General features: G+C 58.4%; 2 protein-coding genes across 2 annotated transcripts; both read right to left on the reverse strand.

The window, feature by feature from the left end:
- Positions 1-7,698: 7,698 nt before the first annotated feature.
- FGF4 (fibroblast growth factor 4) lies at positions 7,699-9,428 on the reverse strand. The gene is made up of 3 exons (XM_070426471.1): positions 9,089-9,428; positions 8,404-8,507; positions 7,699-7,875 (listed from the first exon to the last, which is right to left on the reverse strand). The coding sequence occupies exons 1-3, from the start codon at positions 9,426-9,428 to the stop codon at positions 7,699-7,701; spliced, it is 621 nt and encodes a 206-aa protein (XP_070282572.1).
- Positions 9,429-28,338: 18,910 nt separating this feature from the next.
- FGF3 (fibroblast growth factor 3) lies at positions 28,339-34,396 on the reverse strand. The gene is made up of 3 exons (XM_070426472.1): positions 34,180-34,396; positions 32,012-32,115; positions 28,339-28,722 (listed from the first exon to the last, which is right to left on the reverse strand). Exons 1-3 carry the CDS (start codon positions 34,394-34,396, stop codon positions 28,360-28,362), a joined length of 684 nt encoding a protein of 227 aa, XP_070282573.1. The 3' UTR covers positions 28,339-28,359.
- Between the last annotated feature and the right edge of the window lie 35,011 nt (positions 34,397-69,407).

Consider the following 69,407-nt stretch of genomic DNA (forward strand, 5'->3'; position numbering starts at 1 on the left):
CCGGGGAGAACTGCAGCGTCATATCCACAGGGAGAAGCCGAGGAAGGAGGCGGACCTGTGACTGCGTCAGCAATCTCAGAGCTTTTACAAAGTGTCCAAGTGGTAGAAGTGTAAACATCCATCTTAGTATTGTTGACTTATTGCTCTGTTACATTATAACTGGGGGCTTGATTAAGCTTCTTCTGTGGCCAGATACACAGTCCAGCCCGCCTCCAGAATATTCCAGGGGAGGGAGGACCGCACGGGTAAGGGGTTTCTCTCGTTGATGGACTGCTCGAGTCCGCATCCTTTATGTCTTTGCTGATCTGGGGGTTTTATTTCAGTATTTCCCCAAGTGTGGGCCACGCACTCCTGCTGGATTAGGAGGTGCTGCGGATGAGTCACAGATGTGCGACAGTCACACGGACTCACGTGGTGTCGCGGGAAGGTCTCAGTGCACCTCACCAGGACTCGCCAGTCCGGGCATTTTAACGTAGAGAGTTAAAACGCAACCCATCGAATGGGAGAAATTTTTTTAAAATCATATACCTGATAAGGGATTAGATCCAGAATATATAGAGAACTCCTAAAACTCAACAACAAACAAATAATCTGATTAAAAAATGGGCAGCCCTAACCGGTTTGGCTCAGTGGATAGAGCATCAGCCTTCGGACTCAAGGGTCCTAGGTTCGATTCCGGTCAAGGGCATGTACCCTGGTTGTGGGCACATCCTCAGTGGGGGGTATGCAGGAGGCAGCTGATCGATGTTTCTCTCTCATTGATGTTTCTGGCTCTCTATCTCTCTCCCTTCCTCTCTGTAAAAAATCAATAAAATATATTTTTTTAAAAAAATGGGCAGAGGGCTTGAACAGACATTTCTCCAAAAAGAAGACATACAAATGGCCAATACGAACATAAAAAAAAAAAGCCCAACATCACTCATCATTAGGGAAATGAAAACCAAACTACGATGAGGTACCACCCCATACCCATTAGGATGGCTACTGTCGACCCCCGTTCCTACACAAAAATAACCAGTGCTGGTGAGGACGCGGAGAAATCGGAACCTTGTACGCCGTTGGTGGGAATGCGAAGCGGTGCAGCCGCTGTGGGGGAGAGTATGACAGTTCCTAAAACACAATCAGACATAGAACCACCCTAGGATCACCTCTGGGTGCAGACGCGGGAGAACTGAAAGCCGGGTGGTGAAGAGAGGTCTGCACACCCACGGTCACGGCAGCATCACTCACAGGAGCCGAAAGGTGGGGCAGCCTGCGTGTCCCTCAGCACAGGAAGGGATGACCGGCTCGTCCATGCAGCAGAAGGTCACGCCGCCTCCCGAAGGAAGGACGTTCTGACACACGCTACAGCCTGCATGGACCTGGCCGACGTTGTGCCGGGTGAAATAAGCCAGACCCAGGGGGACAGATCCTGTGTGACCCACTTAGAGGAGGTCCCTAGAGGAGTCGAGTTCATAGACAGGAAGTAGAATAGAGGTTGCCAGGGGCCTGGGGGGGGGGGGGGGGGGGTGTGGGGGAGGAGGGCCTGGGGAGTGAGTGGGTGAGTGGGACAGTTTCAGCTTGACAAGAGGAACAGTTCTGGAGATGATGGTGGTGACAGCTGCACAGCAGAGCGAATGTGCTTCACGCCAGTGAGCTGTGTCTTTAGGATTGGTTAAGATGGTCAATTCATGTTACGGGTATTTTACCAAAGTTAAAAAAGGTTGGGGTGGGGGGTGGGGGCGGGCATGGGGCAAGTAGCTGAGTGGGGCTGCTAGTTCCAGGCCCCAAAGCCAATGACTGATGTGCCTAGAAGAAGAGGCAAATTTGGACGGAGACACGGAGGAGAAATCACGTGACGACGGAGACAGAGACTGGAGGGAGGCAGCCACCAGCTCAGCAGCGCCTGGAGCCCTGGAAGCTGGACGAGGCAGGAAGGACCCTCCACTGGAGCCTCTGAGGGACACAATGATTTCAGGCCACCCTCCAGACGGTGAGAACACAGAGGTGTTGCCTTAAGCCGCCTGCTCTGTGGTCATTGTCAGGGCAGCCCCGGGACCCTGACACACCCGAGTGAAGAGCCTGGGATGAGGGGAGATGGCTCCAGGCTGGGAGGGCAGTGTGTGCAAAGGCCCTGTGGTTGAGTGGACAGTGCCATTGGGCCTCAAGGGATCAGAATGACAGGAGCAGCAGGGTCAAGCATTGGGCATGGTATGGGGAGATAGTGGGATGGGCGCAGGTGAGGGCACACAGGGTAGAGCTGCCTGCGAATTCTGTGCTATCCTCTGCCCTGGAATCTGGACTGGTCTGGCGGTTTGCATGACTGACGGCAGACGTCATGTTCTGGAACTTCCAGGCCAGGCCTTATGAAGCCTTGGGGCTCTTTGGAGCACTGTCCCTGGGAGCCCCGCGTTGCCATGTAAGAATTAGGCCTCCCAGACGAGTCCACCAGCAGCTGAATCCTTCAACGTCACGAAAGGCAGAAGAATCACCCGGCCGGGCCCTGTCCAAATTCCTAAGCCACCGCATGGTGAGGTTTAATCAAACGGCTGTTTCAGTCTCTGGTTCAGGGTACGTTGTTATGTGGCAGTGAGTCATGAGAACAGCGCCTTGGCCGTGCTGCGGACTGTGATCTTGACCCTAATGGCGACGGGAGGCTGTGCGAGGACTCAGCAAGGGTGGCAGGGAATGAGGCCACAGCGTCCAGCAAGGGTGTCCGGGGCCTGGTCTGTCAGGGCTGGCCAGTTCCCTGCAGTGCCCACTGTCCCAGCCCTGGCGCACGTCCCGCCCCCTCCCGGACATGGACCATGCCACCCCTAACCAACACAGCCAGAACCTCCACAATCTTCCTCCACTGTCTAGTGTCAACCCAATGGACACCCCTCCTGCTCCCCATTTTGTTAAAAAAAGAATTTACGATTCAGATTATGGATCAAGAACAACGACAAGTTATTAGCATTGAAGGAAGACTGAGCTCATTCTGCCCATCCTGCCTCAGAGCAGAGCAGGCCAAGGGGACGGGCGGGTGTCCCCCTGACCTGGCAGGGCAGCCAGTGCAGGGCCCTGGGACCCAGCCCTCAGTGGTGCCCGCCACAGCCGGTGAGGGCCTGTGCTCTGCATGACGGTGGCTCCCAGCGCTGAAACAGACAGTCCTCCCATCGGCACAATATAAAAAGGGTCTGGATGTTAAGACTACAATTAAGTCACTTAGGAGAATAACAATAACAATAGGCTCTAGTTCTGCTATGGAGGACACTTCACAGGCCCAGGAGGTGGGGAACCTGAGGAGCAGGAGGCACAGAGAAGTCACCATTTCTGTCCAAGGTCACACAGTGCGGAGGCAGTGGCTGGGCCTGAGCGCACCCTCGCTAAGGAGGGCGGATGTGAGAAAACCAGAGCAGAGAAGTAGGTGTCTTAGGTGTTGCTGCTGCCACCCCTAACCAGCACAGCCTGAACCCCCACAATCTTCCTCCACCGTCTAGTGTCAGCCCCTTGGGCGATGCCCCCGGCCTTTGAGACGGGCCCCGTGACCGGGCCTCTCTGACCTCACCTCCTCCTGGTTCCTTCCCAAGACTCCAGCCACCCTGGTCTCCTAGAGGCTCCTCCAACCTGCCGGCCTCCTCCCAGCTCAGCACCTCTGCATTGGCTGTTCCCTATGCTCTTCCCTGCATGGCCTCCTCCTTCTGCACCTTCAAGTCTTGGCTCAAAAGTCCCCTTCGCCTGAGGCCAGGGTGGGCACCTGGCGCCTCCCCATCCAGCTTCTGTTTTCTCAGCCAGCCAGCACCGTCCACTGCATGTCACCCGCTCCTTTTAATGAAGGCCCGGTGTGGACGAGGACTTCATTTTCCTCAGTGGGGGATCCCAGCTCTTAGGACTGTGCCTGGCAACAGACGCGTGTTAAGTCCCACTTTGGACCTGTCTGTGCTGGAGACTGGTTTTCACCCCGAAGCTGGAAGAGGCCTTCTGTGCCTGCTGGCCAAGACGAAGCTGGACAGGGACCTTTGGGGGCCACAGCGGGGCAGGCCAAGGCTGGAGGTCTTTAGGGTTTCACTCCCCACCCCCCAGTGAATATGACTGGCTACCCACACTAATTTCTCTGGGGCACCAGTAACAAAGCACCCCAGACTGGGGTATTCAAACCGGAATTTAGATCAAGGTGTTGGCAGGCTGGGTCCTTCTGAGGCAGGAGACTGGCCCAGGCCTCTCCCGGCTGCTGGTGGCCTATAGCGACCTTGCGTGTTCTTTGGCTTGTAGATGCACCACGTCATCCTGTTTCCGAGGGCCTCTCTGTCTCCAGGACCTTCCTTATGAGCACAGCAGCATAGGGCCCACCTGGTGACCCCCTTTCCACTTGGTTACCTCTATAAAGTCCCTGTATTTGAGGTACTGGGGCTTGGGACGCCAACATCTTTTGGGGGGGCCCAAGATTGAACCCATAGCACTGCCCATGTATTTGTCATCCCTAGATGATGGTGGTATCACAGACAAGGGAAGGGCAAGGTGATGCCTTGGAGAGAAAAATAGGTGCAACTAAGGACCCTAGATCTTGTGGAGGGGAGACCCAGATTCTAGGCCCATTAGGTCATTGCTTTCACTGCAATCCACACTCACACTCACATTCCACATCACATCTATAGAGATGGTCCCATAGAGCATGGGAAATGTCCACCAGACCCACCGTCGCCGACCTTTCAGACCTCACGGACCACCAGTGGTCCACGGACCACCGGTTGGAGACCGCTGCGCTAGACCCGTGGTCAGCAAACCGCGGCTCGCGAGCCACATGCGGCTCTTTGGCCCCTTGAGTGTGACTCTTCCACAAAATACCACGTGCGGGCGCGCACATACAGTGCAATTGAAACTTCGTGGCCCATGCGCAGAAGTCAGCATTTTGTGGAAGAGCCGGTATTTTGTGGAAGAGCCACACTCAAGGGGCCAAAGAGTCGCGTGTGGCTCGCGAGCCGTGGTTTGCCGAGCCGCAGTTTGCCGACCGCTGCTAGACCATCTCTTCCTGACTGGCTTCTCTTCTGCAGGATTTTACTCTATTTCCCTTTGATGGGAGGCTGGTTGGTGTTGAGGGTATCGACTTCTAGATTCATCGGTGGGGAATACCCAAAAGTTTCAAGTCAGTCTTCTGATGACCAGCCACGAGGACTTCACCCCCGACCCCTGGGCAAGTGCCAAGGCCAGGGGGCCAGGGTTGGTGAGCTCCAGTGGGAATGGCGTGTGGGAAAGGCGTGAATTAGCCCCTCATGAGAATAAACTGCAACATTCAGAGTCATCGGGAAACCTGGTGACACGAACACCCCCCGCACCCCCCTCCAGGGCTCCTGTCTTCAGGGCCACATTTGTGCGGACACAGCTGGCTAAATTTCGTCTCCCCCGACCCCACGCCCAGCCCCAGCCACGTGGGGCTCAAGGCCTCAAATAGACATTGGGAGACAGGGGGAGGAGCCAGGTCTCGGCATTTCAAGGCAGGTTTTAATGGTTTTCAATACCTCCCCCGATTATTTACATCCAGCCCGGTGGGGCTCTCTTACATGACAAACGTTCTCCATTTATTCGGCATCTCGGTGTGCACAGCACATACATGACAAGACGGTCGGCACCTGTATAAAACTACAGTCTGAAAACAGCGGCACCTACAGGACCCTCAGCCCCCATCACAGCAACAGAAACACTTGACAATGTGTCCATCACATCCCTATACCCTCCACTCGTGACTCGATGAACATATACCACACGTGGAGGGTGACGGGTTCTGCACTTCAGCCGTCTTCACTCCTAACACTGGGCTGGGCTCCGAGACAACACGTCGTGCAATAATTTAAGGCACCTAAGGCCGACGTGGCTTGTCACTAGGCGACGACATTAAATACAGAACGACCACAAATTCCACGCCGCCCCTTCCTGCAATCCACAGGCGATCTTGGAGCATCACCTCTCCTCAGACACTCCCGGAGTCCAGGGCGTGGTTTAAAATTAAAAACAAAACAAAACATTTTTATTCCAGTGCATGAATAGCAGTTTAGGATGTGTGGTCCTGGCTTACCAATGGCTTCTTTCTCCTGGGCCCCGGTTTAAGAATAGTATTTTAAAAGAGATGATTTGCATTCGAACAAAGAGTTTTAAGGAGGAATGTGAAAGACAAAAAACGCCAATCAGAATGCCCAGCCCAGCCGCCTGTAGACTCCCATAAAGTTAAATCGGGAGACAGTTCAGAAACATCCAGGCGAGTATTCGAGTCTGGGAGACAGCCGGGCATCTCCGGTAGCAAGCTAAGGGCATTTTGCATAAACCCTAAAAAGTCATTCATTAAAATTAAATGTTTGCCATCACCTCGGGACTTTTTTTAACCATCCCCAACCCTGCCTCTTCTGTCTTTGCTTCAACGACAGGGGTGACATTTGTAAAATATATAAAGAAAAATATAAGGTTACTTGGTGACCATATAGTGCACTGTAACAGCTGTCTGCAAATATTTTCACCATGATTATCCTTACTAAAAGTAAATCACGGGGTAAAGATAGCTCAAACGTGACAAGGTTCGAATGGGTCGCACCGACGCTATCCGCAGTCCTTTTTGGCTACATATGGAAGAAAAAAAAAAAGCCACTTGGGATGGCCAACTCGCACGCACGCGGCGTGAGCTTCCTGCAGGTTTCCGCCAGGTGAGTGGTGTAAAGGCTTTCGAGGTAGATGTTAAATCCACTTAACCAGGGAATGCAGCCGAGAGAAGCAGCGCCTCCTCCCTGCAGACTCTGCATTAAGTGTTTCGTACAATTACAGGAGATTCCACCGAAACCTAATAGCTAGTCCTAGCCCGAAGCTTCCCGAGCACAGGGAAGTGTGCTTTTAAATACGTACCCAGGCTACTCCCCACCAGAAGTATCTGCTATCAGAAGTTGTATTTCATCACTCAGGTCTTGTCCATTTCCGCCTTGCAGTCGGATAGCGATGCCTTTCCGTGGGATTTACAAAATAGCTGATTTTTCGCTTTTTCCCCCCAGTGGCCACAGAACCGTGGCTGTGGCTGATCCAAAAAAGGAAAACTGGAGTTTATAAAGTTGTCTAAAGGTCTCTCCCATCTGGTAGATGGAGGAAGATTGACTACAGCAAAGTTCAAAGGTCAGTCTCAGCAGATCTAAAAACAGAGCGGCAGTGGTGGGCTCCACAGCGTACTCTCTGTCCCCGAAGTAAACCGATCCGCCCCAATTAATAGCAACAGGGCACAAAGGGAGCGGGGCGCCGAGGGTGCTGGGGGAGGAAGCCCGCTGGGAGCCTCCAGAGCTGGTCTCCGGAGCCCGGAGCCCCGGGAGGGCCTTGCCAGACACAGGGCCACCGGAGGGTGCAAAGCAAGCGGATATCTGAGTCCGATATCACTGGCTTTTACAACACAAAATAGCAGCACACTTGTGACAAGTTTCTGAAGTTAAATAAATCCAATGGAGGGGTCTCCACTGTTTTACCAGAAAAGTCAGGGTATTTTGTTGTTGTTGTTGTCCTCTGTCCTTTTCTTTTTTTTTTCCAGAAAAATACAAAACACACCCACAGAACCATAAATAATTTGGTGGCCATATATACATATTTAAATAATTAATTTAAATATCGTACACCTACTCTTGCATTCAACGTGTCCATCGGAAGAAAGTGCACCGAGGTGGCCCTGGGCGCTCCCCTCCCCGGGGGCTCTCCGAGGCTGAGGCAGGGCTCTGAAGGTCACAGCCTGGGGAGGAAGTGGGTGACCTTCATGGTGGGGGACACTCGGTTCCCCTTCTTGGTTTTCCCGTTCTTGCTCAGGGCGATGAACATGCCGGGGTACCTGAAGCACTCGTAGGCGTTGTAGTTGTTGGGGAGGAGTATCTCCTTGAACTTGCACTCCTCCGTGAAGAAAGGCTAGAGGAAAGAGGAACAGTGTGAGGTTGGACCTCCCCATGGCGGAGGGACCCCGGGGCCAGGGGTCAGGGGCTCCTCTCTGTGGCAGTCCCACTAGGGTGACGGGTCTCTCCTGGGAAGTCAGGTGCCAAGACCCTCCCCGGGTGAGAAGGCGGCCAGTCACAGCAGCTGGTGCTCCAGCCACCTGCCCAGCACCTGGCAGCCAGAAGATTTCATCTCCCCTGGGTCCACCTTAAAGGCTCCAGTCTGGCCCTCGGGACACGCAGCCCAAGGGCTCAGAGAAGGGCTCCCAATGGCACCCTTGGATGGACTGGGAGGCGCCCACTCCCGGACGGCACGAACCTCAATATTACTGTCTTGAGGCTGCACTCCTTGGCTGGCCCTGGTCCTGGGCGGGCGCTGTCCCAGGGTATTGGGGGTGAGGAGCCACCGGTCCTGGGACCCCGCCCCGCATTTCCGGCGGCCTGGAGGGTCAGGATCCTGCCGGTGCTCCTCAGCCGGTGCTCGGCGGGCCCCTGCGGTACTCACCGAGCCGTACAGCTTGCCCTTGTTACTCATGGCCACGAAGAACCGGCTGGCCACGCCGAAGATGCTCACCACGCCCCGCTCCACCGGCGAGAGTTCCAGCAGGCCTGGGGGAAGGGCGCGGGTCATTGCGGGTAAGGGGACCCTTTGCCAGCTCGGCTCCCTCCTTGGCCTGTGCCCTCTGGGACCCCCATTTCTGGGATGGGTGTACAGGGCTAGGGTTCCCCGGCGCAGGCCGTCCCCACAGAGCTCCAGAGCCCAGCGCGCGCGGGTTTGGCCTCGCTTTCCTCCGCCCCGGGCCCCGCGGCGGCCGCGCCCAGTCCCGGCGGACCCCGAGCCAGGCCCCCGACCAGGGCGCGAATCCCCGGTGGCGGCGCCGCGCGCCCCGTGCCCACGGGCGAAGGCGCTGGAATTCCGCACAGGGAGCCCAGGCGGCTGAAGGCGGGGAGGCGGGGCTCCGCCGCCGGGTGCGCAAAACCGGTCCCTGCGGCGACACAGGAGCCAAGATTGTTTGCGCCCCCACGACCCCGCGCTAGAGGGACCGGAACCTCAGTCCCCCCCCACACACACACACAGTCCCCAGAGCCCGAGGCAGGTGTCAGCCAGGGGCCTCCGTGCGGCTGGACGAGTTGGAAGGGGTGGCCGCTGTGCCAGGCTCCCACCCTTCCTGCCCGGCCGCCCCACTCACTGTCGCTCGTGTCCGCGTGCACGCCGCCGATGCGGCCGTCGCGGAGCACCTGGAGGTGGAAGCCGATGCCCACGTTGCAGTAGAGCCGCCGAAGCCGCTTGATGCCCAGCAGGTAGTCGCCGGCGCCGCTCTGGACGGCGGCCTCCTTGGGCTGCGAGGCCACGGGCAGGCGCGCCAGCGAACGCGCCACCAGGCTCTCCCAGCGGCGCTCCAGCTCGGCCTCCAGGGTGCCGTTGGGTGCGCTGGGCGCGGCGGCGCTCCCTCGGCTGGCCCAGGGCGCCAGCACGGCCAGCAGGACCGCCGGGAGCAGCGCCGCCGTGGCCGCCCCGGGCCCCGGCATCCCCGCCCTCGGGCCGTGCGTCCGTCCGGCGGTCCGTGCGCCCGGGCAGCCGGGGACCGAACTGCGCCGGTGGTGGCCGGCGGGAGCGCAGGACCTGGGCCTGGGAAGGGAGTGCACGGCCGGAGGAGGAGCGGGAGGCGAGCGATGAGGCCCCCGGGCGCGGGAGCTATCCGGGCTGCATGGAGGGGAGGGCAGCGCTGAGGGACTCACGGCGAGGCCGGGACCTTGCGGAGCAGTGCGCGCCTAACTGCGCGCTGGGCCGGCCCTGGGCTGAGCCGCTATATATAGCCCGGCGCCCCCTCCTACTCCCGCGGGGGGCCGTCCGTGTCCGCCTGGGCGCCCGGGGCGCTGTGGCGCTCCAGGCTGGTCGCAGGCCGCCTGCCAATCAGGACTGGGGGAGGGGAGGGGAGGCGGCCAGCGACGAGCGGCGCGAGTGCCACCTGGAGGGTTCCCCACCCCTAGAGGGTCCCCCACCCCTGGCTTCGCCCGGCCCACGGGCCTGTTTGTCCCGCCCCTCGGTCTCCTCCACTCCCTCCGCCAGTGAGTTTTGCTTCTTTCCCTGTCCCTGCCTATCCCGTCTCTGTGTGTCCCGTCTCTGTGTGTCCCGTCTCTGTCCGTCTCTTCTCCGACACTGTTTGAGCAGCCCGGGTGCCGCCCTATCCCGGCACCCCCAGCTCCCAGCGCACCCCCAGCTCCCAGCAGCCACTCCTGGCGCCCTGCCTCTCAGGGGCTCCCAGGAGCCTGGTTCCTTTAGGACCCTGCAGACCACCTGGGGATGGAGGGTGGGACAGGCAGTCGGTGACAGGAGGGCAGGCGTGGGAGGGAAGAGCTGGGGGCTGGGGCTGGAGGGAGGCAAGGCCCTGGCTTTGCCCCCTGTGCTGGGCCCCTGTGCTCAAGGTGATTCCGGAATGGATTTTTGTCCACCAGGTAGAGGCATCGCCTTAACTGGGGCCCTTGTGCGGGTATTGCTAGGGGTGTACCCACCCACAGCCCTGCACCCCTACACACACCCACCTCCCTGCAGGCACTGGTGTCAGGCACAGGGCCTTAGGGGACATTCACTGCCCCCCCACCCCACCCCAGCCTTCGATTCCACAGCAGGAAGAATCAAGTGCTCTAGTGGGAGCCCCCAACCCATAGAGACCCAGGCCTGGACCCGGATGGCTCCCCTCCCCCACCTGCTGACCCCGCCCCCACTGTGTCCATAATGGCCTGATGGGGGCAGGACTGGCCAGAGGCCCAGCTAGCTGCTGGCTCACCTAGGTGTGAAAATCCCTGTTCGCTGGTCCCCGAGGAGCCTTGCTGCCCCTCCCAGCCACAGCTACAGGGGGCTTGGAGCACACCCCGCATCCTGCTGCCATCAACACCTGTGACTAGAGGTGTCCCAAGCCATTTCAGCCTCCCCACCTCCCACCCATTCCTGCCTGCGGAGCCCTTGAACTCTACCTCTGAATCCTAGAGGGGACCAGAGAGAGGGGAACTTGGGGGTCAGTGGCCTTGGCAGGCCCATGTGGTCTCTGGACTATTCCATGGGGCTCTGCTCACCCTGGGCCTGCAGCCACCTGAGCAAGGCCCACCCAGGCCAGGGCCTTCCTGGGCTATGGGCTGTCACTTCACAGCCGCTGCTGGGACTCTGGGCGCCCCAGATGGGTCTGTGCATCCGGGACCAAGACAATTCTGGCCAAGGTCAAACAGGAGACCTAGACCTTGTCCCAGCCCTGCCGTCTGTCTGTGGGGCCCTGGCAAGTCCTCTCCATCTCTGGACCCCTGACTCCCCATTTGCTAAACAGCATGAAAGGTGGGTTCCCTCACCTCAGTCCGGGTCCAGGCCGGCCCCTCCGATGTCTTCTCCAGCTCCTGGCAGGGTGTGGCTCCTCTGCAGAACCCCACAGGCACCTCCCTCCCTGCCTCTCCTATTTGCTGGTAAGTTCATTGAAGGACCCTGGCGCTGGCTCATCTCCCAGAACTCCCACCCACCGCACACAGTAGGTGCTCTTAGTGTCTGTCCTTGAAACGGCTGGCAGCCAGCAAGGATGTTAGGAGCTGGGAATTTCGAGGTACACTGACCTGAGCCTGTCCTGACCTCTGTAGGCCTCGTCTCCTCAACTGTCCGGTGGAGCCCACGAAAACACAGTGAGGGTCAAGGCAGCCATGGAAGGTGAAGGATGCCAGGGGAAGCACCTAGAGCAGTGGTTCTCAACCTTCCTAATGCCGCGACCCTTTAATATAGTTCCTCATGTTGTGGTGACCCCCAATTTCATTGTTACAAATTGAACATAATTAAAGCATAGTGATTAATCACAAAAACAATATGTAATTATACATGTGTTTTCTGATGGTCTTAGGTGACCCCTGTGAAAGGGTTGTTCGACCCCCAAAGGGGTCTCGACCCACAGGTTGAGAACCGCTGACCTAGAGCTTCTGAACGCGCCCCTCCCCGCAACCTCGGCCTTCGCGTACCAGCCACACACCTTCCTTCCTCCCTCCGACCTCCTCACTGGAAAATGCTCACTTAGAGTTCTCCCCAGGCAGATAACAGATCTCCCGTGCCCCCCCCCCCGCCCCAACACACACACATACCAAGGCAGGTTCCCCCCTCACCCCCCACCCCCGTCCCTCTGGTCATAGCTTCCTCTCAGCCCTCAAGGACCCGTCTTCATGCATTTGCTGACCCTCTAGCCCATTAAACTGTCACCTCCACGGAGCCCATTCAGTTCTGTCTCATTCCCAGCTGTGTCCCGTGGGCCTTCAACAGTGCCTGGCACACAGGAGGCGCTCAGTGGGTGTTCGAGACTAAATGCTGCCTGGCTGGGAGCTCCTCGCCTACAGACCCTCCAATTCAAGGTGCAGTGCCAAGCCCTCACTGTGCCTGGGAGGGAGGGGAGAGCGGGGCGGGGCGGGGGTGGGGGGAGTCGGGGGCGGGGGAGGGCAGGCTCCTGCAGAGGCCTCAGGATCCAGCGGCCAGCTCCCCCCGAGAAGCGAGAAGCGCCACATTGGCGTTTTGTTTTGTTTTATTCCTTTCATTTGAAAGGTTAGTTGGGCCCAGGTGACTCCTTTTCCCAGACCCAGCTCCCCCGAGGACTTCTAACAGGTCCTGCTGCACCCCGGGAGCTTGGTTTACCAAGAACTGGGGTGGAAGAAGCCGGTGGGGTCTAGTCTCTAAGCCACGGGCTCACATCCAGGCTCTGTCCCTGAGAGCTGCAGGACTGCTCACACTCAATTTCTCCATCTATAAAATGGGCGGAACAGCAACTACTTTTAGGGATTGATGGCGACCTTAATACCACTGCTGGCTGTAGGAAAGGCTGACCGGGGTCAACCCTTCAGACGGCTAGCCTCTTGGGGGGTAACAGCAGATGCTGGGCATTTGTGAAATGAGAAGATCCAGGTTTCTATCAGGAAGCTTCTGAGACAGAACAAAGGCTCAGACTGAAGCTGGCCAGTGGGGTCCTACACGCTCCCCCGCCCCCCCGGCCCCCCACCCCGAACCATGACCTTTTTTAACCTACAAAGAAAATCGCAATGTCCCTTCTACCCACCCACGGTTTCTCGCCTCTTGAAGGAGTGACAGGGCTTCTCAGAACCAGCAGCCCAGCCGTTAAGAACTTACTGGGCTTAACAGTAATAACACTAATTGCTGCATAAAAATTCAATTGTAACCCTCAGGGCAGAGTGACATGCGGAGCCTGGGGCAGGCTTCTGTGTGGGGACTTTGCAAAGGCCTGAACTGTCTTCTTGGCTTGACTTCCTTTTCTTGGCGGAGGCCAGCAGATCCTCACAATAGCGTCTTCCTGCAAAGTCAAGGGCGGCGAGGCCATTGGTGTAGAGCCGGGGTGGGAACCTTTGTCTGCCATTTGGATATTTATAACATCATTCAAGGGCCATACAAAATCATCAACTTAAAAATTGGCCTGCTATATTTGGTCATTTAATTACCTCACCCCTAATGCCTTGGCAGGGCCAGACCTAATGATCTCTCGGGCCTTATATGGCCTCAGGGCGGGGTGTTCCCCACCCCTGGTCTAGACCATCTCCACCGCTCCAAAGCACCCCAGGAAATCATTTTTTTTTTCCTTTATATACTTTTTCCTTTCGAACACCCAAAGCAAGAGGAGATCCCGCCACTTTTCTGCAGCTTTTCTTTTTTATTGTGGTAAACGACACATCACATAATTGTATCATGTGACCATCTCTAAGTGCACCGCTCAGCGGCATGAAGCACATTCACATGGCTGTGCAGCTGTCCCTACCATCATCTCTAGAACTTTCCATCTTCCCAAACTGAAGCTCTGTCCCCATTAAACACGAATCCCCACCCCTCCCCCAGCTCCTGGCACCTTCCATCCTACTTCCTGGCTCTAGGAATCCGACTCCTCCCGGGGCCTCCTGAGTGGGATCCCAGAGGATCTGTCCTGCTGTTACCCCCAAGCACAGTGTCCGCAAGGCCCATCCGTGTGGCAGGTGTCAGCATCCCCCCTCTTTGAGGCTGAGTGAGATCCCACAGAGCGCACAGGGCGGGGTAACAGGAGGCTTACAGTTGTGAGCACTCGAAGCACAGAGTTTATTCTTGTATGATTACCTTTTAATTATTGTATTATTTTCCATACGGGCGACTGTAAACCTACAGTCCCCCCTGTATATCACACATGTTGCTCACCCATTCATCCATGGATGGACACTGGTTGCTCCCACCTCTGTGAGGAACACTGTCACGAACGTGGGTGTACATGTGTCTCTTTGCATCCCTGCTTTCAGTTCGTTGGGGTCTGTACCCAGGAGTGGGGTTGCTGGGTCATGTGGTAATTCTATGTTTAATTTTTTGAGAAACCGCTAAAATGTCTTCTGCAGGTTTTTTTAAAAGTCACCTTGACCGTGGGGGATCAAGGAGATGGGGCAGCAGGTCCTTCTAGGCTCATAGAGGAGGTGTCCCGAGCAGACAGAAGCCTGCCCGGAGGTGGCTCTGTGCCCGCTGGGTGGTTCCCTCTCTTGTTATTTTTCTGGCTTCTCTCTCACCCAGAAGCTGACCCAGCCAGGTCTGAGTGACAGGCGCAGGGACAACTTTCACAACCTCACATCCATACGGCCATTCACCTCGCAGCTCTCTACAGCCAGCGAGCCTGGGGGCGCTGCTGAGAAACCGTGCCTCCGTTTCTTCATCTGTAAATGGAGGAGTCCGCTCTCACCTGCGAGGGCATCTGGGAGAATGAATGAGCTGATCGGTGTTCAGCACGTGGCCAGACTTCCTTGGGACAGGGCACAGCCACCCGGTGCTGTTCTCTCAGAGGCGGTGCTGCCCCTCCGAGCCTTGCCTCGCTCAGCCTGGGGCTGCGGGCGCAGGCTCAGCCCTGGATCTCTCTTCGTGCAGAGAATTAGGAGAATTAGAGGTGTAAAGTGTGGGTGTGTGATCAGGATGGGGGAACCCCCGGGGACCGCAGCACCTCTCCTGACAAAAGCCAGGCCAGGGCGATTACTGAGCGCTGCGGGGAGCCAGGCGTGATGCGGGGCTGGGCTCCACACGCCTGCTGCCAGGTCCTTCCCGGCGCTCGAGGGTGGGGCCCAGCTTACCATCACTATTTTACAGAAGAATTAACCAGAGCTCAGCCTCCAGCCGCTTCCTCAAGGTCACGGAGCCAGCAAGTAGCAGAGCCAGAACTCAAGCCCCACCCAGCTCTGGATGCCACGCACAGGCTCCCAGCCGCTCGGCCTCCTGCCTCAGTTTCCTGTTCTGATAAACAGAGTTTGTGGCCCTGCCCCGGTTTGCCACCCCAGGACCTTAGAGATCTGAAACCGAAATATACAGGTGAGACTTCTGTCTGAACAAAACTGCAGGGGCCTGCGTTCTTGGCGAAGGTGGGTTCCACAGCCAGGCCCAGCTCCTCAGGCTGAACCCGAAGCCCTGGCCGCAGCTCTTCCCCGCACAGGCCCGTGGCTGTGGGGCTGGGGTTTCTGGCCTCCCCCTGCTGGGGTTCAGTCCCCCTCCTGGGGAGAGGTGCTGCCTGGGACCCAGACGTGGGAGGAAACCCCAGGGAAGGGTCTGCCCAGGCACCTGGACAGGTGCCCTTCACTGAGGCTGGGCATTTCCCCCCGGGGTGTGGGGGGAGGCTCAGGTGGTCTTCGGGCAAAATCGAGGCTCCAGCTCTGGGCTGACCCTCCCCCACCTTGTTTGCACAGGAGCCAGGTGTCCTCTGCTCCTGCGCAGTCAGACCTTCGTATGGTCGCCAGCCCGGGACGCTGGTGAGGAAACACAGGAGGGTACCCCTGAAGGAATGGATGAGCACACCCCCAAATTTGGACTTAGATTGACCTCGGTCTGAAGAGTCTTTTTTTCCTGGGAAGGCAAGTGTTTCTTTGTTCCAGAGAACGGGAGGTCAGGTGAGAGGACGTGGGGCGGGGAGCAGGGTGTCTCGGGCCTCGTCACCCAGGCCGGGTGGCCTCGCTCAGCCCAGGCCCCTTTCCTGCACAGGCGGCAGGTGTCCCACCGGGACCCCAGCTCCTTTTCTGTGCTGGCCCCCCATCCTCAGGGTCAGCTTCATTCTCCTGTGCACGGATGAGCTGGCTCCCTTGTCCTTTTTCAAGCTGAAATCCAAAGTGTGTCGTAAATAGTTGCAAAGAATGTAATCTCTAGTGTATTCTAAGTATTGCCATTTTAAAATGAAATTTTTGTTACTCTTTTAAACGTATCCAATGATGTCAAAAACCATAACAATTCGGTATCTGCCAACTTTTCTTTTTAAAAGAGAATGAGTGACCAAGCTTTATTCCAACCACCAAAGTTCCTTAAGCCTGGCCAGTGTGGCTCAGTGGATTGAGCATCGTCCCATGCACCAAGAGGTCACCAGTTCAATTCCTGGTCAGGCACATCCAGCACAGGCCAGGCAGCCCTCTCTCTGCAGCGCCCCCACCCCAACTCCTACCCCCCAGCAGCGGGCTGCCTCCTGGTCTGGGAGTGCTGGAAGGAATGTCACCGTGTCCCCTTCGTTTGCTGCCTGGAGGCTTGTGTGACTAAGGAGAGTTCTGGGTGAGGTCTGGGCAGGGTGCAGAGCTCAGTCTTTCTTTCGTAAAGTGGGAGCAAGGCCACTGTGAAGGAAGGTGGGCCTGGGGAGGGGTCCCTGGGGCCTGAAGCTCTCGGGGAGGGGTCTGTCCTGGGTCAGCACACATTTGGCCTCGGGTCATCTGTCCCTTCTGTTCACAGGCCAGGGGACGCGCAGGTGTGACGTGGGGATGGAGCAGAGATGGTTTGGCTACTCACCTTGCAGACCTCAGCCCAGCCTTGACCTTTGTGGAAGCCTTGCCTGACTCTCCAGGCCAGCGGCCATCACAGGGTGACCACAGGACCCAGCACAGGCCTTTTGATCCAGAAAGGGGGCACTCTGGATGATGCTGCACATCTGGGGGGACACTGGGCCCCATGGTGCACATCTGGGCAGCTCTGGGCAGATACGGGCTGTGAGGACCGGCTGGCTCTACCCCATACCCTGGCTGTGAGGCCTTGGACAGATTCTTACCCTCAGTCTTCCCATCTCTGAAATGGGTGGCACTGAGAGGATGCCAGGAGATAATGCCTAAAGGAGCTGGCACCCATCTGCCTTGGCTCTTCTGAGCCAGTCCCGCCTCTGACATCACCCCGTGGGACCCTCCTGCCACTTTAAGACCAGGGATGCTGGCCTTCTGAGCAGGAACAAGGCCATTCCTGGGCCTCTGGCCTTGGGAGAGAGGCTTGCCTCTGCCCCGGCTGCCTGCTCGTTGACGTCCCACACGCCTGCCTCTAAGCCCAAGATGCGGCTGTAAGCCGGGGCAGACCCCGCCTGCTATTCTGGGGTCTTCTTTCAACTATTTTGGCAAAGACCAAATGGCAGCGTCCTTTAAAATAGATGCTCCCAGCCCAGAGGTCATTCCTTGAGGACCAGGTCCGACTGGCCAGGCTCCTCCCCAGCAGCTCATTCAAGTCAAACCCAGACCCGGCACGTGTAGCTGTGACGAGGGCCCCGCCGAAGTACCGGCGGCAAACGTGGGGCCAAAACCAAAATAAGTCCTGCCCACCCACCAAGGTGCCTCTCGGTTCCACAGACCCTCTTACTTTCCTTGTGAAATCACAGGGGCCAACTTGGGGAGGTAACCAGGAGGCCTGAGGGAGTTAGAAGCAGCGATGGCCAGGCCAGCTCCCATCAGGCCCGTCCCTGCACGTGCCTCTGGGGAGAGAAGTCTCCGCTCAGCACTGTGCCAGAGAACGGCCCTGAGTTCGGGCGCCCTCCCTTCGGCCCAGCTCCTGAACACCAGCTCTGACCAATGAGCCCACGTCACCTGGATTTCCATGGCCAGAGGAGCGAGGCCTTACTCACCTGAATTGTTTGTGTCCTTTATATCACATGCATTAGGAATTCCAGTGCTACTTGACCTTTGACTAAAGATGCGAGTCCGTCTTCCAAAGACAGTTTGGCTCAGTGGTTAGAGCATCAACCCCAAGTCCAGTCCAGGGCACGTACCTCGGTTGGAGGCTCCATCCCCTGCCCTGGTCGAGGTGCATGAGCAGGAGGCAAACAATCCGTGTGTCTCTCTCACATAGATGTGTTTCTCTCTGTCTCTCCCCCTCCCTTCTACTCTCTCTAAAAATCAATGGAAAAAATATCCTAGGTGAGGATTAACAAAAAACAAACAAAACAAAGACATCGAATTGCAACACAGCTCAGGTGTGTCGCTTGCCCCTGGTACCTGAAATGCTGGCCATCCACTGAACTCAATGGGCCCCCGTCCCTTCAGCTGGAGGGCTTTCCATGAATATTTTACCCGTCTCGGCCGCCCCCTCCTCATATTCTGCCCTGGGTCATCACAATGGCCCTGCTGCAGGCACAGGGCTCCAGCAGAGATGGACCTGCCCTTCCAAAGGGAGACGCAGACACCCAGCAAGCAGTGCCCACAGCGTGAGGATTTAGAAGGGGAATCAGAGGTCTGAGGGGGGCGAGGCATCTGGTCACCCTGAAGCGAAGGCTGGAGTGGGTGGGAGGGTGACCTGGGCAGAGATTGTGCAAAGCCCGGAGGGGAAGGCAGGCAACCCAGGGGCACCACGGGGCTTTGAAAGGCTGCTGGGTGGGTTTGGGTGGGGCACATGGTTTGTGTGAAAGGTAGGGCTCTCTAGCTGCTATGAGCGCCTCCACATGGGGCAAAGGCTCGCGCCCGGCTCCCAGCACTGGGCCAGGCCTGGGGGCAGCAGGAAAGGTCTTACCCTTTCGTCTGACCTTAAACCAAACCCGCAGAGGGTTCCGGTCCCCTGACGGTCATCGACCGGTCTCCTCCCGCTGGTGCTGACGTGGCCCTAGGTCTGAACGTCCCACAGGTCAGGCTGGGCCTTGGATTGGTCCTTGACCTGTGCAACCCAGTGGCCAGCCTGGGCCTGCCTCTCCGGGGCGTGTTGGAGGAACTGGAAGGTGGCGGTGTGGCCACCCAGTGGGAAAGGGAGGCCACGGGGATCTCGTGAGCCTGAGGCCCACCCATCTAGACCTTGCTGCCACGGAGCAGGGCAGGGCCCACTGCTCTGGAAGGAGCCGGGTAAGATATTTGTAGCCTGTGGGGCCGCACAGCCTTCGTCCCTATAGATGACAGGTGTGGCTGGCTGTGCACCTGGAAAACTCCACATCCGGGAACAGGCGGGAGTCCACGGGTGTGCAGGGCCGTGGTGGACAGAGCGGTCACGTGGCCTCATTTCGCCGCCTGCCCACGCCAGCCTCCCTGAATCTGCGTGGGCAGCCGTTCTGCCTCTGTAGCCCCAGGAACAACGGGCACAGGTCTCCATAGCCGTTGCCACTGACACACCCCACGGGCGTTTGCTTGTCTCACGTAGACCTCACAGGTCCTGGGGGCAGAGGAGGAAACTGAGGCAATGCGGTCAGTCCTATGCACACTGGGATGATCCCATGTCATTCAAGGAGCCCATGTGGCCTTGCAAATCCTCCTTGAAATTAGGCAGCGTGCCATCAATATGACAGACCTCCCCCAGACTGTGTAAGTAACCAAACGTCAGAGAGGGAACCAGGAACGAGGCGCACACTCTAGTTAGCCGGGGTGGTGGAGGGCAAACCAATGTAAGATGTCACCAAGAAATGGGGGCTCCGAATCCTACGTGAACGTTCCCTCGGGGCTCCCGGGGCCCTGCCCATCCCTAATTTGACGGCAGGACTTTTCAGCGAGTCCTCTTGGCCCAAGTCTTTCCTTTTCGTGGGCGCATCCGCTTTATTTTGCATCCTGTTCTGTCGGTGCGTTTTACAGCTTGCTCCATTTCCCGGGTGCCCTGGCAAGGACAGTGGTCCCAGGCTGGCTTGGGGACAAACTCAGCTGACTGTGGCTGCGAGGGGATGTGAGCAAACTAATGCGAGACCTTCCAGGGAGCTCCGCCCTGCGAATCCCTCGCTGCGCGGCCGTGGGCAAGTCAAGCACCCTCTCTGAGCCTCCGTCCCCTCCAGCCCTCGTCGTGGGATTCCACAGAACCTGTGGAAGGGGGGTTGGTGGTCTGATCCCCTCACCGGGCACTTTGGGAAACGGCGAGGCGTTTGCTGGTGGCAGGGCCTGGGGTCCCCTTCAGCACGATGCTCCGTGGCGGGCGGGAGGGGGGGGGGTGGGAGGGGGAACGACGACGACAGCTTTTTGTCGTTCTCAGTCACGCCCCAGGTCCCCTCACTGTGTGACGCTGCTTCCCAGAACCCAGGCCTGGGCTGAGGACGGCCATCCAGGCAGCCCCGGGATGTTTGGTTTCTCACGAGCCCTTGTGGTCCCAGGGGGCAGGGGATGTGGACACACTAGAAGCAGTGACTGTGGCACTCGGGAGGGGCCCGGCCCCTGTCCATCTTGCTCACCCAGGCCCGGAATCCGGCAGCAGTAAGGCCCCTTGAGATGGAGGCCCCGATAGGTCCTGAGGGGAGGGGCCGCTTCCTCTGGCCCGGGGCGCGGTCACGGTGAGTGGGCCCGCCACAATGCGGGAGGGAGGGCCGGGGGCCTGGGCCCAGGCGGTGGCTCCTGGGAGACGCTGGGAAGCAATCTGATCTGGCCGTGGCCTCTGTAACCCTCCCTGGCTCCCCACGCTCCACGGAAGAGATCCGCTGGCCTCGCTGTGCCTCCAGCGAGGTCTCCCTGCACTGTCCCCACCAAAGGGACGGCCGCCTGGCTTGGAGGACTTCATCTCCTCCCCCCGTTGGCATTAGAAGCCCCTACCCGGCCCCAGGGTCCCTTGTGGGCACCTCCTTCTGCACCCTTCCCCTGGGCACAACAGCAGCTCCCAAGTGCAGGGGCAAGCCTTCAATGAATATTTATTTGCTGAACGAACAGATGAACGAATGAATCATTTGCAAAAATACAATTTCTGTTTTCCTTGAATAAGCACACCCCGCCGTTTTCCCACACCGTCACGTGGTCTTTGGAGACGGCGTGCCTTCCGAGATTTACTTAACCCCTCGGCTCTGTCTCCGATGTTCGTGGTCTCCGGGTTTTTCCTTTTCTATTATAAACAACGCTGCGAGGAACATCCTTGTGCGTAAACACTGGCTTCTGTATTTGGGATGTGGTCTTCACGAGCAGAACCTCTGCGTTCAGGCCAAGAATTTGGGCTGTAAATTGGCCAGTGTGTGCCAACAGCAATACGCTGGGGCTGTCCATTTAACCACATCCTCGCCAGCTCTGGGGGAGCTGGGGTTCTTGTTTTGTTTCTTTCCTGCAGTGCTAATCCGAGAGGCAAGCAATGATACCAGAGTTTGATTTCATTCATTAATAAACTCTTTTAAAAATATATATTTTTATTGATTTCAGAGAGGAAGAGAGAGGGAGACAGAGAGAGATAGAAACATCAATGATGAGAGAGAATCATTGATCAGCTGCACGCCCCCCAGTGGGGATTAAGCCCACAACCCGGGAATATGCCTTGACCGGAATCGAACCCAGGACCCTTCAGTCTGCAAGTTGATGCTCTATCCACTGAGCCAAACCGGCTAGGGCCATTAATAAACTCTTAATGTTATAACAGCTTTAGGTTTATAGAAAAGTTATGGAATAGTGCAGAGAGGCGTGTGTACCCCACACTCCATCTCCCCTGTCGGTAACACCTTGTTCCAACTAGTGAACCTATATTCTTGTTAACCAATGACTGTGCTTTAAGCAGGTTTCCTTAATCTAGACCGACTGTCCCTTTTCCTGTTCCAGGACCCCATCCGGAACCACATTTAGCTGTCCTGTCCCCTGAGGCTCCTCTTGCGGTGACAGTCCCTCGGACTTGCCCTGTTTTGATGAGTTTTGATTGTGGGTTTTGATTCCCGTGCCTCTGATGACCTCCAGGGCCGACCATGTCTCCATGAGTGGCTGAGTGGCTGCTCCCCAAGGCCCCGGTACCTCACAGGGTCTCGCCGGCGGCTTTCCTAGAAGTCCCAGTGATGGCGGCTGTCAGCATGCGCCCGCTTCATACCCACCTTTCTCCTTCTCATTCGGGTATCGCGTCACGGTACTTGCTGATGTGCGTGTGAGTAGATGAGTGCCGGGGTCGGGGAGGGGGAGGGGGAGTGCAACCAGTTCCAGAGAGCCCTCTGCCTAGACGGGAATGTTGGGATGGTCGTCATGGCGCCTACTGCATACCCAGGCCCCAGGCCCCAGGCCCATGGCCTGCTCCTTGTCCCGCTCAGGCCCCTGTGCCTGGGAGAGAGCCCTCTGCCTAGACGGGAATGTTGGGATGGTCGTCATGGTCCTGTCCCCTCAGGTTTAGTAGCTTAGTAGGAGGTGCCCATTTTGGTCCCACCTCCTCATAGAGAACCCTGTGAGACACTAGGTGAGAAGGGCCAGGTCAGCTTCTGGGAGGCTGGGGTCTTGTAGGAGGCGCTGCTGAGAGGATGAGGCTGGGATTGCGGTCCTGGTTGAAGAGGAGGTGACCCCTGTTAGGGGGGGAAGCACCACTGTCTGTGCCAGGACCCTCCCTGTGCCCCCTGCTCATGCCTTAGCACGAGGGACCTGAGCCTCAGTCTCCCCATCTGCAAAATGGGGATCATAATGGCCAGCCTTGCAGAGGGGCTGGGAGAATCCGGAGTGATGAGTGAAAAGCAAAGTGCTTTCTGTACTAACTTAGTGTGAGTCACTTGGGGGATGTCCCTTTAAAGCAGGGCTCGTAAACTTTCGTGCATGGGCTCACCTGGGGGGCTTGTTAGCACACAGATGGCTGGGCCCTTCCCCCGGGTTCTGGTTCGGCAGGTGTGCAGTGGGGCCCGGGAACACACTTTTAGCCAAACCCCAGGTCAGGTTAGCACGTTGTGAGAACCACTGGTCTAAGGGCCCTGAGACCAAAACATGATGCGATCTCCTCCTCAGGACAACCTGAGGCCAGCAGGGCCCCAGAGCCAGGCGGCTGGGTCTGAATGCGGGCTGCACGCCTCGGAAGCTGTGTGACCCTGGGCAAGACGCCTCCCTTCTCTGAGCCCTGGATCCTCATCTATCACACGGGGAGAACTGGAACCCAACCCAGGTTGCTGAGGGGGGGAGCAGTCACAGCCACCGGGTGCGAGCTGGGCAAGGGCCCAACACACTTCTCTTCTTCCCCTTCCTCTCCCATCCTCACTATTACTCGTCTCAGCAGGGCAAGCAGCTCTCCGTTTCCTGGCCCATTAGCAAGAGTGGGCGCCTACTGCATACCCAGGCCCCAGGCCCCAGGCCCATGGCCTGCTCCTTGCCCCGCTCAGGCCCCTGTGCCTGGGAGAGAGCCCTCTGCCTAGACGGGAATGTTGGGATGGTCGTCATGGTCCTGTCCCCTCAGGTTTAGTCAGTCCTGAACTGATGGCCGGCTCCTCTCCACCTGCCTGGCCCAAGGTGACCCAGCAGGCGCTGTGAGCATGCCACCACCCAGCACCCAGCACCCACCTGGACTGGGCAGACCAGGTCCTCAGTCAGCGAGGTCCACCTGGGGCTTGTCCCTGAGGTCAGTGCCATCTGCTGGTAGGACTGGGTATTGCAGACAGGGGTGCCCTTCCAGACCCTTTGGGACGACCCAGCCCCCACCTCCTGTCTCCCACTTGTCCCCAAAGCCTAGGGTCGGGGAGGGGGAGGGGGAGTGCAACCAGTTCCACACTCAAAGAAAGACTTTCAGACATGGCTGTGACAATGACATGGATTGAGATATAATCTTCCGACCGTACAATTCACCCACTGAGGGTGTACAACTCATCGGGTTTATATTCACAGCCTCATCCAGCAGCATCATATCAGTGTTAGAACATTCTCATCACCCCAAAGAGGAGCCCCATCGCCACTGTCAGTCTCCCTGCAGCCCCTGGCAAACGTCAATCCCCTTTCTGTCTCCATGGATTTCCCAATTCTGGACATTTTATAAAAACAGGTTCATTAAGCATGAGGCCTTGGGTGTCAGATGTCCCCAATGATGTTTTCGGGGTTCATCATGTTGCAGGACGCGCTGGTACATCTGTGCGTTTGTGGCCAAGGAATGTTGTGTTGCATGGAGGGAGCCCTCTGCCGCTCTGCTCACCAGTTGATGGACAGTTGTCTTCACTCTCTGGCCACTGTGCACGGTGCTGCCATGAGCATTTGTGCACAGGTGTTTGTGTGGACATGGCTTCCATTCTCATGGGCATGTGCCCAGGAGTGGCATTGCTGGGTAAGATGATGAAGAACTGCCAGACTGTTGCCCGAAACGGCTGCCCATTGTGCGCCCCCCCACCCCACACCTGTCCCCGTGTCCCGCCTGTCCTGGGTACCATGTAGGGTGCTGGAGCCCAGGTGACCTTGAGACCAACCCTGACATACCCCTCCTTGGCTGTGAGACCTTAAGAAAACTGTTGAATCTCTCTGAGCCTGTAAAAGGTAATGGCAGATGCAGCAGATGCCCTCTCTGTGCCCGCCCACATCCTGGGGCCCTCACGGCCCAGTGCACGTGGGCCCCGGAGCTTCTCACCCCAGTGCCAATTTTTGCCCCAGGGGAGTGGGCCCGGAATTCAAGGAGGGACTGTCTCTATGAGCAATCCTCAACCAAAGGCAGATGTGGTTTGGAGGGTAAATAGGCCAGGTGCCTCCCCCGCCCGCCCCCCCCCCCCCCCCACAATGTGGGTGATTGGTGGGGGCCTGCAGTGACTGTGCAATTAACCAGATAATTATAGATCATGTAGGGATCTGTGAACAAAATAACAAGGCATTGTGAGGAAAAATAGAGGGGACCCGATTGGTGGGGGAAATGGAGGTGGAGGAGCAGCCAGCCGGGTGAAGAGTAGGGGGAAGAATGGTCCAGTAGGGGCATGTGCAGAGGTCCTGGGGCAGAGCAGGACTTGGGAGGGGGAGGCAGGGATGCCTGGTGGAGAGGCCACTCCTGGAAAAATCACTGAGGCTGGCCGAGTGCCTGGAGGGCCTGCCTGCTCTCCTGAGACAAGAACCTGAGCGTTCACATGCACTTGCGGTGAGATGCGTGGAGGGAGGAGGTCAGAGAGCACGGACCAAACAGCCAGGGCAGGTTTCCCTGACTGCCCCTCCTCTTCACACATTCAGCCAGCGGCCCCAGGGGCTCAGGGAGAGCCCTGTCCTCCTGGGAGAGCCGGGAGGTCCACCTCGCTGGGTGCGTGCGGCCTGGCCTGGCGAGGAGCTCTGCTCTCTGAGGGCATGGTGGGCAAGAGGCCATTGAACCTGCACCAGCCTTGACGGAGACCCTGACTCCAAGGCCTGTGATCCTAAACACCTCTCACCACGAAGCCAGTTCTTTCTCTGCCCCATCTCCCCTCACCCTGTCCCCAGCCCTCAGTCTGGACCTTCCCATGTCCCAGGTTGGCTCTGAATGCAGATGAGGTTGTGGTCAGATTGCCATCTGGATGGGGGCTGGCTGGCCACAGGCACTGGTTCTCAAGAACGGGGTCTTGAGCCCAGCCAGTGTGGCTCAGTGGTTGAGCGTCGACCTATCAACCAGGGAACCAGGAAGTCATGGTCTGATTCTCGGTCAGGGCACATGCCCAGGTTTGGGCTTCGATCACCAGTAGGGGTCGTGTAGGAAGCAGCTGATCAAGGATTCTCTCTCATCATTGATGTTTCTCTCTCCCTCTCCCTCTCCCTTCCTCTCTGATATCAAGACAAATGTATTTTAAAAATAAAATAAAATAAACAACAGGGTCTTGACTGCTGATGTCCCCTTTGTCCTCATTAACTGGGACCTGTCCTAGTTTTTCCTGAATTTCTCCAGGTCACTGCTCCCAACCTGCGCTTTCAGAGCTGTGCCTGGCCCCCAGGAGGCTGCACGCTCCTCATAGGCAAGGCTAAGCTGCTTTACCTGTGCAGCCACCTGCTCAGCAGAAGGTCTGGTGGAGGGTAGAGGAGTGCATGGCTGGGTGGATGGATGGTAGATGGATGGATGGATAGATGGGTGAGTGGATGGGTAGATGATGGAGAGGGATAGATGGATGGACAGATGAATAGATGGATGGGTAGATGGATAGATGGGTGACTGGATGGATAGATGATAGAGATGGATGGATGGATGGATGGATGGATGGACGGACAGATGGATGGATGGGTGGGTGGATGGATGGAGAATTACAGTGCCATTCTTCTGAATTGTACAAAACGCAGATAAATGTATTTATTTATTTTATCAATGACAATACATGAATTTTTGAAATCTCTAACTTGAAACTAACCTTCCCAAGGCATGCGATTTCCCAGAAACTCCCAGCGTGCCCTCGGTACGCCCTGTGTGCCCCCATGACTTTCCGTTCACTCCACCTCTGAGCTCCTCAGGTGAGAGCACCGCAGGACAGGCAAATGCCTGCCCTCCCCCTACTCCTGGCTGTAAAGCTATTATTTGTGGACGGTTCCATGACTGAGTCTCTCAGCGGATCCTGGCAACCACTGTGAGAACCCATTGACAGATGGGGAAACTGAGGCTGGGGAGAGACAGAGGCTGGTCCTGGGCTCTCGCGATCAATTGTGACAGAACAGAAGTAGCCAAGGCTGTGTCTGAGTCCAGCACTGGGCTGCCTCTCTTCCCACCAGGCAGCCCCTCTCCCCAGATCCGGTTCCGAGGTGTGGACCACAGCCCAGTGGGGCACTCAGGCTCCGTGTGGGCTGCCCTGGTCGTCCAGCTGTTGCAGCCTGAGGGGGGACGGGGTCAGCCCCAGGCGCTATATCTGGCTCGGTCCTGGAATGCGACCCCGGCAAGGTCACCCTCCGATGGGTGGGCGCTAATTATAGACCTGCTTGCTCATCTTTCCGGGTCCTTCAACCCCCAGGGAGGCAGGAGGCCTCTGAACCCACTGAGGGGTTCAAAGGCCCGCTCAGAGCAGCTGAAGCCCTGTCACCCAGGGCCGGTCCGCCTTCCTCATCAGGGGGCCGCTCGGGCTGGGGCTCAGGGGCTGGGCCCTGGGTCCTGCTTCACACAGGCGGGCCACCTTTTCCTGGGGACAGGTGGGGAGTGGACCAGGTCAGGGCGAGCAGAGGGGCCCACCTGGCCGCCTGTCCTCGTCAGCTGTGCGAAGACAGGGGTGGCGGCTGGCCAATCCTGAGAGGCTCTGTTTTTTGTGTTTTATTTTATTTTATTTTATTTTATTTTATTTTATTTTATTTTATTTTATTCAGCACTGTTTATTGAGCACCTTTGACGCTTCGATCTCTACTTTTATGCGGAAGGCACTCAACTCCCGAAATCGATGTGTTACAGTGTTTTTTTGTTGTGCAACCATCAGTCACCACCACCCATCTCCGGACTTCTTCATCTTCCCAAACGGACACTCAGTCCAAATTAAATACACACTCCCCCCCCCCCCCCCCCCCCCCCAGCCCGTCTATGAACTTGACTCCTCTAGGGACCTCCTATGAGTGGACTCATATAGGATTTGTCCTTCATGACTGGCTCATTTCACTTAAAATTTCCTCAAGGTTCACCCACCTTGTAGCAGGTCAGAGTTCTCCTCCTTTTTAAAGCTGGGGAATATTCCATTGTGTGGATGGACCACATTTTGCTTATCCGTTCGCCCACGGATGGACTTGGTCTGATGGGAATAGCACTGCTATGCACGTGGGCGTGCACACACCTGCTGGACTCCAGCAGATGCTGCCTCTCTAGGCAAAGGCAGAAATGATCAAGGCCCAGGGAAGTTTCGAGCAGAGTCCTGGAGCGCACCTGACTGCACAGGCGCTCACAGGGGTCCTTGCCATGGAGGGTTTTATTGGGATTTTAAACACAGCACACCTCTCTCTCTTTCTCACATGCATGCACAATACATAGACAACCAGGATCACACAGACACACGTACATGCGTGTGTGCACACACAGATGTCCGCAGACAGTTCCCTAATTCACGGACACCTGCCCACACACAGGCTCCCAGGTGCGTTAACCTTTCTTTCCATTCACCTTTTACCTTTCAGATGGAACAGCGTTCAGAGCCAGGGGACTGAGTGCCTCTCGAGCCCAGCTTCCCAGCACAATCTTACATCCCAAAGCAGTGACTCGGCACGGACCCTGCTGTCCTCACAAGCAAACGTGTTCATGTAAAACCTGCCTTATTATCTATTAAAGAACAAGGTAGAATAAAATACTTTAATGTTCCAATTACACATCCCCCTGCCTTGTCCCACAGCTGCACCTCGGGGAGCCTCCTCGGTAGCCAGGACCCCGCATTCAGCTGGTCTTCCCGGCTGGTGGGGGTCCCTGGTGGGTGGGGGCCCCTGGTCAGTGCAGACCTATGAGTGTCTTCTTCACAGCAGTTCCTCTCTGAGTCCCGGCTCGGCCCCATCATCCCGGCTGGATTGGTGCTTGTTTGAGAGAGTCAGCAGGAGTGGGGACAGTCACTTACAGAAACCTGCCCGGCCGGGATGGCCAGCTATGATGGACGGCAGACGCTCAGCCACTGGCTGGTCCACCGTGAGCTTGTCGCCCAGCCATGGGGCCACAATGCGTGAGGCCTCCACTCTGCCCGCCGGGCAGCTAAGCAAGGCCTCCCCGGCTCCTCTGTCGCTGTCGCCGCCGCTGGGGCTGGGTGGCCTTGCCGGGTGGCCTGGCCAGGCTGCCATGGAGCCCGGCCCCACTCTGGAGCAGCCGCACCATCTCGTGGTCCTTGTGGTCGAGCACTCGGGGCAAGAACAGTGAGGACTTCTGTGTGCGGCGCGTCTTGAAGCCCCTGCGGGGCCGGCCCTTGCCGTTGACCGACACATACCACAGTCTCTCGGCGCTGGGCTGGCGCCGGGCCCCCGGCCCACTGGGCACCGTCCGGTAGAGCCGGGAGGCATACGTGTTATAGCCCAGCTCGTGGATCCGCTCCACAAACTCGCACTCCGAGTTGTAGTTCTCCTGCAGGTTTGGGCAAGATGCCTCGATCAGTGGCCCGGGGGCCACACGGACATGGGGCCAGGGTCCCAGGGACAGCTTCTCCTTCGCAATGCCCCCCTCCCCGTCGGCTCCTGCCAAATCTGGCTGCTTAGCCTGCCCAGACCCATGCACAGGGACCCTCCACACCTTTGCTGAGGCTGTGCCCTCCGCCCAGTGTGCCCTTCCTCCCACCTGCATCTGGTGAACTTGGCCTTGGGGATCAGCTCAGGGCTTCCTCCTCGGCCAAGGTTTCCTGAGCACCTTGGGAGGAGTGGCTCTCCCTGTCTCCCCTCCTGGGCCCCAGTCTCCCACAGCCTCCACGGGACTAATCCTGGAGGGTGTCCCCAGCACAGGGCCAGGGCCTGCCCGACCCAGCGCCCTCATTGTCTGCTGGCGGCATGGATGTGAGCAGCACTGGACACTTCGACCAGGAGAGGGGATGGCGCCCCAGAAGGAACAGCATAAAGGAGAAGGAAGGAAAAGCACACTGAGACGGGAAGGGGAGGGAGCAAAGCCGGTTTTCCCTTCAAGGCTGAGCCGGACCCCAGCCCCTGGGCCTGGGCCTCAGAAAGCCGCTGTCTTGGCCTCTGTCCCTGTCCCACAGGTGGAAGGAGGGACGACCGTGCATGGAGTGGAAGCCAGGAGCCCAGCGGGGTCAGTGCCCCCCCTCGCAGGTGCAGGTGCTGCTCTCAGGGCCCCAACACCAGGGGTGGGAAGGAGGTTGACTTTGGCAGCGGGATGAATGGACCCATGTCAGCTCAGCACAGGGTAGGGGTGTGGGGTGGGAGTCCCTGCCCTCTGGGAGGCAGGCACCTGGAGGGTCAGAGGGGAAAACTCGGAACTGAAGGAGCTATCACCAGTGTCCCCCAGGGCACTTTGTGGGGTCTCCCAGGTGGGGGAAAGGGTGTGTGTGCCTCATGCTGACTCAGTCGAGGCTTCAGTCCCACCCCCAGGCGGGTGGGCATACCAAGGGCCACCACCCCCCACCAGGGCTTCCCTCCCTGACTGTGCCAAGGGGCAGGGCTGGGGGAGGCAAAGGTGGGCAGAAGGACCTGGCCTCTCTCCTGAGACTGGCCACTCAGTAGGAGCAAGAGACCCTTGGGGTCTGTCTCTGAGAGCAGGTGACCCGCAAACCCATTATGAGGGGCCACAGGCTGGTGGGGGCCAGAAGTACTGGGGAAGCAGGATGTTTAAGTATCAACACCTCTTTCCCAATGGCTTGGAGATCGGAGGCGGGGGTGGGGGGGGTGGGGGGGAGGGTAGAGGGGTGTGGCTGAATCGGGGGTGGGGGGGGTGGGGGTACCTCTCCCCATAAGCCAAGCCCCTCTCTGTTCTTCCCCTACAGGTTGGGGCTCAGGGCTCAGAAGCTCAATGTCAACCCCCACACTGTACAGTTGCATGAGTGCAGCTGCGCGAGTACAGGAAGACCCCAGCAGGACCTGACACCGAGTGTGACCTACAGCAAGTACCTGTGAATGAAGGGATGGATGCTGGATGGAGGGGGGCGGGGGGGGAGGGAGGGCAGGGAGACGAATGGATGAATGGATAGATAAGTGGGTGGATGCTGATAGATGAATAGATGGGTGGATGGACAGAGGACTGGAAGAGGGTGCAAGGCTGGAGGCCAGTAGCCCCGCCCCAAGGTTGTGATGGTCCAGGTGGGAGGTGATGAGGGCCTGAGACATGAGGGCAGTGGCATAGGCAGGGAGGTGAGGGGAACGGATGGAAGAGAGAGAGATCGAGAGGTCTAGTCTAGGACTTGGAGAGGGCCTGGATGTGGGGCTGAGAGAGAAAGAGGCATCCACCATGACTCCCAGCTGACCTTGGGCTTGAGAGAGTGGCTGGTAGGGGAGTTAGGGGAGCCGCAGTGTCCAGCTGGGGTGTGCTGCCCTCTGCCAGGGCCTCTGAGCCACCAGGGCTTACAGGGGTGACCTCTAACTCAGAGGGAGTCAGGGCTGGGATTGGGAGCTGCCGGGGTGCAGTGGCCGCTGAGCCAGAGAAGTGGATGAGCTGGCCTGGGGAGGTGACCGGAGGCTGACGACAAAGACAAGGGGACCCGGACAGCCAAGAGGCAGGGCAGTGGGAACAGCACCGCAGGCCAGCTGGCCACGCCTAGGATGGGGACATGCAGGGGCAGTCACAGGGCGGCACCTGGCTGCCTCCCCCAGGTCTCTGCAGGGCAGCGAGACCGCTCCTGCTGACGCTCTGCAAAGCCCCACCGCTTCCACTGGACCTCCTGGCTACGCCCATGAGGCGAACCTCTCTTCCTCCTTTCCCAAAGCCAACACCATGACACTTGGGGGCAGAAGCCACAGGTGGGCTCTGACCCACTGGGATCACTCAGGCCATGCTTTGTTCTGCCCCCAAAGCCCGGGGCCTGGGTTGCCCACGAAAGAGACGGCAGGAGCCTTAGGCTTCCCCTCTCAGTTCAGCCTTCCCTGCCCCACCCTCATGGATGTCACCAGTGTGGACGGGAGGCCCTCAGAGGTCAGACCTGCACCTCCTCCCTGGGGTCGCCTCTCTCTAAGGGACAGGTCTGAGGTCCTTTCAAGAACAGAAAGTCAGTTCCACTCGCCAGGGGCACAGTGCCCACGGGCCTGGGAAGCCACACTCCCTCAGGGAAAACTCAGCCGGGCTAGGGGCCTGTCCAAAAAACCACAACTGCTGTGTGAGGGGCTGGGCACCAGAGGGCCCCTCCTCCCAGACATGCCTCTGTCCCGTGCCCGCTGGGCCAGAGCATTCCCGTTCGCCTTTCCCTCAGCAGAACATGTGCGATGAAATAATCGGCCTAAAGGCAGGTCTTCCTGCAATTCTTCTGGACGGCGCTTTGCCTGACTGCAGAAGGGGCAGGAAGTGGTGGTGTGTTTCCCTCGCAAGCGCCGATGGAGGGAGATGACTGTGTGGAGATGGTCCTGGGGCTGCGTCGCCTAGGTTACGTGTGGATGGAAAACCTCTCATTGCCCAAGAAGGTATCGGCCGAGTTGCATGTAATGACTAGTTGGAGGGAGCAAATTTCCTAGTTCCATGTACTTTACTCCATGTATCCCCCGCCCCCACCCTGGGGGAAGGACATGCCAGGGCCCACAGAGTCCCAGGCGGTGGACAGACTGGGTTCCAGCAGGTGTGCCTGGGACGTGGGTCCCGTCTCCCTGCCTCTGGGCTCCCTCCTGAGAGCTAACAGCTCTAGCCTTCCACCTTTGGGGAGCACTGGCTTCCAGGCCAGGGGACCGCAGCTCCATCCGTGCCCACCCACAGGAGAGACTGGACTCACCGATGCGTAGAGCCGTCCCCTCTTGTTCATGGCCAGGTACCGCCCGGAGAAGAGCCCCTTGATGGCCACGATGCCCACCTCCACTGCCGTTATCTCTAGAATACCTGGGAAGAGTGGGGAAGGCTCATTACTCCCTCCGCCTCCCACGGAGCACAGAGGTGAGGGTCGAGGGTCTCCAGCCTTGCCCAAAGCTGACCCGCCCCCCCCTCCCCCCGCCCAAAGAGGGTGCCTTTGGAAGTTCAGGGGAGAGAAATTACTGGGCAGGAGGTGAAAGGGTGGAGCACCGGGGAAGGTGCTCCAAGGAGAAGAATTCAAACCTGGAGTGTGGGGCGTGGGGGGGTAACAAAGCTGACATTGCTACACACCGACTCCAGGCCTCCAAGGACTGAAACAACCCTGCCGGCCAGTTTCCTAAGACTGCCAAGGCGGAGTGACCTGCCCAGGGCGCACACACGTGTTTGAGCCCGAATTCAACCTGGGGCTGCAGACACAGCTCCCCGGCCTGGACCGCAGTGCCGTGGGGGTCCCGCAGGGGGACAGCGGGGCACCTGGCTGAAGCTGGTTCATGATATAATACCGACGGCACATTGAGGATGTCACCTTGGACCTGGCGGGAGTAACTGTCCATGCGGTTGGAGGGATACCGAGGCCGGGTTAGACCCCGGACCTGACAAAGGGAAGCAGGCTGGCTCCCCACTCCCCACCGTGTGGAAGAAAGCTTAAATCTCCCCTAAGCGCTCTCCTGGACAAGGAGCGCTTTTCCTTGGGGAGAGGGACAGCAAAGGCCGGGGGTGGGGGGCATTGTCCCTGAATGGCTCCAAGGGGGCTTGGGGTGCGGAGGGTACCCTCTCCAGGGGGCTCAGCTCCTGGCCCCGCGCCCGGCCCCAGCAGGGATCCCAGAGCCAGCTGTGGGCCGCTGGAGCGATTGGGTGGGAGCGCTCCGGTGTGCAGGCTGCGCGGACTGAGCCGCGCCAGCACCAGAGAAACGCACGCCTGGATTCGGGACAGGAGAGCTGCCCCCTCAGATACCCCAAGAATTTGGATGCTCTGAGACTCGGAAGGGGAGCCCGGGCTCAAGAGAACTGGGGTGTCCCTGCGAGGCGAGCACGGCACCCGCGTGGCGGGGTCCTGCGCACCGGGCCGGCGACGCGACAGTTGGTCTCCACCGCGGCTCCGCGGGGAGGCGTCCTCCGAGACCGCCCGCTCAGGGCTGCGGCTTCCCCGAGGAAGCAGCGGTTTCCCGCCGCCGCCGGAATCCACGGAGCCGCTTCCTCCGCCCCCTCCGCCCAGCGGGAGGCCGAGCGCACGCGTCGCCTTGCCTCGGAGGAGCCCGAGGCCTTGGCCACACTCCACGCTGCCCTCTGCGGCCCTCCTCGGCCCCGAGCTGGGGTCTCCGGCTCCCCACCGAGCGGACCGCAGCGAGTCCGTGGCTCTGCGTTCCTCGCGGGAGGGGCTCAGCACAGGCTCGGTCCCGGGTCGGAGGGCCCAGCACGGCAGCCTCGCCCGCTGCGGCTCCAGCGCAGCCCGGGCCGCGGGTTCTGGCTGGGGTCTCAGCGCCTCCAGACCCAGGCGGAGGACCCTCGGGGCTTCCAACCCGGTTCTCGAGGCCCCCACTCTGGCGGTCGCTCGGTGGTCAAGGATGGAGGCTAGAAGGCTGCAGGTTTCACCGGGAAACGGTCTAGCAGTGGCGGCCCGGGACCCGCTACCTGGGCTGCCGCGTGCCTTCCGTGGGGCAGAGGGGAGGACGCGCGCCCCGGGGTCGGTAGGAGGAGGAGGAGAAGTCGTCAAAATAATAAAGAGGATGATCAATGTCTTGTCCAGCACCTTTTTCTCCGAAAAACTCAGAGCTCAAACTTGCCCGGGCCACGGAATTCAGCGAAGCGGGGAGCCCTGGGCCGCCTGCCGCGCGCGCCCCTCCGACCAGCGGGCGGGCCAGGGGACAGAGCTGGTCAGCAAACGGCAGCCGCCCTGGTCCTCTGAGGTCGCGAGCCCCACCCCACCCCCAGCGCCCCTCACGCCCTTCTTCTGGGCCCGGGGTTGGGGGGGGGGGGATGGGGGCTCCCTCGGCAGCGAGGAGTGGTCCCTTTCCCGTTCCCCTCCGGGCGCCGGCCCCGCCGGTGCACCGCTCCTCCCCGGGACGCGCCGCGGCTCCGCGGGCCGCCACTCACTGTAGGCGCTGTTCTCCAGGCTGCCGTTGACGCGGCCGCTCGGGTGCAGCTGGAGGTGGTACTTCGTGGCGCAGTAGAGCTTGCGGCGCCGGGGGGCCCCGCCGAGGTGCTCGTAGACGCCGCCGCGGCCGCCCGCATCGCGCCGCAGCCGCGCGCCGGGACCCGCCGGCCAGCTGGGCTCCAGCAGGCTGAGCAGCAGGAGCCAGATCAGGCCCATCGTGGCATCGCGCCCGCCCCGCGGCGGCGGCTGCAGGCGAGCGCGGCTCCCATGGAAGGGGCGGCGACGGAGCCGGGCTAGGCGCGCGGAGCCGGCTCCCGCGCCTGGCGATGCGGACTCGGGCTCCGCGGCAAGGGGAGGGGAGGGAGGGGAGAGGGGAAGCGGGAGGGGTGGTGAGAGAGAGAGAGGGAGAGAGAGAGAGGGAGAGAGAAAGAGGGAGAGAGAGAGAAAAGGGGAGGGAGGGAGAGTAAAGGAGGGAGGGAGGGAGAGAGAGAGAATGAATCTCCTTTAATTTTCTCCCAGGATCGGGTGAAATTTCCGTTGCTGCGCAAAACGCTGTAAGAAAAGACGGTTCGTCAACAAAAGGGCGACGTGGTCCCCTGGCGGAGGCGCGGGAGGGGCGGGTGGGGAGCCCGGCGGGCGCGGGGTTCGGGCCAGCGCCGCCCGCGCACACTCGCCCCCGCGCACCGCCGTCGAGCCGCGGCTCCGCTTCGCCGAGCGCCCCGCGCCCCCGCTGCGCCCTCTGGGCTCTGAAAGGTCCCTCCCCCGCCCCCTCCCCCAGACCAATTATGCCTCCGAAAATTATAGACCGAGGCCTCGAGGCGGCCGCCCCAGGCCCTGTCACCCCCTCCCGCCCCCCATCAATCCCCCGGCACAATGGGGACGCCGCCTATGACTGATGTCCGCGAAAACAACTTGCGGGGAAGTCGCGCTGACAAACGCCCATTAGAGGCGGCGCATAATGAAGGGGCCGCGGAGAACGGTGCCGGGGAGGGCGGGGGGGCTGGGGCGCGCGTGGGGAACCCCGGGCTGGTGTCTGCGTCCGGGGGTCCCTGCTGGAGCCCCGGCGCTGTCTCAGGCGGGCCACCGGAGGTGGACCGGCGGAGACGTGCTTTATCCTGTCTCGCACCCCAACCGCCAGATCCGGAAGCGGAGGTTTTCACTTGTGGGGGTGGGTGTGGATGGGCGGGGGGGGGGGGGGGGGGGGGGGGTGTCTCAGAGGGTCTGGTCCCAGTGGCGGGCCAGAGAGGGGGTTGGGAAGGAGAGCGGAGAGCCGGAGAGAGGGGCAAAGAGGCTGAGAGCAAGAGAGACAGGCACAGAGAGAAAGACAGGGAGAAAGAGAGGACAGGGGAGAGAGTGACAGACACCAAGAAGCAGAAATGGAGACAGACCAGGGCGTGATCCCCAGAGAAAAGCAGGGGAGGTGAAGTGGCCTCAGAGAAGGGAGAGGAGGGGAGAGGGGGGTGGCCAGAGGAGGGGTTATGGAAGCCCCTGCCTGGTGGGACAGGGGCAACAGGGTAGATGCCCCTGGATGGCCCTTAGACTGCCTGTGCGACTCTCTCCCCTGGGACCTCAGTGAAGAGGGGCTGTGGATAGAGTGCTGGGCAAAGCCACACCCTCACACCCTTCTCAGTTCCCCTGGCCTCTGTCCCCCACAGCCCTGGCCTCTGTTCCCCCATAGACCCTGGCCAGCAGACAGCAGATACTGACACACAAGCTCAAGCAAGGGGCTTCTCCATGGCGACAGGGGTGGGACAGGCAGGGATTGGGACGGACACTGTGAGATCCTGTGGTCTAGGCCACAGTCTTAGCTCCAGGTTCAGGGTTTCTGGAATGACCCATCTCATCCACCTGCATTAGGATTTGGGATCTTGGCCCTGCCCAAGGGAGGGGCAGGCATGCAGGGCAAGGGGACCCCCTGAGCTGCAGGAGCTGGCACACCCCACTCAGACATTTCTCAGTGTGGCCTAACACAATGTGCTCTCAGTGAGCCCACCCTGGCATGGTCAGTGCCAAGGGCCCTGGGGGTGCCACCCAGCACCTCAGTTCCTGGGGAGGTTGTTCCAGGCCAGGCTCTGTCGGCCACCAGAAGAGTCTAAAGACCAGGCCACCGACCGCTAGAGCCCCCGACTCCTGGAGCCTGCTTTACTGGGGACAGAGGACAGCCCCTGGGGACAGAGCTGGGAGGGGACTTGCCCACCCATCCGAAGAGCTGGCCTGAGCCTGGATTTCCTGTGAGAGCACAGAGGGGCACGGTGAGGGCTGGGGGTGCCTCCAGGCCCTCAGCTCTGCTCTGGAGTTAGGCAGGGACCTCCTGAGGCGGTGTCCACGTCAAGAAGCGACGAGAAGAGAGGGAGAGTGGGCCTGGGATCCAGAGAGAGAATCAGTTTCATAGTGAAGCGTTCAAGACCTGCTGGGTCAGGGGGAGGGCAGGATTCCCAACCCCCTTTAATGTACAGGCCTCAGCCTCCTCCCCTGGAGTCCCCTCAGGAAGATGGGGAGGAGCCAGAAAAATTCTATGGAAGAAGCTCAGGGTGTGCAGCTTCGCTCCTCTTCACGCCGCCCCAGGGGCACCCTGTCCATTGTGAGTCAGCCGTGAGGACCCCCAAGTGGACCTGCCCCCTGGAACTGGGGGAGGGGCTTCTGTGGAGCAGGGTGGCGGGAGGCCGGGAGGTCTGCTGCCTCTGTTCACTGTTGTGCCCACAGTTCCTGGGTGGCAGCCCCTCAGTGCCTACTCCCTGGATGAAGGAAAGAAGGAAGGAACGAATGGCCCAGCAGCCGCTTCCTCGCCGAGTGGACTTGGCCATGTAGCTCCTCTGAGATGCTGGTTCCTCGTGTATAAAATGCCTCAAACACAGTGAGAGACCCTCAGTAGAATGATCGGCGCAGAGCAGGCCCCGTCACCAGGGGGCTGTTTCCTATGGAACCGCGATGCCTTTGAGAGTGGAACAGGGCCCTGTTCACAGTTCTTCGGGGACAGTGGGCACCCACGGCTCTCGGTCCCTTCCAGTGTGACTTTGCTGGGACAACAAAGCTCGCTGGGCCGTGTTTGCTCCTCTGCTCTGGAGTACCCTGAAGTCAGAGGGTGCTGTCTGAGGCCCTGCAGCAAACCCATCCTGGGCTAGCTATTGGGGGGCACACGCCCACCTGCCTGCACCCTCAGCCCACCGCCCATAGCCTCACCCTCTGGCTCCAGGCTTTTCCCACCTTCCTCTTTATCTAAATCTCCCTGACCCCTGTCTTTCCGGGCCCAGGAAGCCCGCGGACACCCCCCCGAGGGCCTTGGCTGGGCTCCGGACATCACAGCGCTGCCCTCAGAGGCTTAGGTGCAGCCAAGGGAGGGGCCCCTGGTTTCGTGGCATCTTCCTGGCCAGGCATGGATCTCATTCACAAAGCCCTGCTGGGCTGGCTGGGCTGGGGCACCCACGCAACCCACCCCATGGCGACCTCCGCCCCTCCCCTCCAATACGGAACCAGGTGGGGGGTGTAATGTGGTAATAGCGACCCTGTTAATTGCTTCCAAATGGTCACTGTAGCCATTTGACTAATTGGTCTCTTCCAGACCCCGGCCTGGACACCCCCAGGCCTGGCCCCAGCCCACCTCACCAGGATTCCCAAGACCTCTGCTCTGGGTGCCCCCAACCCCAAGGCCCCTCCTAGCCTATCTGGTACTTGTGTGACATCCTGTAACCCCACCCTCGGGTTTGGGCCTCAGCTCTCCAGAGCCTTCCCCTGGAGAGGGAGCCCAGGGAGGGGACGGAACACAGAGCAGTGTCCTGTGACAAGGTCCCAGCCTGCCCACAGGGGTGACTGCCAGATGGGGTGCTGGCGTCAGGCCCCAAACTCTGTGTTATTGTGCCCCCCAGAGCAGTGGGAGAGAGCCCCGGCCTCCAGCGCCACCTGGAGCCAGTGGGCCCTGAAACCATGGCAGCCCTGCCTTGCGGATGAGAAACGAAGGCTCAGAGACCCGATGAGACCTGCCCAGGGTTACACAGCTGGGAGGTGAGGCAAGCCGCTGGAACCTCCGTCTGTCGGCTCACCTCTGCCATCCGATAACTTCATCCCCAACAGGCTGTGGATGGCTCCCGGGCCCGCGCAGCAGGCTTTTTGCTGTCTCTGCCTTTGCTTCTGGCCAAGTTAGAGGCCATGAGCACCAGGTGTGGAACTGGAAGCAGAATCTCCACACACAGCTGGGCTAGTTCTCTGCCTGTGGGTAGACCAGCTGGCTGCCCTCCCCAGCAAGGCCACCCACTCCTAAGGGCAGAGTGTGGTCCCAGCACCAGACAGGAGCCAACCAGTTAGGGGGGTACAGCTCCCTATTAGGCTCCCAGATGGCACCAGTGAGGGGCTCCTTTAGTCTCAGGAATCCAGGGCTTGACCACTGCCTGTGCCCAAGGACAGTGAGGGATGCTGGGTGCAGAGAGGAACAAGAACCCCCTCTCTATGTCAGCCGGACCTTGGGCTGTGTCCAGCTCCAGAATGGGGTCGCCGACCAGGAGCACCCCCGGATTACAGCCTGGCAGTCCTGATAAGGGCTATAGACGTGAACCACAGCCACAAAATCACCCCCTACCCCCAGCCTACCTGGCCTTTGCACATGCTGGTCACTCCACCTGGGGCACCGGCTGCCCTTCCCTTCTAGAAACACCTGCTGTTCCTGCAAGACCCAATGCATCACACCTGGAAGCTTCCGCCGCCTCATAGAGCCCGTCCCCCTCCCGTCATGCGCCCCGTCCATCAGAGACGGCGAGGGACCGAGCCAGGAAGCAGCTGGCAGGTGCCCTAGACCCGCTCTCCCAGCTTGCTTCTGTTAATGAAAAACGTTTCTCATCCCCCCACTTCAAGAGGCCAGAGAGACGCTCGCCACCCATGGACTGAGCTGATGGCCTCCTCACCCACCCGGCAGGTCCCAGGGCTGGGGCCTCCATCTCTGTCACTGCCAGCTGCCAGGCCAACTGCCACTGTTGCCCTCAAGCCTGCTGTGCAACCCCCTTCCCCCAGTTTTTTGCCCATGAGCACGCCCTCACCTTTGGGGTGAAGGCCACGCCCCTCACTTGGTCTGGTTCCAGCCACCTCTCTGTCTCCATCTCCTCCTCCCCCCCCGCCCCCCTCCCCCCACACAGAGCCTTGACCAGTCGGGGTCCTCCTGGAGCTCCACTCACCTCAGAGTCTCTGTGCTGCTTGTCCCCACCCCTGCAGCACCCTCTCCTCCCCTGCACCCATTTTGGGCTTGTTTAGATTCTTCTTGTTCTTGGTGATCCAGCTGAGAGAGCCCCTCCTGGGAGGGGGTGTCTGCATGCCATCCCCTCCTAGACTCCCTGGTGGGGTGAGAGGTCCCGGGGTCCCTCCTCCCAGGTCCCTGCATCCATCTCTAGTTTTCTCTGGTTTCTCAGTGCCCCCTCCTGGGGCTTGGCCTGAGTCAATCACTCCTAGATCATGAGAGAGAGAGAGAGAGAGAGAGAGAGAGAGAGAGAGAGAGAGAGGAAGCTCCCCAGCATCCCTTGACTTGATAGTGTTGGTCATTTGAGTGAAAAAAGTGGAGAATCTGTAGGGTTGGTAGTGATGTCTGGGAGAGGAGGAGGCAGGAAAGGGGTGAGAGGGAGGAGGACTGTTCTGATCTGCCCTTCGTGTTGATTTCGCTGTTGTTTTGATTTCACTGCCTGGGTATTGTGCTGGGGAGTCATTGGGGGTCCCTCCAGCTGGGACAGGTATGAGGATCAGGACTCATGCCTGCAGATGAGAGGGAAGGAAGCAGGTGGGGGCAGCGAGTTCCTACCCTGTGCCCTGGTCACCGTCTCTCAGTGAGCAGCTGGTGGGAGCTGCGGGGGGGGGGGGGGGGGGCGGGGGGGGGGCGGGTCGGGGGGTGGCTGCTCGAGCACATCAGGTGTGCGCCCTGGGGCTGGATTCAGACGCTACTCATCAAGGAGACCTGTGAGCAGAGAGTCAGCACGTCTCAAGTGCCCTCCGCTCCCCAGCCCAGCCTGGGAAGTAATGACGTCATGGGTAGGCCTTGGGCCCTAGACCCGCTCTCCCAGCTTACACTCCAAACACTGACACAGCAAGATGAAAACAGGTCCAACTCTGGCTGACAGACAGACTGGCTGACAGACAGACTGGCGGACCGAGGGATGGGACGGCTTGAGCGGAGCTCCCGCTTGACTTGGAGGGGAAGTTGGGGCCCAGGAGCCATGGCCTCTGGCTGTCTGAAGCCTGCACAATGGAGCTAATTGGCTTCAGCAGTTTTCTCTCTCATTTTTAAATCCTTTTAGCAGCAGATTATGTGGGACAATGGGCTGAGTTCAGGGGCCGTCATTAGGCTAGGGAAGGCTGCCTGGGTCTCTCCTGGGGACATGCTGCAGGTGGAAAGAGTGCCTCTGAGCCAGATGACAGTTTATTCCGGGAGACCCAGCGCCCTCACAGCGAGCCTGCACGGCTGTGCTCAGCGTCCACACTCCCGAGGTCCCTAGCTCTCTCCTTGGCTCTTGCTCCGGGTGAAAAGAGGCACTGAGCCCAAGTCCCGCACCTCTGACCTCTGCCCTGTGTGGCTCCTGGGGGGGGGGGGGGCGGAGGAGGGACGCTGGCCACTGTTCTCCCAGCTCCTGCCTTTGGTCCCTCTTGTCCCTGAAGCTTTTGATTTCACCTGCCTGTCCCCACCAGTCTACAAATCGGCAGCCATTGTCCCCCCAGGCACGCCTGCATGGCTCTTAACCCTTTCCCGGCAGGGCCGCCCCATCGCTGCTCCAGGGTGTAGGAGCCATGGCACTGGGTGGGGGGCTCTGGTCCCAGTCAAACCAGGACTAGGAACGAACTCTGCCCAGAGTGCTAGGCCTCTCCCCCTACCCCCACTATGAATGTGGGGCTTGCTGGAGAGTTTGGGGAGCATGGGTCCCCTAAAACAGAGCCCCTGATAAAAGGTAGAAGAGGGGCACCCCTCCCATGGCTGCTGTCCTTTCTGAGGGCTCTGCAGCCACATTCGCAAAACTTGGATTCACCCACCTGCATTATAACCACCACCGGCGAATGCAGGGAGTGGCCTGAGTCTCTGAAAGGCCATCTCTGACCTGGGATGTAGCCCATCGATGGCCCTGGGGCAGGGGGAGGACAGGAAAGCCACAGAAGCCAGGGGAGACCCAGCTCCCGGGACCTGCCCCTGAGTGACCAGAGGTGCAAGGCCAGACACCGGGGGAGGAAGTGGCTGTCTCATCACGAACTCTCTGTAAAGGTGTCCTCAGAACATCGGACTGTCATTCCTTCCCAACAGGGAGTTTGTGGAAAGCAAGTTAGTCTGTGCCTCTACGTCTCCCCAGGGATGAATGACTCTGCAGGGGCCGCCTGTCCAGGTGGGCGCGGGAGTGTTTGTTCAAACCACTGGTGGCTCACCTGTGTGATGGAGACCAGACAGACCACACCTGGAGGCCCCTCTCCGCCCCCCGGAGGCCACTGGACCCACCTGGAGGCCACTGACACCCACCTGGAGACCCTACTTCCTGCAGGGCCCTCTGAAGACATATGGTGAGAGCACTGAGGAGCCATTGCTGTCTTGATGATGAGCACCCCAGGCTCCGGCTGCTATTAACATATTGTCATTCACTCACCTGCTCCTTCAAATACTCATTCATTCATTCACCAATGTTCTGAGTTCCAGCTTTGTGCCAGGCCATGAGCTAAGGACACAGAAGAACTCATTGTTTTCCTGGGGGAGGCCGGTAGGGCAGGCAGCAGCCATCTACAACCAGGGAGAAGGTGGGTGACAAAGGTGAGTGGCACATTCAGGCTATTTGGGCACCGGCAGGGGGTTCAAACTGTCCAGGCGGGGTCAGGAGGCAGTCCCCTCCCCTCATGCTGGCTACCTTCGGACCCTTACTTAACCGCTCAGCAAGCATCGTGGGTTCCTCCTCTGCTCCAAATCTCTCAAATTTTATCCGCCCCCCCCAAACTCTCCCAGGTTTGGGCCAAACCTTCCCTTTCACTCCCCCTCTTCGCTGTATCACACCTGAGTTCTGAGCAACAGACAAGGTAGAGACTATCTGTTCCATTTCACAGATGAGGACACTGAGGCCCAGAAAGGAACCCATGTGCTCAGGAGTGGATGAACCCATCACCAAGAAAGAGCCAATGGACACAGACGGTGGTGTGGTGAGGGCCTGGGGGGAGAGGGGCTGGGAAGAGGGGAGTAAAAGAGGGGGATTAGGGGACATTGTAATATTTCAACAACAACAAAACAAGAGAGAGCCAGACAGTGCTATTCCTCTGGTTGTGATTTGTAGCCAGCAGGGGATGAACACACCCAGACTCTGGCAATAAGTGCAAATCTACTTATCAGACACGGCGGACATAGCGTTCCCTACACACAATGTGTCCTTCTAAGCATCTTATGAATATTAATTCATTTAATCCTTATCACAGCCCTAGTGGGTAGGGGCTATGAGTAGCCTCATTTCAACGATTAAAAACACACACACAAAACCCCGCAAAGGCACAGAGAGGCCAAGCAACTGGCCTAGCGGTGTTCAGTGGCCAAGGGGCAGAGCCAGGACTCAGGGGCAGGCGCCAGCTCCGGAGTCTGCACTGAGCCGCCGGCTCCGCTGCCTCTCAGGTGTCCACCGTGCGGCTTTAAGGAAAATATGAAGATTGAGTGCTCTGTGGGGAAAGCTCATGATAAAAAGGAGTGAAGAGCAGCATTCCACATTGCACACATACCATTTTGTTTGCAAATAGGAGAAAAATATAGATGTATTTTATATTGTGAAAAACCTGCGATGTGTCTGTTACCTGGGGCCAGGGCTGGCAGGGGGCAGACACAAAACACCAGACACAAGAGTGACTAGCGTGGAGGAATGGGGGTGGGAGGGGCCTTCCTCTGTTTCCTCTCCTGCCCACTCACCATTGTCTTCACAACAAAAATAACTCACTTGCCCGTGAATGGGTTTCTTTCAAGTGTCACTTTAAAATTCCTTTTGGATTCTCCGGGCTCGCTCAGGTGCCTGGAATGAGAGGAAGGGGGTCCATTTTCCGTGCTCAGGACAGAGGGACAGGAGTCCCGCCTGCCTGGGCTGGGCTTTGAGGCTCAGAGGGCATGGCCTGAAAGAAAAATGGCATTTCACTGGGCACACGGGAACATCCCAGGTAACGAGACCTCAGATGCGCCACTCCGTGTGCGAGGCCAGAAGCTCCTCGGCTCCGCAGGCTCTAGCTCTGCGGACATTTCTCCCACTCCAAACCCACCAGGCGCTGGCTTTGTTGAGGGGTCGGGCCAGCAGCTGAGGTTTGAGGGAGGCTGAGGCTTGGTCTCTATAGATGGGAAGCCTGCAGACCTTCTGCAGCCACTGGTGCTGTTGACATGGGTTTGCAGCGTCTGGGGCCACTTCTGTCACAGCTGAGGTGCACGGTGTGGGCTCGCTCCCTGAAAGCTACTTGCTCCCACGCATGAGTGCCCACATGCCATGTGGGTCTTGACACAGCGTGCTCGGTGCAGTCAGCCTCTGCCCTCAGACCAACCCGTTCTGTGACGTGACTGCTCTGTGCCTGTTTCTGTATCTATGAAATGGACACGTAGTAACACCACTTCATAGGGTTTTTGTGATGACAAACCCCTTACTATGGCCCCCCAGGTAGTGAGTATGGGGGCAATGTCAAGAGCTATGACTCTTCAACCCTTACAGCACCCCCTGTGCTCCCTGTGAGGGGCCTTCTGGTCGCCCATCCTTTGCGGGTGAGGAATGGAAGTTCATCCTTTGCAGGTGAGAAGGGAAGCCAGGGGCCCAGAGTCACGGGGCGGTGGCTTTATATTTGTTTGGGCCCATTCCGGGATTAACACCACCTCCCTCAAGAATGGTCATCCCTGGATCCCAGGTCTGGGGGTTGCAGCAGGCTCATCCCCGTGGAACTCGAAGCAGCTGAGAGTCCCACCAGACATCGAGACAATGAAAAGAACAAAATAATTGATTTTTATTTTTTTACTTAAATTTATTTCAAAGGAAACTTTATACCTTTATCAAGAATAGAGAGTAGCATCACTTGCCCTAATTAAGATGTAACTTTAAAAATGAATTCAATAAGGGGGTTCCAGTTAAATGGCGGTGTAGGTAAATGCAGTCCCCGCATCACCCCATGACCACATCCAAAGTACAACTAAGCCGCAGAACGGCCATCATTCAGAACCACCTGAAATCGAGCTGAATAGAAGTTGTACGACTAAGGATATAAAGAAGAAGCCACATCGAGACTGGTAGGAGGGGCAGAAATGCAGAATTGGCTGGTCTCATGCCCACTTGTGGCAGACAAAAATTGTGAGAAATATCTCCACTGTGAGGTCCCTCCTGAGGAGACACTGGAAACAGCTTGGGTGGGTGGGAGAGTTGCATGGGGCGGGGTCTCAGGGTACCAGTAGGGCCTGGCAAATAGCATGAGCCAGGTTGCTGGAGCCTGAGATCCTGCTGGCTCTATGGGGGAAGGCTCAGGAGAGGAACAATGGCCTTTGCCTGGACTTCTGCCTGGAGAAAGCTGTCCCTCCAGCCTCACCCTGATGCCGGACAACTCAGTTCCCCTCCGTATGTCCCTGATGCCTTTCGAGCTGCTGCACCAGCGCTAGAACTCAGAGGGAGTGAATCTGAGTAAGTCGGTGCCTGGGCCCTTTAGGAGGAACTGCCTGGAACTCCAGCAGCCTCCATCTCCCTCGCCGCAATACCCACTGGTTTTTACAGCCAGAAGTTGTGGGGGACTTTTCTTCCTGGCACTGGAACCCTGGGACCCAGGTCCAGGCCCCGAGCTGCTGTCCTCCCTGGGCCTGCCCTCCAGTCCTGGGGCACCAGAGGGGGCAAGCTTCAGGGCAGAGAGAGGGCACGCCTCCTCCAGAGCATTCTGGACCCCAACCATCCCCACCCCCATTTGTCTGGTTTTAAAGGGACACCGTGGTCTTTAAAATTCATTCATCTTCAAAGTCAGGAAAAGAAAGGCTGTGGAAGGGCCGAGCAGGCACTGTGAGCGGCTGGGAGGACTTTGTGGAAGGACCGGAAATGATGACTAATAGCAGCCCTGTGACCACTTTCAAGGAGTTGGTGGCATTGGGACGCTGTAACTGGAGGAGCTGATCCAGTCTGGGGGTGGGGGTGGGGGGAGGAGGGATGAGGGGGAAGGAGCGGGGGGCGGGGGGGCAGGCAGGCGGCACCTGGAACCGTGTTCCCTCCCAACAGCTCAGCTCAGCAGCGTCCACTGCCGACATCAGACCCTCAGGTGTGGGGAGACCTGCGGGGCTGCTCCTGGGCCTGCACCCGGGCCTGGAGTAGTGACAGCTACCTGTTGGTCATAGCGTCTGGGGCGGCTGTAACAAAGCTCCATGGACTGGGGACTTAAGACGACAGGATTTCATTCTCTCACAGTTCCAGAGGCTCACGGTCTGAAATCAAGGTGTCAGAAGGCTCTGGGGGAGGAGCCCTCCTTGTCTCTCTCAGCATCTGGGGCTCCGGTGTTCCTTGGCTCATGGCCACATCCCTCCAGGCTCTGTCCCCATCATCACATGGCCTCCTGTCCCGTGTGTGTCTATACCTCTATTATCTCTTCGCATAAGGACACCAGTCGAAGGTGGGGGGTGGGGGAGGGAGGGACTGGATGAAAGAAGGTGAAGGGATTAGCCAAAGAACATATATGCATAACCCAGGGACTTGGACAACAGTGTGGTGATGGCCAGAGGATGGGGGGCTGGGGCAGGCTGGGTGGAAGGGGGCAACAGAAGGGAAATGGGGAAATCTGTAACGGTGTCAGTAGTTTAAATAAAGGACGCCAGTCATTGGATTAGGGCCACCCTTGTCCAGTGTGACCTCATCTTAATTTGATTACATCTGCAAAGACCTATTTCTTTTTCTTTTTTAAAAAAATATTTTTATTGATTTCAGAGAGGAATGGAGAAGGAGAGATAGAAATATCAATGCTGAGAGACAATCACTGATTGGCTGCCTTCTGCACGCCTTCTCCTGGGGGTCGAACCTGCAATCCGGGTATGTGCCCTGGTCGGGGAATCGAACCGTGACCTCCTGGTTCATAGGTCAATGGTCAACCACTGAACCCCGCTGGCCGGGCAAGACCCTATATCCAAATAAGATCCCATTCACAGGTTCTGGGATTTGGGGCTTAGAGACATCTTTTGGGGGGCACAGTTCTTACACTCTCACATGATGTCCACGGTGGCTAGTCCCAAGCAGTCCCCTGTGAGGGAGGCACACCATCACTGTCTCCGTCGTTCCCATTTTTCAGGTGGAGAAATCGAGGCATAGAGCCCTGCCGGTGCTCGCTAGCCCCGGCACCTGGAGCACATGAGAACGGACTGTGACCCCTTCCCCGAGGGGAACGCCCTGAGCCCGGCAGCCCACAGCTGTCTGCCCCCCTGACCCGGTGCCGCCTCCCACAGCACACTGCGTCCCCTTGAGCTGTGAATTCACGAAGGTGAACAGCAGAGACCGGGTCCCAGCTCCGTGTAACAGTGCTCCTCCCGAACACCAAACACATGCTGCCCACTCCCCTGTCCCTGCCTGTCAGGTGGGCAGCCTAAGGTGGAGCCTCACCTCCGCACCTCCTAGCTGCCGGACCTGGAGCGAGGCGAGCCCCTTGCCCTCTGCCTGTTACGTCATGGCCCGGAAGCGGCAGGGGCAGGGGATGGGTAAGATCTCTAGGAGCCCGACAGCCAGAGTTCAAATTCCATCCTGTGCTTGCGAGCTGCGTGGCCCCGGGCGGTCCTGCCAACCAACTTGTGGCCTCCCCAACCACAAGTCCACCCACAGCCCTCCGCACAGGCCGTCAAAACTGTTGTCATGGAAACAGCCCTGTGGGTCGAGTGCCCTGAATGGGCCAGGCCCCGCACCAGACTCTCCTCACAGAATCCAAGGTGGTCCCTCCACACCAGCTGGGGTGGGTACGATCACCACCCCACCCGGCAGAGGAGGGGCCTGGAGCAGAGCCGGCTCTGAAGCCCCAGGCTCCCCGGCAGGGTTTGCACCTGGAGGCCCGGTCTCGTGTCCTTCGTCCTTGGGCCATCCTGCATGGCGTATGGCGTCTGGCAAGAAGATGGATGGGAATGGCTAACCATCCCCAAACTAGTCCATTCGTGCGGATTCATCGTGAGCTCTTGTAAACAGCGAGCGGGCCTTATCTATTCACCCTCACAGAGCCCTGTTGAGACCATTCTACAGATGAGGAAACTGAGGCACAGAAAACCTAAAGGCCCATCTATGTTTGTTTCTGCCGCACCCTGCACTACTCATAGGCAAGCGTGACAGCAAAGCAGAAGAGCTGTCCTCTGTGCTGTCTGTCTTGTCTGCACGGTAAGCCTCTGAGTCCATGCCGGCCGCCTCCCGCCAGGCTCCTCCCTCCTGGTCAGGCTCCCCAGCTGCTGGGGACCCAGACTCCAGGCCCTCCAGGCTGGCTCACTGAACCGGGCCAGGGGCTCCCTGAACCGGACCAGAGGCTCCCTGAACCGGACCAGAGGCCCACCAAGAGCCTCTCTGCCTGGAAATGCCTGGCCAGAGCAGCCTGCTGCTCCCCGTGGGAAACTCCAGGGACTGAGGCAGGTGAGGAGGCGGCTGGGTGGGGGCAAGGAGCCTGCGGCTGACCCCCCCCACCCCGAGATGACAGCCCTGCTCAATGTCACCCTCAAGAGGCTGGGGTCACAGGCCAGTCATCCCACCGAAATGGAATAGTCCTCCTGGGAGAGGGGCCTCCTTTCAGCGGGCGAGCCTGAGAGGGCCACGCCATTAAGAGCCCCTGCGAGCAGCATTACCGCCCCGCCGTCCCGGCTCCCCTTTGTTGCGATTCCCACTTAAAATATCAAAGCCGCGAGGCCACAATGCCCACTGAAAGCTGAGTCACCCAGGTTTTGTGACACCACCAAATCCCTCCTGCTCTCTCGCTCCGAGCCCGGGGCTCCTCGTGCCAGATGAAAAGGAAATCCCCAGCCCTGGGTGGGACGGGGAGGCCTGGCCAGGCCTGGCGCCACATAAAGGGGCCTTGTTCCCAAATCAAAAGGGCCCGCACAAAAAGGAGAGAGAAGAAAGCCGGGGGCGGGGGCCAGCTGCAGTCTGGCGCACCTTGAGCAGCACGGTGTGCCAGGCCGGCCCGCAGCTCCCACTGGCAGGGGCAGCCCCTCCCTGGCAGCTCTGGGCTTTTCCAGAAGCCCTGAAGTGGGAGGAAGAGCCTGCTGGTGGGGTCACACCCAGAGCCCAGAAGCAGCCCCCTCTGGGGTGGGCACCACAGGCAGATGACATGGCCACGGGCCTCCTACCAGCAACAGTGTTGACACTATCAACACCTGAAGCCACACCAACAGCGACACCAACAGCAACAGCAACAGCAACAGCAACAGGGGAAACAGCCACAGCAACATAAGAAACAGCAACACCAATCACAACACGGGAAACAGCAACAGCTACAGCAACACGGGAAACAGCAACAACAACAGCAACACGGGAAACAGTGTGTGGGCAGAGGGTGGCCAACATCGAGAAAGATTTGCCCAACGCCAGACTCACTGTAAACACTCGGCTAGAGGCATTCCCTCCGGAGTGTGGGACTGTCACCGTGTTTCCTGTTTTACAGATGAGGACACTGAGACCCGGAGAAGCTGAGGAGCTTGCCCTCAGCTGCGAGGCGGGGCACCCAGAATCTGAACACAGGTGACCCGATTCCAGAGCTTGTGCCCAAACCAGGCTGCCAGGCTATCTCCCAAGTGGGTGAGCCCTGTGGGTCCAGGATGCAAAGGAGGCCATGTCCTGGGCAGAGCTGACCCTGAGCCTCCACCTGGTGCCCACTCACCACTGCACTCCAGGGCCAACAGGAAGTATCTGTCCAGGAAATGGACTCATCAAGAAGTGCTCTAACCTTGGGCTCCCATGTAGAAGCAGTCAGTGGTCTCCAGCTGTGGCCTGTCCTGTGGCACTCAGCTAGCCAGCCTTACAGTCACAGGAGCCAATTCCTTGGCTAAATCAAGGATATACTAGTACTAGTATCTACATCTACATCTAAACCTACTTCGGCATCTATATCTATACATAGTTTGACATTTCTATATAGGTTTTTAATTAGCACAATCAACACAGAAGCACTGGACGGACAGGTTCCAACAGTCCAGCATGTAGCTCCCAGCCTGGTGACAAACACATGGTCTTGCTGCTTTGCAGCACTTCTCATACCCATCAAGAGGCAGCCCCCATAATGCCCCAGGACACCCAGGTCCATGTGCCCTCAACGTGCTAAGTCTCCACTGAGACTTTCAGGATGAGAGAGGATGGTTCTATAGAAGCCTTCATACTCTTGCTCATTCTACCAACTTTCCACCCAGAGTCGAGTCCGCCATGGAGGCCCTGCATCAGATTGAATCCAAAAGCCACGGACCAGATGCTTGGAGTCAGACAGACCCGAGTCCCAGTCCTGACCCTGCTGCTCACCAGGGCCCGTTAGGTCAGGATCAATGACTTAACCCATGCAAAGTCTCTAGAGTAGTGTTGGTAGAGAGCACGCATGATCTTAGCTAATCTCAATAATAAGAATAATAGAATGATGCTGGAGATGATGGTAATGATGATGATGGAGATGGTGATGGTGATGATGGTGTAGTGGTGATGGCGATGGTGATGATGGTATAGTGGTGACGGTGATAGTGATGAAGGGGATGATTCAAGTGTTTAGCCTATTTTATGTTATCAGAAAATTATAGCTGTTGGCAATGCAAGGAGAAAGCAGGCTACAAGACAAACTGACTTTCAGGGTGGGGGACACCACGAGGAGCCCAGTGCAGGTGCTGCACTTAGCAGCAGTTGGCTCCTCATTCAGAAGGGGCCAAGTGAACGTTGTAGGCCCGGCTGTGAGCTCAGAGGAGACAGAAAGTTTAGGAGCTGCCTCACAGCACCCTGATGACCACTACAAAGAGCCACAGGCCGAGGGCCTTTATCCTAGCGACTCCTGGGCCGCTTGCACCCAAGGGCACTTGCAGCTGAGCCGAGGGAGTTGCAGCCACCTTTCTGGGTCCAGAGGAGATGCAGGCTTTGCACCTTACGTGGTTTCCCTGCTCCCATGGAACTAGAGGCCTCCCCTTTTGGCACCCAGAGTCTTGCATGGTCAGGAGCAGCCTGGAGCCCATGTCCGAAGGTGTTGATTATGCTGAGGGGGGCCAAGGGGAGTGGTTCTGTGACCTCTCACTTTTAGCAGCAAAACCAACTTAGCCAACACTTTCAAGCAGGGCTTCACCCACCCGGCCCCCACCACTCACCACAGCCCAGGCCTCCTTTTTTGTTTTGTAAATTGCCGTCTGAAAGCCACCTTGGCAGGCTTTGATGCGGCCCTTTGATAATTTGGCATCATCAATAGGCAGGCCAGGCCTGAGGAGGCTGACTTTGAAGCAGGGAGCCCTCCCATCCTGACTGAAAGAAAGGAAGGGGCTCCTGTCTCCAGCTTTGGGGAGCCAAGGAGTGGGCCTGGGGACGGGCTAATTGGCTATGAAGCAATTGGCATAGAGGCTCTGTCAGCACTTGGGCGAGGTCAGGGCTTCGAGGTCACGGGTCACAGGGTGGGTGGCGGCTGAGGATGGAACCTCACGGAGAAAACCCAGCACTGGGCCTTTGGAGAGAGAGAGATCTGGTTTGCATTTTGGCTCTGGCACTTTCCAGCGTGCATACTCCTGTGGCAGGTGACTTACCCTTCATGAGTCCCAGTTTCCTCATTTTAAAAGTGGACGCGGTGGTAGAAAATCATGCCTCCTGACACCATTGCAGTGAGGATGAAACGAGATGATGCACATGATGTACGATGCCTGATCTACACTAGCTGCTCCGGATGAGCTGGGAGGACGGTGGTGGTGAAGATGGTGATGAAGATATGACAGCCGTGACACGGATGATGCTAGTGATGTGAAGATGATGAGGGTGGTGATGGATATGATGATGAGGAAGAAGATAATAATATCAGTGAAGATGGTAAAGATGCGATAATGGTGAAGATAATGGAGATGGTGGTGATGATGATGATAAAGATAGAGAAGTTGATATGATAATGGTGGTGATGAGGATGATAACAGTGAAGATGATAATGTTAATAAAGGTGGAGGAGGAGGAGAAGAAGATAGTGAAGACAATGATGAAGATGGTGAAGATTAAGATGGTATTCCTGCTGAATATATCTATTCCAATTTCCTCTTTAAAGGCACAGGAAGGGGAAGGAATAACCCAAAGTCACAAAGCAATTAGTGGTAGAGCCAGACCGGGCATCCTAGGCTCCTGACTCCCATTTTAGTGCTCTTTCCAATGACTGCACACCCCTTGATACCACCTTGAATTGAAGCAACTGCTCTAATCCTTAAGTGGATTCCTGAGATTCATGGGTATTTAGAATTAGATCACTTGCGCTTAGATCCCCAGATGTGCAGAGTCAGCCAGTTACCTCCTCAATCCCTTGTCCATTTCTTTAGTAACAGAAGTCCTGTAAGTTGATGCAGCCAATGGGACATGAGCAGAAGTTATTGGATGTGGTTTTTAAGAAAATCCTTTTTGCCCTTCCTTTTGTCTTCCTTCCACTGCCTGGGATGCCAATAGGATGGCTGAAGCTAGAGCAGCCATCTTGGATCATGAGGCCACAAGAAAGGAAGTCACATGCTGAGGAGGGAGGAGCAGAAAGATAAAAAGGACCAGGGTTGCTGATGACCACAGACCATCACACCAGCGCCGAATGCCCACCTGTGCTGCAAAAATGCTCCCCTGTGCCCCAGACCTGTGGAGCATTCATGCTGGTTGAGGGAGACAGAAAATAAAACAATAAACATGCAAATTTGTTCAAGTCAGGAGGTGATAAAGACATAAAAAGGATGGAGAATGATCGGGTTGTGCTGTCTAGAAGTAGTGGAGGTGATCTCTAAGTCCTGCATAAAGGGCTAGAGCAGGCCACTAGAGGTGGGGTTGGGGAGGGGCAGTCTATTAGAGGGGAGAAGGGCCTCGGAAATGTGCTTCATATGTACGAGGAACAACCAGGAGTCAGGGAGCTGAGGTTGTGTGAAAATTGGAGTGTGCATGGAGTTGAATATGACCTCCCAAAATATATGCTTATGTCCTAGTTCCTAGAGCATGAAAATTACCTTATATGGTGAAAGTATGATGCGGTTAAGGATCTTGTGATGAGACCTTTATCCGGGGTTTTCTGGGTGTGCTCTAAGTGCAATCACACACGTTCTTAGAAGAGAGACACACGGAGGAGAGACAGAGAGGAGCAGGAAGCCACATGACCAGGGAGGCAGGGCTTGGAACCAAGAATTTCAAACAGCTAGCAGAGCTGCAAGGGACAGGAAGCATCCTCTCCTGGAGCCTTTGAGGGGAGCACAGCCCTGCTGGCAACTTGAATTTGAACCTCTGGAATTTAACCGTGAGAGAATAAATTTAAGTCGCCAAGTTTGTGGTCATTTGTTACAGCAGCCACAGGGTGAATGGTGGTGCTGAGGTCCAGATTGAGGTGGGGGACATTACACAGGCCATCATCAGCCACTCTAGACACTATTCTGGGTGTGAGGAGAAGCCACTGGAGGAGAAGTCTGTGGTCATCTAGGTATGAGAGGTGGCCCTGGCCCCAAGAAGCCCTGCCCAGGAACCATCTCATACTCAATTTGGCAGTTGCATTCCGTGTTCTGAGTGCTCTGGGGGCAGAGAGAAGGGCATGGCTAGGCTCCTCTGATCAGCCAAACCAACCAGATGTGCCTTTAATGAGGAACAAGAGGCCATGTTCCCACAGGGCAGAGACAGGGTGGTGTGTAAATATTTAAAAAACTGGGTGTGACGTGTTCATATAAAAGCTTCACTTCCTTTTCTTTGAAAGATTCATTGAATAACAAAGGGGTAATCCAATTGTTTTTATGCCAATTGCACAGGCAGGTCAGTGGCCTCCAGTGGGCTGAGGCAGAGTAGATTTCAACCAGCAGCCCTCCATCAGGAGACAGCAGAACCTGGGCTCAGCTGAGCCTCAGAATTCATGAGGCGCAGTCATCAACAGGAGCTGCACGGACCAAGATCAGCTGAGGGACATAGAATCCCACAGATAAATGCTCTTGTTAATCAAGTGGAATCAGAGACCTATGAAGCTGGGGAAGGAGGCAAATCTACCTCACCTAAAATTAGTTTGCAGAAGAGACCATTTTTCTCCAAGTGCTTGCCTCTTCCCCTGTTTCCATTTGCAATACCACATCACTTCTTCTCTGCTCTTCACCTGTCCAAATCCTGGTTCAAGGTAAGCAGATACCCAAGGTGGGTGCAATATTCAGGCAACCCTGGATTGTGAAGACTTTCCTTGGGGACACCCAAGTGGGGGAGAAAAATCAAGCCATCAAATTTGGAAAAGCACCTAGTGTGTCTAGCTAACGGTCTGCATGGAGCTGGCAACTGCCCTGCACCTCAGGAATATGGTTACTGCACTCCCCACAGTGGGGGAGCTTTTAAGGGCACGGAGGAGCTCTAGCATTGCCCAGATTGCTCTCAGCTACATCCAAGCTTGCACATCCAGGCCACCTCTCCACAACATAGCACCCCAGATTACACTAGACTTCCCTTTTCTTGTGCGACCTCAGCGCTTCCATTCACTCCTATTGTGTGCCAGGCCCTATTCCAGAGGATTTATATATATCATATCACCTAATTCTTGCCTTTTACAGGTGAGAAAACTGAGACCCAGAGGAGTGGAGACTTGCCCAGATGCACTTGCCTGTCCTCACATTACACGGTGTCCCCCAGGCTCAGAATTCCTCTTATTCTCCAGGTGTCCATCGAATGCTGCTTAAGGCTGGCCCTATTCTAAAGTTACAGTAGGGATCATAACAGACACAAACATAAGCCCCGCTTCCTGAGCAAGGCCTCTGGTGCTGGAAACATTCTGATTCTCAAACACAAGTGTGTTCAGTTTGAAAATCACCAAAGTGTGCTCTCATCATTTGTGCATATACTGTACTTAAAGAAAAAAATGTAATCCCTGCCTTCGTTGAGGTTCCATTCCCATGTGTGTGGGGACAATATCGATATGTAGGAAGCTGAGTCAAGGCCCCCAAGATATCTAGGCCCTAATCTCTGGACCCTGTGAATGTGGTGGTGAAAGGGACTTAGCAGATGTGATGCAGTTACACGTATTGAGATGGGAGTTTACCCAGAATTATCTGGGTGGGCCCTAAGTAAAACCACAAACGTTCTTGTAAGAGAGAGGCAGGGGGAGTTTCACCACATGCCACTGTCACCTCAGAGATGCTTTCCTTACCACTTAGCAAGCCCGCAGCCCTGCCTGCCCCTTGCACTGGACACACCGGACACTTCACCCATGTCCCCTCTGGAGCATGTGCCCCTGAGGCCCGGAGCATGGCCCAGGCTGAATAAAGACCCGTGGGATGAGTGGTCTGCTCTGGAAAGTGCTAGAGCTGGAGGATTAGAGCCAGGAGCCTGGTTTTGGAGCCCTCTGGGGACCGCCACCGCGCAGCAGGTCACAGCTGTGCCACACGGCTCTCGAGCAAGACAGGGACTAAACCCAGGAAAAGGGCATTTGCAAATCAAGTCTGCAAAAGGTAGCTGAAATCAATGAAAATATATTTTTAAAATATATAAATATTAAAACAACAACACAGATTTATTCTTTAAACATATATGTATTATTGTTGACTTCAGAGAGGAAGGAAGAGGGAGAGAGAGATAGAAACATCAATGATGAGAGATAATCATTGATCAGCTGCCTCCTGCATGCCCCCCACTGGGGACGAAGCCCACAACCCAGGCAAGTGCCCCTGACTGGAATCGAACCTGGGACCCTTCAGTCTGCAGGCCGACGCTCTATCCACTGAATCAGACCAGCTAGGGCCAGATTTATTCTTTCATGGACCTGGAGCTCAGAAGTCCTAAACACAAAGTGTCTGCAGGGACAGCTCCTCCTGGGGGCTCTAGGGAAAATGTGTTCCCTCCCTGAGGCCCCCTGCATCCTTGGTCCATGGCCCCTTCCCCGGCCCCTGCTTCTGTCATCATAGTTCCACTCACGCTGACCCTCCTGCCTCCCAATTTTCAGGACCCTGTGATGACATTGGCTCCCCCTGGGGAACCCAGGACTAACCTCTGGGGATCCTTAACTCAATCAGACCTGCAAAGTCCCTTTTGCCCTGTAAGCGCATGATTCACGGGTTCTGGAGAATAGGGCGTGGGCACCTCTAGAGGGCCTTCATCTTGTCTTCCTCAGGAGACACAGTAGAAGAAGTCTGGCTTCTATCCCTGCCTCCCCCACCCCCTCACCCACCCAAGAGAGAGATAGCTATTCTTTACATTTCCTCTGTGGTGTCCACCCCAAGGTGGAGATCAGTACACTGCTTGGGGACCAGGGAAGGAGCCTTTGGAGCCCGATTGGCCTCTCCAGTAAAGAGAACCCGAGGGGGCTGGAACCCAATGCCAATAAGAACAGCCCATGAGGTTACGTTCCAGTGGGAGCGAGATGCCAATCAACCCAAGATCCAATTCACTACCTGAGGACCGTGGGATGGGACACGGCACTGCGGGGACCGGGCGCTGTCTGGGGCTACAGCTGTGATGGCAGGAGCCCCTTTCTCTCTTGTGGAAACCAGCACAGCCCTGGGGACCAGGGGGGGATGAGGGGTGGGGGTCGTGCCCAGCTATAGCCAGGGCTTTTGAAACCTCATCAAATGAGGAGTGGCCCTGTGCGTGCTGCTCAGAGGGCCGGTGGCCTGTGGGGATGGCATTCCCAGAGACAACAGGAGCTGGTGGCCCTTTCTTCATCCCCAAAGAAAAGCCGACCTCAGCGCCACAAAGAGCCGGAGCGTGAATCGCTTCTGCAGGGGCTGCATTTCCTTTGAGGGCCTGTCACCGGCACCGGGCGGGCAGAAGGCATTTCATCATGCACTCCCGGCCTCTGGGGTGGCCCAGGAGCTGCTGGCCTCAGGGACCGCTGACCAGCCCCGCGCTCATCCATCAAACTCAAAATGAGGTGACAAATTGCTGTCTGAGAGCCAACTACTTCGCCTGTGTCCAGGGAGGCGGCAAAGGCCTGTCCCTGGGAGTGCCCCCCCCCCCCCCCGCCCAGCCTTTCTGTGGAGACAGAATGCAGGGGGCTTGACTGATCACTAAGGAAGTGGCAACAACCACCAGCAGCTCCCTGGTTCCCTTGGGGTCTGGCTGTGGGAGCACCCCCATCCCGTCCCACTGCAGCCAGGGCTGTCCCCCCAACACCCCGAGGACACCTGAAGCCCCAAATCCTTAGCTTCAGAGCTGGCCAACAGCGATCCAGCCAACAGGTGCATCTTTATCTTGTCTGCCTCTACCCGGCCGGGCACCTTCCTCCCTTCCATGCCCAGGCGTGGTCGGCCGAGAAGGGCTCTTCTCCCTTCCTTCCCACACTCGCCTCCCCCTCTCCCCCCGCCCCCAGAGCTCCAGCACCTCACACAGCCCAGCAGAGCACAGCCAGGCCCTTCGGGGGCATGTGACCTGAGACCAGGATGACAGTGAGGAGGATGGGAGGAGAGTCCGGGGGACCCGAGCCCCCTGCACGCCATCTCCTCTGATCCTCACGACCACCCAGCAGGTAAGTAGTGCCGCCTCCCGTTTCACAGGCAAGAAAGAAACAGGCTCGTGAGCTGCCCCCGCACAGAGCAGGTGGCAGAGCCAGCCCCAGACCCATCCCAAAGGCCAGGCACGCACATGCTGTCTTGAACCATTTAATGGTCAGCTGTGAGGTGGCACCCACGGAAGCAACCCCTGACCCCTGTGGACTCCTGGGTGGATGTGTGGAGGGGCAGGGCCCCTGCTCCAGCTTTCCTCCTAGTCTTGCCCACCAGTCGTCACGAGGCAGGGCAGGTGGGCAGGTGGGGAAGGTGGGTGGGCCAGGCAGGCGGGCAGGCAAGCAGGCAGCAGGCTGGCCTGTTCTGCCCGCAGTGTTGAAGTTACACACAGACATTCCCCTTGCCAGTGGTCAGTGAGCGCTGGGGCTTGTGTGCTGGGGGCCAGGAGCGTGGGGCCATTGTCAGCTCCGCAGCAGGTCTCAGGTCACGTAGAGATGGACAGAGCCGCTGAGAAGTACCCAGCCCCCGGCAGGCTGTGGCAGGGTAACTCCTTTCCATCGGCCACCATCGCCCGAAGGGGCTGTCATTGTTCAGGTCTGTCATGGACCTTGAAAAGTTCAAAAACCACAGTTCCAGTCCCCAGATGTGATCCAGCTGCCCCATCAGGCCAACCCACTCACAGGAGTCCGCCGGCCATAGCCACCTCCTCCAGGAAGTCCGCCTGGTCCTCCCCTGCTGGTACTCCAGGAAGCTCCTGCTGTTTACCCATCCACCTCTCCTGCTGGACCATAACCACCCAGTGCTCCCTCCACCTCCACCAGCAGATGTGACAATGAACTGAGCCTCCACTCAGAAATGGCCTGTCATCACCCCACCAGGTAGAACTTCTAGCCGAGCAGATTCTCTCCTGTCTGGCCTCCAGCCTGCGCACAGCGTGGCACGCTGTGGTCTAGAGGGCACACATCAATCAGCGGATGGAGGCGTGGACCGTCCCTCCGTGAGCATGTGTCTGTGTGCTTTATGAGCACTGGGGACCCCTGGCTGGGACGGGGATGGCACAGATGTCCAGCCGCCGTTTTCTTCCCCCACCTGTTCCGGCCACGACAGCCTGCAAGGAGCCAGGCGTTCGATGCCCGATGCCGGCATAGAGTGCAGAGAGCGAGGAGCCCGATGTGCCCTGCAGGTGTGCGGGAGCTTTGTGTCTGCTCCCAGGGGAGGGGACCAAGGCCCGAGGGGACAGGCTGAGCTTGTAAGCCGAGCGTGTGCAAACTGCGAGCTCGGGCTGCTCCACCCTGGGGACAGCCTCATGCTCCTGGGCTTTGGTATGAGGTCCATCTTCCTGATGACGCGGCTGGGCAGGGTCTCTGCGGGCCCTCGGCCGCCAGAGGCAGGCCGGGCGTCGGTCCCGCCCATCAATCCCTCGGGCTGCCCCAGCTGGTGGATGTGTCACCTCAGGCAAGTCCCCCAGCCCATCTGTGAACCCGAGGGTGTGGCGAGAGGTGGTCTCTGAGCCCAGGCTCGCATGCTGTGCTGGCCCAGGGCCTGGCCCCACACACAGTGGAGGCAGACGACGTCCTCACTGCTGTCATCGTCTGAGCCACAGTGGAACTCACTGTGAAGGGGGCTCCCCCTGGGCGGTGGGCAAGCAAACCTGCCCGGGGAACAGGCCCCCAGGCCCTTGAGAGCATCCAGGGGCCACCTGGGCCACCCCACTTGGGGGCACACGCCGTTTGAATCAGGGAGGAATGACTTGGCCCTCCCCCACCCACCTCAGGAGCCAGGTACCCACATGAAAAGGGCTCTGGTGGGCGAGCGCCTGCTTTGTCATCTGATGCCATGAAGCCGGAGTTTCTCGTGGGAAAAGTAACGCTTTGGCTGCATAAAAGGCGGGGGTCGCAGCTCAGCCTGGTGGTTCCAGGGGCGCCCGGCCTGGGGCCATCTGCAGGCCACCGTTATCTGCGCCGGGGCTGTTTGGCTTCTGTGGGGCATAAACAGGGTGATTGAAGTGGGCGGCTGTGTCTTTCCGGAAGACAAAAGTCCCCTCGCTAATTGCCACATCAAATGATCGGGAACCCCCAGTGGAAGCCCTCAAATTACCGTGAGCACACACTGCAGCCCCAAGGCCGCGGGGCGCCCCCACCCCGGCCCGGCCCTGCTCCCCGGATTAGGTTTCTCTGGAGGGCGGAGGGACAGGAAGTTCCGCTTCCCTGGCAGCCCGCTATGCCAGCCCCGCCGCAGCCCCCATTGTCTCCGCCACCCTGCACAAAGCCCCAGGCCTCGGAGGGGAGGCCCTCTCCCCCGTCACGCCCCGGTGACAGGGTGCCAGCTCCCAGGCCGAGCCCCACACGACCCGAAAAGGGACTGTCAGTCTCAGCACCTTCAAAGGGGCCATCACAGCGCTGAGGTGACACCAGAGCCTGCCTGGCCCACACCCCCGGCTCCTCCCTGTCCTGACCGGTGGGGCAGGGGTGACTGGAGTTTGCTAGCCAGCACCCTTCGCTGTCCTGTTCCCAGTGGCTCCGGCCCCTTTATCAAAACTGGGGACACACTTTATTGAATGACCCCAACGTTCCCAGAGCCAAGCACCAAGCTGGCAGACCCTTCCCCTGATGTCTCTATCAACTCTATTGTGGGGGCGGGGGGGCTGGCATATCACCCCCATTCTATAGATGGGGAAACTGAGGCTGAAGGAGGTCAAGTGACTTGGCCCAGGATATGCCCTCCACCTGTGCTCTATGGGTGCTCACAGGCTGGCAGGGGAGAGACCCTTGTCACCCAAGAGTGACAGCTAACTTGTGACTTACCAACATTGGTACAATGTCAGGGCTGTGTGGCAACCAGTGATGAGGGCACACACAGCTCCCGGTGGCCTGGCTCTGACAGTCCCTGTTCCAGGCCGCCCCCTCCTGCGGCCTCGTATCTAATTCCATTTGAGTAGCACTGAATAGCACCCCTTGGCCAGCTTCATCCACCCCTGGGGACCCCATGACAGTCTGATGGGGGAGACGAGATGACGGCCAGCTCCCAGCTTCTCCCAGGAAGTGGCAGGTGTGTGGGTGCCGAGCACCTGCTGTGTGCGAGGAGGCGTGGCCCGCAGGTCGGGGGGGAGGAGGACGAACAGGAAGGCCCCCAGGTCCGGCAGGAGCTGGCCTGGTTACGTGCTGCAAAAACCGTTCTCTTACCAGAGCTGGACACCAACCTCCTGCAGCAGACAGAGCTGAATGCAGCTGGTCCGGGGGGTGGGTGTGGACCCCAAGCTGCCTGTGGCAGGGAGGTCAGGCTGAGGGCCAAGCCACTCGAGTCGACTTCACTGGTGGGGTGACTGGGTCAGGGCACCCAGGACCAGGTGGTGAGCACGGGCTCTGGCACAGAGTGGGTTCCCACCACAGTGAGCCCTTCAGAGCCTTGGACCAGCCATGTCTGTCCCCAAGACTCAGTCTTCTGTTTTTTAAAATAGGTTGCAAGAGACTGTTTAAAGGTGCTTCTCTGGCAGGAGTGTCCGTTTTTCAAATGAAACCGCAATCACAGATAAAGCAGAGGAAACGGGGGGGGGGTGGTTCCCTGGGGGCAGGGGAGGGTCCAGACGCCCACCCCTCCGGACGGTGCCTGCCCCTCGCTCTCCTGTTCCTCCCTGGTGGACAGAGCGCTGGACAGACTTCCGCCGCCTGGGTTTCTGCCTCGCTTGCTCCGAGATGCGGGTGGGAGCTGCCACACGGCTCCTGGTCCTGCCCAAAGTGCTGATGGCCGCCCCGCAATGCTCACCTGGACGCTTCTGCATGGAAGACAAAACAAAACACCAACAGCTACTTGCCCTTCTTAAGTGGCACCTTCCTGATTGTGTCATGTGTGCTTATGCTTGGAGAGAATCAAGACCTCCCCTACCAGCCCAGCACCTCCCCAACAGAGCGAATCGGGCGATCACATGTACTCTCCCCAGTTTACAGGAGTAGCTGAGGCTTAAAGAACTGGAGGGACTGGCCCAAGGCCACAGGGACCACAGCAGGTGCAGCTGCGTGGGCACCGGGGCTGTGGGACCCCAGACCCGTGTGCTCTGAGGCTGCCCCGCCTGCCATCCACCTGGGCCCTTTGCCGGTTTCGCGTTAGATTCACAACCCACCCGGCCGACTTTGACGTGCAGCAGGCAGCTCCCGTGTCTCCTGCAGCCGGGCCTTTTGCTCACTTTAAGGATGGTATGAAGCAGAGAGATTTAGGACCATGAAATATTCTATATGATATTGCGTGTGCCCTCCTACATTTGGCCAACCCACCGGCCAGTACAACATAAGGCGTGAGCCCTGAGGTAAACTGTAGACTGTAGCTGACAACCATGGATCCGTATTGGTCCATCGTTGTAACAAACATCAGATTCATGCGAGATGGAGTGTACGGAGCTCTATGTACTATTAGCTCAATTGCCCTGGAAATCTAAAAATAGTCTATTCGTTGTTTAAAAACAAACCAACCCAGAGATAAAAGGTGGTGCAGAGAACCTGAGGCCCCGATGAGGCCAGGGCTTGACCTGGGAAGCTCCGCGGCCACAGCTGCGGGCTATCTGGTTCTCAGCCACGCTCACCTGGGCTATCCCACGGCACCTCAACACTTATCACTTAGTAGCATTAATTATTGCAGCTCCTCCCCATTTACAAGTAGCTTATCAGCAAACAGCTCTCAGGCACATTCCTGGGGTGCCTGGAAATGCTGGGGCTGTAGGAGCAAGCCTCTGGAAACTTTGGACCCCAATTTTGCTTCAAGCCAGCCGAACCATAGTGTCGCCGCGCCCACTGGCACCAAGGCACACAGGCTCAGGCGGATGGACCCTAAGAGCAGTGTCTGTGAGACTCTGTGGGGATGCAGGCCCCCGAGAGGGCCAGATGCTCCAGGCCCTGCCTCACCCTGCCCTGCTCTCCAGCCCCCCGGCAGCCAGGAGGCGAGAGGGTGGAAGCAGGGCTGTGATGCTGTGTGAGGCTGGGCCAGTCACTCAGCCTCTCTGTGCTCAGGTCTGATTTAAAGGTGGCCCTGGATCACAGGGTTAATGAGGACGGTGTGTGGCCAGCACATGTAGGGAAATTAATGGCAATAGATGTCCGTTCTCCGGATCACTCATAGGCCATGGTTGGGGGTGGTGGCTCTCAGGGAAGACCCCTGAGAGAGGTCAGCGGACAAGGCCAACCGAACCTAGCTGTAGGGGTCAGTGCAGGTGGCCACAGCCAAGTCCCGCAGACACTTCCTGTCCCCGTCCTGGAGGCTGGAGTCCGAGACCCAGGTGCCACAGGGCTGGCTCCTCCTGAGGCCTCTCTCCCTGGCCTTTGGACCGTCATCTTCTCCCCGTGTCCCCGCATGGTCCCTCTGTGTGTCGTGTCCTGATCTCTTCTAATAAGGGCCTCAGTGACTTGGATTAGGACCCACCCTGTGACCTCACTTTACCTTAATCACCTCTGAGAAGGCCCTGTTTCCAAATATGGTCGCGTGCTAAGGCTCTGTGGGTCAGGCCTCCGATATAGGAATTTGGGGGGACACATTTCAGCCCAGAACACCAGTGAATTCCTAAGATTTGCCCACAGAATGACCCCATAAGGGAGGATGACAGGGAGCAGCTGGGAGCCTGGTGGGTGGGGGGCGGGGGCTTGAGGAAGGCTTTGTGCAGGGGTGGGGGGGGTGGCGGGGAGAGATGAAACAGGAAGGCATCGAGTCCTGGGCCTGCCCAGTGGCCACGTGGCCCTGAGAGCTGTGCCCGTGTCCGCGTCTGTGGAAGGGGCCACGGCTTGGCGGGACCTCCCTGGGTTTTTGTAAAGGTGCAGGGGACTAAGGAGGGCCGGGCATAGAGACCAGGCAAGATCCTTTCTATGAATCGGCATCTGGGCAATGGTCATCGCGGCCAAACCTGCCCCGTCCAGACCTCCCTCCCACCAGGACAGTTAGGAGCCAGAATGCCTGCGGGTGTCCGGACAGCGACACCGGGGGTCAGAGCTGGCTCGGGCCTCCGTGGACCAGGTGCCACACAGTGTTTCACATACGCTGTCCCTTGAACCCCGTGGAGGGACCCCATTTGACAGAGCAGACAGCCGAGGCTCTGAGGCTGCGGGCGGGGAGTGGGGAGTGGCTTTCCTGGCTTCACGCCACCGCCATGGGGTTTACCGGGAGATTCTGGAGGGAGGGAGGTCTGCTCCGGAGGGGCCCGCAGGACGGGGTCCCCCTGGCACCGGGGGAGCAGTTCGAGGTTGGCAGGTTGGCAGGTCGGCAGGTTGGCAGGTGCACCTGGGTCATTTGGTGCCGGAGGAGATGGTGGGCTTGGCGATGCTCTTCTCTCCAAATCAGCGGTTCTCAACCTGTGGGTCGCGACCCCTTTGGGGGTCGAACGACCCTTTCACAGGGGTCGCCTAAATACATCCTGCATATCAGGTATTTACATTACGATTCATAACAGTAGCAACATTACAGTTATGAAGTAGCAACGAAAATAATTTTATGGCTGGGGGTCACCACAACATGAGGAACTGTATTAAAGGGTCGCGGCATTAGGAAGGTTGAGAACCACTGCTCCAAAGGGCTCGCCCGGCCGGACTCCGTCCTGTGCTGGGCCTGCAGGGGACGTTCCCTCTGTCCCCAGCGGTGTCCCGGCAGCCAGGAGGGCTCTTGTCCTGCAGGGGGCTCCGGCCGCCTGGCCGCCAGGCAATGGAAAGAACTTATTTTAAGAAATGGGAAGCCACCTACCACTTAACCAGGAATCCGGGCTAATTGTGAACTGTTCTCCATCGCTTTATTTAGCTATTTATTAAACCGGCTCAAACCGGACGCGGTGGCAGGGCCAGCCCCTCGGCTCCTCGTGTGCGTGTGTCCTGGGGCTCGAGGCTCGCAGTTTGCTTTGAAATCACGCCCTAGACTCCACCTGCACCGTGGCTCTTGCTGTCTCTCCATGGACACCACCTTGGCCCCACAGCGCTGAGCAAGCTGGTCCCCTGCACCCACCGGGGCCCTTCCACACGTTCTGCACGTCACCCCTGGTGGCTTTGGGGTGCCTTCCACCATCTGAACTGGTCTCGTGTGTCTACTTGCCTTCCCCTCCACATGTGGGGCCCAGGAAATCGCCTCCCGTTCATCTGGCACCTCCAGATTCTAGAACATCGCTGGGTAGACGGTTGAGTTTCTCGCTCCTGTTTGAAAGCTGGCGGCTTCTGAGACCAGCCCCCGAAGAGCAGCTCACAGTGAAGGAGGAGAAGCTGCTGGGCATGGCAGCCAGTGGTCCCAGGCCAGCCTGGGGCTGTGGGGGGGCCCGGTCCTGTCCCCCAAGGGACCCTGCCAGGTGCTGTCCCCCAAGGGATCCTCCATGTCAGGCGAGGGCCCCGCCCGCTCACACCCACCCCGAGGGCCAGCATGGAGAAGTCAGATCATTACAGTGAGGACGTGGGGGTGGACTCGGTGCCGCTGCTTTGGGGAGCAGCTGAAAGCTCCCCGCATGGTGAAACCTGGAGTGAGTCTGTGGCCTGAAATTCCGTTCCCAGAAACGAAAACACAGGTCCACGCGGAAACATATACACACAAGTTCATAGCAGCAGCATCCACCAGAGCCCCGCAGGGAGCCGGCCCGGTGTCCCCCAGAGAACAAAGGACCAGCACCATGTGGCCCATCCTGGGACGGAATATTACTCGGCCACGAACAGGAATGAAGCCCCGACAGGCACTATAGTGCAGATGGACCTGGAAGCCTTCTGCTAGTGAGCGAAGCCAGAGCAAAGGCCGGGCGGATCTGCAGCAGAAGGTGGACTGGTGGTCACCCAGGGCGGGCAGGGATGTGGGAATGAGACGGGTGGTGGCTACAGGTCCGGTGCCCTGGGCCGCTCACCTCTTGCCATGTTTGACTGGGACACATCCAGAGCCAGGACTGAGCCCAGTCTCCTTGTGGGGTTCTGTGTAAACTAAAGCCCCCGCCCATCACACTCCTGGGACACTGGAGGGTGGGCTGGCGTGGGGGGGGGGGGCGGCTCTCAGGCTGGAGCCAGAGCTCTGCTGGATGCTCCTGGACCCCTGGCGCACTGAGGTCCCCGTCCTGGGCCCTTGCCTGCCCCGGCCCCTCTCACTGTGATGGGTGAGGGAGGGGGGGTCGGGGGAGACTGGGTACTCTATGGAAAGATCCCTGCTGGGATCCCCTCGGCCTGTCAGCACGGCAGGCCCCCACGTGCTCATTCAGATGCTTGCAAACATCACCCCCCCCCCTCCACCCAGAGGTTTCTGGAGCTTGCTGTGGGGTTGGGGACATCTCCATGAGCAAACACCAATGGGGCTCTCCCCGGGGAGCCCAGAACTCAGCTGGGAAGACAGATGTTGCAACCATGAAATCTGGGCTGTGAGAGGCTTAGGAGGGCGTGGTGGGCAGGAAGATACGGAAGACCCACCTGGGAGGTGATAATTGAGCTGGGAGGGGGCAGAGCAGGGCCTGATCTGAGGAGGGGGGCGGACAGAGCAGGGCCCTGTGAACTGGGGGAGGGTGATGAGGAAGAGGCCCCCGGACTCAGCCTGCCTGAAGGCTCTGGGCGGCTCTGAGCTGGGGTGTGTGACTCAGTCTGCTTTTGGAAAGATCTCCAGCTGCCCTGGGAGACCTGCTGGGGGCAGGGACTGGCCATCCCCACCTGTGGCCACTTCCCAGGCTGTGACCGTCGTTGCGTCCTGAGAGCTGCTCCCAGTGACCTCCCTCCTGCTGTCCGGGGTGGGGCGGGGCGGGGACCTGCAGAGAGAGGCAGACCCCCACACGAGGCTCCAAAAGGTGGCAGCTCTGCCGCCTCCAGGGGCAGGGCCCAGCTCAGTCCCTCGTGAAGCCACCCCAGTTCCCCTCTGCCTGGAGCGACCTGCCAGCTGGTGTGAATCAGGCCCAGCCAGGGACAAAATGGCTTTGATGAGCCAAATGGCCTTTTTCTTGAGGGAGGCACTGGAACGGCCCCTGGCACCCAGGCAGGGTGTCCTGTGGAGACCCAGGCCCAAGCAGGGGCGGGAGGGTTTGTTTTATGAGCCTCCCTGTCCCTCCCCAGGGCAGGGCCTGCCTTCCCTGAGGAGGGCTTCAAAGAGAGGGGACAGGCATTCCCGAAGGGACTGAAATGTTCGTTACAAAACAACCAGACTGCATTGCATCCTGAGGTCTTCTCCGGGGTCTGAGGAGAAGCCAGGGACTTGGGGTCCCAGCCCCTTCGCTGTGGAGGTCGTGGGCAGGTCTAGCTTCATTCGTTCAGTGGGAGCCGGGCTGACCCAGCCCTCTCCTGGGCATCTTGATGCCGCGAGGTGGGTGGACAGGGCTGGTCCTCGCCCATTTCACAGATGGGGAAGCTGAGGCCTCGAAGGTGGGAGCACTGGGTCGTTCCCCACCCTCTTCGCAACTGTCTCAGGGATTCCCAGCGACCCCGTGGACCCTGCAGAAAGGGGGGCAGGTTCCTTGGGGTGGTCCTGAACGGGGTGCTTGTGGGCCCGGGTTTTCCTTAGGGGTGACAGAGATGTCTGTGTGGATCGCCGTGGCCCACCCACGTGGCCCTGTGAGCATGACCACCTCCACCGGGCCGCCACTCAGGACAGATCTGCCTGCATACCCAGCGCAGAATCCACTGCCCTGGGCAGAGGGGTGCCCTCTGGGGGCCCACAGGGCCAGCTCGGATGGCACATGGCTCCTAGAGCAGCCTCGGTCCCCGAGGGACCCCAAGGCAAAGACTGCATGCCCCAGAATCCACCCGAGCCACCGAGTTGGATCTGGCAGCCTAGCTGTCTCCCTCCGCCCTGGTATTCCAGAAATTTCCATCCAGGCTGGGCTGATGCAGGAGCGCAGAGGTGAGAGGCCGATGAGGAGAAGCGACTTCCCCAGAGCCTGGGGTTTCCGTTCCGGGCCACAGGGGTGGTGGCAGCGGCAGGGGCACCAGCACCCCCCCCACCCCCCGGAAGGCACCACGGCCCTGCCTGGGGGACGAGCCGGCCACCGGGGCTTTCTGCTCAGCACTCTCCTCCCTTGTCCGTTCTTCAACCAAATGTTTTTGATTCTCCAGGAAGCAGAGCAAGGGGCTAATCTGAGTTTAATTTCTGAAGCCAGGCCTTTGATTTAATACTTATTCATCTAAGTAATTAATGCCTGAGTCCGGGTCAGAAGGCATCTCAGTTTAGCTCTCCCCTTTCCGCACACGGACACGGACCGCACGCACTCAGGCCTCCAAACCGTTAATTTGTACCAACTGGGACATTCCAGGGGCCGGAGCGGTCACCACACAGGCCTCTGCAGCGCTCCCGCCATCCAGGGTGGAACCCCAGTGTCACAGGCACCATCCCGGGGACCTGGGCGCAAGCCCCTCCCTTTCTGGCGGGATTCTCCCCACAGCCTGGTCCTCTTCCCAGGCAGGGCCTGCAGAGGTCTGGGTATGGAATATTCTGGACTTGGAGACTTTTTATTTCAAACCCAAATTGCATTCAGTCAATAAACATCAGAATATGCACACATGTACATCTGCCTATATAAGCACGTAGGCACAGGCGGACATGCACACAAAGACAGGAGCACCCGTGTAAGCACATGTATGTGTATACACACAGCCGCACAGATGCACACATAGGCATAAACACACAAGGGCATACACCACATTTGTGCAAACGGAGATGCACACACCGACGTATGCACACGCCCACATACTCACACACGTGCCCCTAACCTCCTGTAACCTGGAGAAGACCCCTGGGGTCCATGCTCCTAGGTTGCAAATAAAGGAAACAAAACCCACAAACTCCGCAAAAGAGTGCCATCTTGTGGTGGCATCGGGACCAGGCCTGAGGCAGGCGGCCTTCTCTTTCCTTTGGCCGGTTTTTCCTAGAGCCACTTCGGAGGGGGGCTGACACCACGGTCACCCCCGGGCTGGACGGGACCCTGGGGCAGGCGCTCAGCCACCCTTCGCTTCGGGAGAGGCGGGGTGCTGTGGTCTGGAGCCACACCCCTCCCTCCCCACGGCCGCACGTGGGCTCTCGAAGGCCTGCGTCTCCTGGGCCCTGGGATTTGGGGACGCCTCTCTCCCTGAACTTCACTTGCCTCCTCTGTGAAATGGGGCCGTTGCACTGATACTCACCTGTGTCTAGAGCTGCCCGTCCTAACCTGGGCCGCCCCTACATGAGGCCGGAAGCCGGGCCCGCCTGGAGGTCTCTACCTGGTTGCTTAGAGATTAGCTGGGCATTAGCACTGGGGGCTGTGGCTCCTCTGCAGACCACCTGGGACCAACGCTCAGAACTATTCCGTGAGCAGATGACCGGGAAGCCCGAATGCTGGACCAGGAGGCATCGCTCCGGCTGCCCGTCCACACACTCGCCAGGCTGACCGGCGTGAGGGCCCCGCTCTGAGGCGGCTGCTGGGCGATTCCTGGTTCCGTCACTCAGCAGATGGGGACGGTCTCTGTGCATTCGCATCCTCATCCACAAAGTGGGAACAGGAATGGAACTTACTGTTGTCAGGATTCAGTGAGTATGAATTCATGCCAAGCGCTCAGCCCAGCGCAGGGCACACAGTGAGTGTGCCTAACTATTGCCTCATTGCCCTGCCCGGTTCTAAACACACTGCACTCTGGGCTTCGTCGCCGGAGCCTGGGAGGCCCTCTCGGAGAGGACAAAGGAGCCCCGCCGTGGAGCTGGCGTGTGCGTGTGTGACCAGGGACCCTGTTTCAAAGGCATCGGAGGTGGGGACAGCTCGGGGCATTTCCATAATTCGCTCCACACCAATTAATCTTTCACTGTCGATACGAGTGCACGTTAGTCCTGCGGCGGCTGAATTCCCTCCCTGGGAGGACGTGACATGCTCAGGCTCCCAGGGGCTTTCTTGTCTGGCGCGATGTTAATTTCCCCCGAGTGCCCTGGAAAGCGGTTTTAGAACAAGGCATGAAGCTTGGCAGGAACCTGACATCGGAAGCAGCCTGCACGCAGAGAGGAGGTTGTGACATTTGCTAATTGCCAGGCGAGCGCTCATGTGAGCGTGGAGATACTTGGAAACACGCTCCCGTCGGCGGAGCCTGCGCCGGTTTCCTGGAGGAAGATATGCCAGCGGGCACATCTAGCTTTGCCGTCAGCCTGTCTCCTTATTGGACCTAAGAAGAGAAATGACAGGGAAAATCAGGACATTTTGGGAGGCTTGTGTTCTAGAGCCACCTCTGCTAACGACAGTCTGGGTGGCCCGGCCAGTGTGGCTCAATGGTTGCGCATCGACCCATGAACCAAGAGGTCGCTGGTTCAATTCCCGGCCAGGGCACATGCCTGGGTTCCAGGCTCGATCCTCAGCAGGGGATGTGCACGAGGCAGCCCCAAGCTGGCCCCCAATCTTCCCATCCTGGGGAACAGGCAGCATGTGGAGGGTGCAGCCCCCTCGGGTCCAGCTCCGAGCTCCTCCGGCAACTTCCAGCAATAATCACAGTGATGATGCCCCAAGACATCAAGTGCAAAGGGATACCACTCACGCCCAGGGCGCACTTGCTTCTGCCACAGAGCGTGCGTGCCCGCGCCCACAGGAGACGTCTGGCAGCCTTGTGGGGTTCTCTGTGGCCATGACTAGTCTCCCCAGGCCTCAGTAGCAGCTCTGAACAATCACAATTTGAATAAAAAGAGCTCACCTCTGCCTCCCTAAGAGCCCGGCCCCTCCTGGCACCTGCATCACCCCCACCCCAGGCCCTGGCAGCCCCTGCAGAGAGC

Source organism: Myotis yumanensis, unplaced genomic scaffold (assembly GCF_028538775.1).
Source record: "Myotis yumanensis isolate MYYU_CA2020_CCGP unplaced genomic scaffold, mMyoYum1.0.hap1 SCAF_10, whole genome shotgun sequence".
NCBI lineage: Eukaryota > Metazoa > Chordata > Mammalia > Chiroptera > Vespertilionidae > Myotis > Myotis yumanensis.

Excerpts from the sequence above, each read along its gene's own strand:
- FGF4 (XM_070426471.1), bottom strand. The coding sequence starts at position 9,428 with ATGCCGGGGCCCGGGGCGGCCACGGCGGCGCTGCTCCCGGCGGTCCTG. Across the intron at positions 8,508-9,088 it reads GCACGCGGACACGAGCGACA|GCCTGCTGGAACTCTCGCCG; the intron begins GTGAGTGGGGCG and ends CCCTTCCCCCAG. Across the intron at positions 7,876-8,403 it reads AGGGCAAGCTGTACGGCTCG|CCTTTCTTCACGGAGGAGTG; the intron begins GTGAGTACCGCA and ends TCTTTCCTCTAG.
- FGF3 (XM_070426472.1), bottom strand. The coding sequence starts at position 34,396 with ATGGGCCTGATCTGGCTCCTGCTGCTCAGCCTGCTGGAGCCCAGCTGG. Across the intron at positions 32,116-34,179 it reads CCTGGAGAACAGCGCCTACA|GTATTCTAGAGATAACGGCA; the intron begins GTGAGTGGCGGC and ends CACTCTTCCCAG. Across the intron at positions 28,723-32,011 it reads GGGGACGGCTCTACGCATCG|GAGAACTACAACTCGGAGTG; the intron begins GTGAGTCCAGTC and ends CCAAACCTGCAG.